This window comes from Hetaerina americana, unplaced genomic scaffold, assembly GCF_022747635.1.
Source record: "Hetaerina americana unplaced genomic scaffold, ioHetAmer1.1.p SCAF_2, whole genome shotgun sequence".
NCBI classification, from domain to species: Eukaryota; Metazoa; Arthropoda; class Insecta; order Odonata; family Calopterygidae; genus Hetaerina; species Hetaerina americana.
The window spans coordinates 89,616,068-89,688,156 of record NW_027286763.1 but is presented as its reverse complement, the minus strand read 5'-3'; positions in this window follow the sequence as shown (position 1 = coordinate 89,688,156).

The window sequence follows — 72,089 nt, the reverse complement described above, 5'->3', positions numbered from 1 at the left end:
TGGCGCTTGAGTTGCTATCTTATTTCAGGAGATTAATGATAGTGAAAATGTAGCCAGTGCGTGGTATATTATTGGTTATATTTATTGAAAATTGGAAAAGGTGGCTTTTATAGAAGGTTGTTGCCTTTTAATTATTCAGTTATTTAGCAAATGACCCCCTTATCTAATGTGTACGACAGATTATCTGTATATTCTTTATATATATATATATATATATATATATATATATATATATATATATATATATATATATATATATATATATATATATATATGTACACAAAAAAAACTTTTATTCATACACACATACTATATTATAAATGGAAGTCAATTCGATACCTCTCCATAGAATTTATTGTAGTGAAACATAATGTAAGCATCCTTGCATCATTTCGGCAATCACAAATGCAAAGAATGCCCTACTGATGAAAGCTCTTCAAAATTGTGCAGTTGACAATTAGTTGTTAGGTATGCAGGAGAAATGAGGCTTTGAAACCTCTCTTATATCTTGCGTGTCAGCCTGGAAAGCTGTTAGCCCGTTGAGGCTTTCAACTTAATTTTCGTTTTTCGCACACCCGAATGCTGTTGCCCATATCCCCAAAGTGAGGTATTCCATGGAGTTATATCAAACCGTATCCTCATTCATATGGCCACCTCCGTCACGGTGGAGGCAAGCAGGGAAGAAGAACAGGTGAGTGTCATTTTCCGCATGCGAGACTTCCCCGCTTCTCCCCCCCCCACCCCATCCCCCTCTCCCACCCCGCGTCCCTCGGTTCGTTGGATTAAAGTGAACTAGGGGCCAGATTCTGAAAAGGCTTAAGCGCAGACCGGGATTAGGCGAAGGGTTTGCATGTCATGAGGTCTCAAAATGTGGGAGATTGAGGCCTGGGTGAGGGCGAGGGGGTGGGTGTGTCGAAGAGGAAGGAGGGACAAAGGGGGAGGATGGAGGAAATGTTCGGGGAGGTATGAGGTAAGGTGAGGGGCGTGGGAGGAGGGCTGGTCGTCGTTGGCGCTGGGAGCGGGCGAAAGGGGAAGGAGCGAGCGGAGAGAAGGCATTGTAATGAGGGAGCGGAAGGGCGGAGGCAGCGGGAATTGGTGCCTTTGCACAAGTAATGAGCGGAGATGAGTGCCGAAGTAAGAGATAAAGGGGGGAGCAAGCAGTGCGGAGGGGGTGGGGTAGATGGTGGTAGGTGGGAAGGGACCTGGGGAGATGCGAGGGTTTCGAGACCGTACGATGCAGCAGATGGGCGTGCGAGTTGCTTTTTGAGACTTTGCTGGTTCGTGGTAAGAATTCCAGTGAAGGCTCTCTGGCTGCGACGCTGCGGATGGCGTAACTTGCACAATAAATACGGTTAGCGTCATGAGGAGGCGGGGGAAAAATGGCGAGACCAAGTGTCGCCGCTAACTCGTGTTCAGTCACTTCAGACCCTCAGTTTTTGTTTCTAATGTTATTAGTTTTTTCTATTACTTCCCGGTGAGCGTAGAAAAAGGGCTTTTATTCGTAGAGGAATTATATGCCCGTGTCGCGTGGCAAAATACCACCATGTTGTTGACGAGGGATTTGAGGATTGGTGTTATACGTATTGGAAACTCAAAACTGCAGTACTAAATTCATCATAATTAATTGTTAGCGTTGAATTAATCCGTCAATTTCGATATTTGTTTTTGCATTGGAAAAGTCATTTAAATTAGCAGTTATTTAGCTATAGGCTCAGGTGGCGTAGAATTTGTCATTACTCATTTTGGCATGAATCTTTTAGAACGAGCTCGAGTGTTAATCATTAAATCGTATTTTTTATAAACCAAATTAAAGGATGAGCGCCGATGAATTGTCATCATTATATTTTAGCGATACAAGTCTGTTCATAATATCTATTTAATGCTTTATTTCTTCGGATATTTCGTACTGAACCAAAAATACATATCAAAGTGTCTTTTTGCATTGATTCAGGCTTGTATTTACATGTGCTTTTTATGACCTCAATTGAATTTGGTATTTGGGCAACAATTACCTCTTGTTTGTAAAGGATGAAATACATAGGATTATGCGTTTTAAATAATTAGGCTGTTTACATGCCACTGCTAATTAGACCGTGTATCAATTCGCAAATTGACGATGAAATAGATGCACTGAGGCATAATTCATTCCATGGCTACACTTTTAGTGATTTGTACAGCGACTACTAATGCATAGCCACGTTGTAGGTATTCATAGAAGCTAGTGTGAAATGAATGCAGAGTTCTCTTAATTCTCCGTAATTACTCCCGTAGAATCGGATAGAATCCGGGTAATATGTTGATCATAATCCCCGGATTATCAAGGTTAAGAAACCCGCAATGAAGGAAATAAAGAGAGATTTGAGGAAAGACAAAGACTGGGGATTTTAGAACATAAACATTTCGTAAAGTGAAGAAAGGCTTTTTCAGTTATTTCTAGAAAAATTTGTTAATGTCAAATTTTTCACGTGTTCTCAAATGACATACTTTTAAAATATCAAAAACATTCGAAAAGCTTGACATCTGCTCCAATACCCATCTTGAATAATATGAAATGCCAGGTTTCCATACAAATAACTGTGATGATAGTCATCGATTGGAATGCATTTAGCATATATATACATTCAATGTAGACTTGGGGATTTTTGTTCGGAAATTCACTTCAAAGTTTTAAGTGCAATATTACATGGAACCCCCGTAGGTACCATGAAAAAACTCTGTGGCGTAAAAGAAAGTATGCGCATCATAGTTTATAGGATGATTTGTGTTTTTTGAAAGTTTACTTGATATTTACAAGTGCCAATCACCGCTAGATTGACGGGTCGAATCCAAGATCCATTACAGTTATCACTATTTTGAAGGGTGAATATAGATATCGCTTCAAATTAAGCCCGACGGTGTAAGACTCCGCGGATGGAGGTTAGGGGCCTAATGCCATCCCTTTTTCCGACTGCGAATACCCAGGAAAAACTGATTGCCAGAATATCAAAACTTGTTTTAAGCCGAGGGTGGCCAAAGGCATAATCCAAATTTGAACTCGGTTGCGAAGAGGTCTACTCACTGGGATGCTAAGCCTTTTTGTTATTCCGTTGATTATGAATTAATGTCCTGCATCCGCACCATGCCTAGCAAGCAGCCACAAGGGCGTCAGACACAAGGAATCTGCCCCCCCTTGTACGCTCTGGCGGTTTCATCAAGTACATTCCCAGATTTATGGCGTATATTGTTTCGCCTCCATTGTTTTATCATATCGGTTTATTTGAAAGTATAACGAATTATTTTTAACGTGTCACTATTCCTCTTTTCCTCAAAGTATATTTCCTCCATGGCTTTCGTGAAACGTTTTTTCAAAACTACTATTCCCTGCTATTAATTTCAGCTTAAACACGCCACTTGATTGTATTTTTCGTCATTATATTTATCGGTCAGTATTATACAGCATGAAGGATCATATGTCTATTAATGAAATTGTAAACTTACTCTATCCGTCTCGGTGGCATCCTCGTGTCATTGACCGTAAAATGATTAAATAACGTATTTATTATGTTTTAGATAAATAGGGATTTTCTATTACCAGTCAGTAGGTGATGGAGGAGATTTGGTTAATAAAATCAAATCACCTTCGTATGGGTAGACCTAAAAACTAAGTTGCACAAGTTAGTCGAAGCAAGTAAGAGCCATATGTGTAGTAAGGTGCATATGATAAATACTGCATATTAGGAGCCAATTAAATTTATTTGGTTTCATGGATTGCGTAGGATTTCCAACAATATTATTTTCCATTCAAATGGATGTTTACGCTGGTTTACAACATATAACTCATGTTGAGCTTGTCGGAATAGTTTGGAAAATTATGTTGAATGATGGAGCCCCCTCCCAGGATGATAATATGAGCGTAATGTGATCGTCGCAACAAGCGAGGTAGCTCTCTCCATGTTTAAGGCTTCATCATATTAATAATAAATTCACCATGATCGACGTGTGCATATAAGCTTTGCAATGTGTGTATTGATGAAGTACAATATGAATCGAATGTTAAACTAAGTGGTAAGCATATTTCTTTGCCTTTGACATTGAATATTTAAGAAATCGTTAAAGGTTTGAAAAAGGAAAAACACTGCTGCCGGATCGGTAAACTTGGCACCAATTAGAAAGGTGATGATTACGAAACAGATAACTACACATTTGAGAGAAACACACATAACGTTGTTTTAATAGGTATTTTCCAGGTTATAATCAGAAGAGTGTAAAATTCGATAATTTAAATAATGAATTGGTTGAATAATTCATTGGTTTTCTCAAAATAATTATTGTCAAATGATGAATTTTCGGAGAAAAACTGTTTGCGGCATCACGCATATATCATCTGTTTAAATTGGATTGGAGTCAGGGAATTTTGTATTGATATGGTTTAAAGATATGGTAATGGGACCGAATCTCTACCCTTCGTTCTCTTCCTAGGTATCTTATTAAATACTTTATTTCCACTTTTTCTCATTTTAAATTTTGATCAACATAATTTTCTATCCATACGATTTCGATGGAAAGTTTCCCACTTCCCTCTTGGCATCTTGTGGGGAAGTATCAACACAACATCTGCACAACCCCCCTGCAAGCTGGCGCAAGGGTGTGTGGCGTTGGTAATGTACAGTATGTGGAAATAATCCAACATCAAGAATCAATACATATTACTGCGACGATATGCCACCTAAGGGAATTCAAATTCTTCCTTTATTAGGTGAACTTTGAAAAACAGAAATCACATTTTAAGTGACGACTATTTTTTAGTCGGTAACGTTCTCCATCGTTTGCCCATTGGCTCTTAGGTACAGTGCAACTGATAGGGAATAATAATATTTATCCGAGCGAGGATAATAGTTAACTTAAGTAATAGAGTACATATATTATTATATTTCTATATTTGATCTTTGTTGCGTATTATTATTTTATTTCGTTTATTTCCCTTTTCCGGGTGGTGACCTAAGAACCCCCGCCACACGCCCTTGCGGCGGCTTGCGGGGCATAATATTTATGTGGATGTAGATCAGTGTCTAATCCCTTGTTTACCTAAGATTGCGAGGGATAAAAGTTTCTAACTATTGTTTCTGAGAGTCGAGGCCAAAGATCCTTGTTATTTCTTAAGACAAATGTTATCCTTAGCCTAGAATTCGGCATACACCACGAGGGTTTGGCTAGGCTGAAGATATGGAAGAATTTCGGCAAAAATACGCTCAAGTGAATGGCCTAAGATGGAGGCATTGATAGATGGTGTGGCAGATAGTATTCTTTGGGTTGCAATTACCAGATTTCAGGAGAGACGAGTGACTTGGGGTTAAGGGAGAAGGAATGGGAGGTGGGACATTAGTGTTAGGTAGACACGTGAACGAGATGCACGGTTGGAGCACAGGGGCGCCTTCGGAGAATTTAATATTAATGCACCTTAGGTCCTTTTCTCTCCGCACCCTGACGCCTCTCAAGCCCACGCATCCAACTAACCTCCGCTCCATCTCCTGACTTCCTTCCTACATCAATTTCCCATACTCCTATTACTTGTCTCAGCCCTCACACATCCTTTCCTGCCCTTGTCATTTCCTTGCTCTTTCTCCGGAGAGCATTGAAACTCCGCTACCCTTTGGCTTCATTAATTCTTTCCACCATGGCTTGTTTGTTCGGTGTCTCATATAGCAAGAATTTTAGCTTGAAGGAAATTCAAGGGGATATTTAATGTAGAAGAAAGACGAAGATGATCCAGTTTCTCTATAGAATCCGGACTCCGGCGGAAAGGCATTTCGTATTCCCTCTTTCCAATCTTACTCCTCGTCTGCTGCTAGGTTGTGAGCAGATTAATTTTTAATTGCGAAATGATTAAGAAAAGTGTAGTCTTATTATTGCAAATGCAAGGAAATAGAATCTTGTAGAACGAGTCTAAGGAAGCTGAATAACCTTCATCTTTTGCCACTCCCTTTGGGCCTGAGGATTATTTCAGCGAGGTTCTATTTTGTAGTCTTTTTACTCTGAGGGGTTATTTCCTTATCATTTAATGTGTCTGGAGAGACTTTACTTTTTTTCTAATTTAAGTCTTCTGCTGTGAATTAGTTGTTAATATTTCTTTAAGATCTTCATATTCCTTCCGGGCATTCCGAGAAATACATTTAATATGGCTCCCGTTTAGTAATGCACGCTTCATTGAAAGTGTCGACATTTATAGGTGATTCATCTTGTAAAAAACCTTCACTTATTCGTTGCGTCATTTGATATCACTTTAATTCAATGCGTGAAGGCTATTAATTTATTTTTTAGTTACGTTATATATCGGATGTCGTTTTGCATTGTTCAGGCCTACCATAAAATCTTTATAAAGAATTCCTCTGATCTTTCACTGGTTTGTTGTAGTCTTCCACTGGTTTGTTGTAGAAGTTAGCTACATGGTGTATTAATTGTGATTATCTTGTTATTAATTTTATAATGGCAATTAAATCGTATAATTTTGAATTTATAATGTTTTAAAACTTTAAAAATCTTATCATTTGTGATAACGTTGTTTAACAGAACTATAATTATGAACAAATATTCGCCGTGTGGCAAACATAGCCTGTACTCCAGTGTTTAATTTAAAACGGATGTTTTTTTGCGCACGAACCTGGTTTATTTCCATTTACCTAATGTATCTATAAACAATTATTTGTATTGGAAATGCGAGAGAATTCTATCTATGACAAAAATGCATTGACAGTGACGTTTTACGCGTCACTCAATTAACCAGGAATCGAGTTCGTTTTGCTATTGATCTAGGCCTCATTACTTGAAACTATTATCGGGCTGTTGGCTAAAGGTCTTTTGATGCTTCCTAATAATGACAGTAATCATTTTTTTTTCAAAGTACGTATTTTACTGTTTTTTCAAGCACCCATATTTTATTACTAGTCGAAGAAGCCGTGAAATTCAACGGAAAAATGTATGAAGAATAGAGTTAATGGTCATAATAAGAAAATATCAGTGTTTACGAATTTGAGATTTAATTGAAAACTAATATTCTCAACGTGTGATAAGCAATGTTTATTTGAGCATATTCAAATACCCATGTGATGAAGATATGTGGCAAAGTATTTGCATAATTCTTTTCTAGCTTCATATACAGCAGTATCGACTCTAATATATGTTTTCCATGCTGTCTACTTTCTCCTTATTTAGCATGGTTAAATTCATTTTTATCCGAATATTTTTCAGTAATTTCACATTCGTAACAAAAGGAGGAAACAATGATAATGCAGGACACTTCTCGTGCCAAATTCGTTGAGTATACTGTAAACCGTATTGAATCCTGTATTGTACTATATATATATATATATATATATATATATACACATACATATATACATACATATATATATATATATATATATATATATATATATATATATATATATATATATATGTGTGTGTGTGTGTGTGTGTGTGTGTGTGTATACATATATGTGTATATATACACATATATGTATATATATACATATAAATGTATATATATATATATATATATATATATATTTATATATATATATATATATATACATTTATATGTATATATATACATATATGTGTATATATACACATATATGTATATACACACACACACACACATATATATATATATATATAGATATATATAGATATATATATATATATGTATGTATATATGTATATATATATACATACGCACACACACAACTTTTTATGTTTCGATGAATATCCATTTATCATTATTTTTATCCTAATTAACTCATATTTTTATAATTCACACTCAAGATTTGGAATTATCTACTCCTGGTGCACATTTTTAATTAATTCGGTTTTGTAACCAACAGTCAGTAACATATGACCTATTCATCGTATGATGGGAGATATCCATGATGGAAGTTGGTCGATGTTCACGTGATTTAGAGTCGTGAACCCCCGATGAAGCAGGAAGAGGTTGATAATGAGAAGGCGTCACTTATGATTTAAATATTTGTAAACGCTTGATTGTATACGACAGGTGTACTAATGATTTCCTGTCTTGGTGCCAAATTAACTAGGATGGAAAAGGATTGCGAGAACTAAGAAGTCGTTTTCCGCATAATTGGAAAAATATCCAGGCAAAATGGGTAGAGGATATTCCTTTCTTGACTTCGCTTCGAGCTCGATATCCTCCCGGCGACTTTCCCAGTCTGCCTCCCTAAAATACGCTCAAAAGTGGAGAGATGTCGCCGACGAGAAATTTACACCACTAAAGTTTTAATGCTCGCGCTTCCCCGCAATCAAAGCCTTATCTCCAGCTCCCTGAAGTCCCTTTCCGGAACGCTATGCCCAATAATGAAAAAAGAACACATTGCCTAAGTAAACATTTCTTCACTCAAAGGAAAACTCAATTCCGGGGAGAAACAAATGAATCTAATTACGGCTGTGGGAGCAACTTAGTATCCGACTCACGGCCCATCCCTCCAACCCGGCCCCTCATCCGTACCACTCCATTCGCTCACATCCCACCCCGATATCCGATGCCCACCCACGCCACCACCCCCTCCCCTCCCTCCGAGTGCAAAATGAGGAAAAGACAGAAGTGGGTGGGGACGTCGAGGTTGGTAGGGTGGACAGGAATGTGCGGGGACGGAAGTGTTCTATATACAGAAAGCTGAAGCCTCTCGATGATAATGGGGAATCCCCGCGCACATTCCAGAATGGAAGGACCCCTTTGAGTGAGACAGTGTGCCTTCACGAAGAATCAATGTCCCCACCCGTCTTCCCCTCTCCAGGGCAAAGTTACGAAGGAGTGTGGAGGGGTCGAGTGGGACGAGGGCGGGAAGGACGTGGGAAGGATGAAAGGGGGGCCGGGAGGAAGAAGAACGAGCGTATGGAAACTTGGCGATAGGTTGTGGGAGAGGACGAAGTAAGAGGGCCTTAACGTAAGGATTATGGAGAGGAAGGTTCCGAGGACTCTATCAAGAGAGAAATAAAGAAGAATGGCAAGAAGTAAGGGGAGAGGAGATAGGGGGTTGGTACTGGGGTGGCAAGGAGGAAAAGGGCATCGGAGGGGGATTGTGAGAGTCGAGCGTCGGAGAGTGGGTTGGGCTGGGCGGTTAAGGGAAGTGGAAGATGCCGGGCGCAGAAATGGGGAGGGTGGCCAAGTTGGCCGAGGCAGGCTAGGTGGTGGTTTGTTAGGCCACCTAATGAAGCGGGGACGTGGAGACCGGGGGCTTCCTCCTCCATCGCCTATCCCTTCCATTCCTCCTCCCGCCCGGTCCTCCTTACTTTTCCTCCTCCTCACGCACCCTCCCCGCCCCTTCATCCCCTGTCCGCGGCACCACCCTCCGCTTGGAGTAGATGGTCCCGCTGATGGCCCCATCCCTCTCTCCTTACGTCCATCTGGCCCCACTTGCACATCTATCCACTTAGCTTGAGGCCTTTCCGCCGTCTCTCTCGCCCTCCATCTCGCTCTCCCTCTTTCCTCCCCATCCCACCTTTCCCAATCACCCTTCTCCTTTTCCGCTTCCCACTCTCCTCCCGACCAAGTCTCTCCCGACTGCTTCACTTTCCCCTTCTTCTCCACCAACAAAAATCCCCAAGTTGCCTTCTTCCTCCCTTATGTCCTTCCCTACCGTCTTAACGCAATGACGTTTTTGAGGAGGGTGGACAGATTGAGCACCGGCAACCGAAAACCGACGAATTTATCTGGCTTAAAAATGGATAAAGTTTTGTTTTGGGACTCAGCAACAAAACTAGATCTAAGGAACTAGGAGTGTATTATTTTATTGCATGGTCACATAATAATACAATCATCTATTTTGTGGTTTAGTGACATAAAAAAATGTTTCCCTTTCGCCTCACAATTATTCCGCTTGTTACTGAAAAATTGTGGTTTCCTGGAGTCTCTTGGTCAATTTCACAAATGAAGAGTCAATCGTTGAGCGCACAGCGCAATTTTAGGAGGAGTGGCAGACGAGGAGGGGATTAGGGCACCTGAAATCGTGGGAAAGTTGCGATGGACAGAAGCGGGTGACGATAGGAGCGGGGGGAATAAACTGTCCATAATTGTCCATAAACCAGTCACGCAACCCTAACGGCGATTGAAAAATTAATCCCTATTGACTTTCAAATTTGAGAGGTAAATCAATGACTTCCTTAACCATAAATCAATGGGAGAATCACGCGAACTTAATCGATATCGGCACCGGGTAATAAGAATTTTTCAGCCATCCATGGTGAATAAAATAAGTTTCGTTTTCACCTTATTTGAAATTAAAATGCGAATTTCAATTCCAGCAGTAATGGAGAGATGGATAAGTGCGAGCACAACCCCTGAGCCGACCACCCCTTTTGACCACATATTTATCCTATCCTGTATGTAAAATCTCGTATTTTTGCTCCTTGAAGTGTCCCCCATTGAATGGCGTGTGCGCTCAGGGAGTCGTGTCCGTAAAGGGCCACCACGTACCACTAATGGAAATTTATGTCATCCACGCCATGCACTCATTGCGTGTCGTATTTTTCCTCCAGCGTCTTCTCCTCCTCATTGTGCCGTTTTATTGGCACCCCGTATCGTTGTGACCGCTCAACAGATAGGCAACCATCGCTCGTCCACGAGGAGTTGAGAGGGCCCCAGGCGCTTAATACTGTTAGGGGTTCACGCGGGAACGTTATAATGGCGAAAAGGAACCCAGTACAGGAAGGGCAGCCTTGTTTTTCATGCGTTTTCATGACCTTCCATCCCTCTTTTATTTCCATCGAGGGCGGCGTTAAAGGTGGACCCCGTGCAGGGGATGGTTTGGGGACGCCGAGGGTGGTTGCGGACTGGAGATGGGGGAAAAAAGAGTTTGTTGCGAGGATTTCGGGGTTTTCAGACTTATGAGCCTGCGTGCGTATATGTTTGCGTGTGTTCGCCGAGGTGCACGTGTTAGGGGGTCGTATATGTGTGTCCGTGCGTGCAGGGGTTGGTGTGGTGAGTGTAGAGAAACCTTTAGATATACGCTCTCCTGGAGGAAGGACCGTGGTGGTGTGAGGGAAGAGAGGTTGGAGGGGGCAGAGGTGGGGGATTAGGGTGGGGATTTCGCCCTGAGGTACGGGCCATATTGTTAAGGGGGAAAGATGAGACTAATTTCTGGCCACTGTAGCAATAAATGGCCTTCCTCGGGGAATCTCCTGGAAGGAGTTTCGGAATGAGGGCTGCGGGTGAATGGAAGGGAGGGAATGGAATGAAGGGGGTTGGAGGTGTCACACCGTTGCCATGGACGCAGGAGGAGAGTCGGGGGATGAGGATGTGGTGAGAATGGCAGAGGAAAAAGTGGGCGGAGGAGTGAGATGGATGGGTGTAGGGGGAAATTGGTGGAGAATAGAGGGAAACTCCGATTTGAGAGAGAGAAAGATGGGCGTGGAACATGTGGATAGGTCGAGGAAATATTATATCGAATAGGGAATTTTCATTTATTCTATAATAAGTGTTTTTCGAATTTGATTAGGATTAGTTGCCCTAAATTGCACTAACCTTATGCTAAATCATGTGACTACAAGGTATCGAGTAATTATTACCAATCTCTTAACTATGACGAGTATAAATCTGAGTAACCAAGGTTGAGTACGCACGACTACAGTTTGACGTATTTATGACTCAGATGTCCTAAGAAAACTTCAAATAATATGGCTAAGGAAATGTGTCAGGACTTGCTCTGGTAAGGAAATACCTTACAAAATGGAGAGTATTTCTCCCATTATCACGAAATGCATTAAATGATTCTTTAATGTTTACTTCTTCAGCTATTTGAAGACACCTGAAGACGACTTGAACATGCATACGACCACCGATACTTTGGTAATAGGTGCATTAATATCGTCTAAATTGAGATGATAATAAACTATATCGCGTGTTAAATGGTATATCATTTCCTCTGCTACGGTTTACTTTCAACAAGACATAATTGTATCCTTTTAATTTGAAAAGCGTCACTCAGGTATGCTTGTATACTTTCATTGGCAAGTAGGCCGCTGATATAAAATGCATCAGTTCAATACCAGTGATATAAGCGTTACCTTTATTACTTTGAGTGGTCAAAAAGTTTTTCCAAATACTGATAATTTAATGTTAATTGTTTATATTGGTAGTGCACATTGACTTGATAAATTGCTACGTGTTTGGAGTAATAGTTTTTTACAGGAGACATTCAAATTTGATTAATGGAGTTTCGCATTCAATATCCGTTCCCCCTACTTTATTCTAAAAAAATCGTATTTTCTCGTAAGCAAACGTTATTTTCCGATTTCTGAATGTTAATTCACGTGGACGTCTTGCTTTTTAGACACTCCTACAGCAAAGAGAGATGAACTCATTGTAGTGTACATTTTTTTTCATCAGATAAATTTACTTCGTTGTGACTAAAGTTTCCTCATACATATTTCATTAGGTCTCAATTTACTACGAGGAGAATTTTAGACACTAAAAAAGGACGTTATTTTGCTCGGAAATGATTTATTTATAGCCTCTGTTTGTAATTACTAATGAAAGGATTCTGATGAACCAGAAAGAATTTAAAATGAAGTACCGCTGTGCCGCGCCAAAACTCGTACATAACTCTTTGCTCTATTTTCAATTTCTTTGATGCTGTAAAACCAGCGTGTAAATTTACTACACTCTTGTAACCTCATGATGGCTTCTCCTTGCCAAATGTACTTCTATAACAGTGGAAATTATTAGAAGATGTTATGCATGATGTCGTTAAATGTTAGTTATTCATAGCAAATTACGAGAACTCAATTTATTCATGGACAAATTTTGAAATAGCATCTATAAAGGCATAAAATGATATAATCTAACTCTATTGAATCACATCTAATTAATCATCTAATTAACTACTTTACATTACCTAATATATTTACCATATTACTGCTTGTCTTACATCTAAATCTTGGTACTTCCTGTATCTCATGATATGATATCACCGGACAAGTTGCGTGGTTTGTGCACTAATTCCTCGCGTCATACCCAACAAATAATCTTGTGCGATAATTAATCTCCATAAAATCTCGTCCCATTGAAGTTGAAGCTGTCCAAAGAAAAGAATGTGTCTTGAAGGATACTAAATGTGCATGAAAATGCTCGACAAGACCCAGGCTCGATGTGTGGGATAGTTTATAGTCATTCATAACCACAAGCTTCGGCTCTCTAGCGCCGCCAACTTTCATCGTCAACTTTCGTCTCTCCTGCATTCAGTACGTTAAACACGCGCGGGGGACGCGCAGTCTGCTCTTGGTCGAATGAAATACGAAGAAGGGGGAGAAAGCAATCATGGTTCAAGGCCTCCGGGTGGCAAGAGGTTAGAGTCAAGGAGTTCGCTTGCCACTTTAAGATGCGTGCGTGAGGCTGTGTCGTGAACACGCACAGCGGCAGCGATCCCGTATTTCCCAAGGGGGTCTCTCCCCCATTCGCCCCCTCCCCCCTCCCTTCTCTCTCACATGTGTCGTGGCTCGGCGAGTGGATGAGCTAGGGCCTGTGCGAGGGTCCGAAGATGTAGAGGCTGCTTATGGTGTTTGGTGCGAAGGGTGAGTGTGTGGTGGGAGCGGTGGGCTCATGTGTTCGCGCGGCGTGGTGCGTGTCTGCCTTGTATTTGCGCTTAGGCTGGAAGGGGGGGGGAGGTAGGGGCTTGGAGGGATTCAGAGAGGGAAGGGGCGCGTCTCTGTCGTGCTGCAGGTGATGGTGAAGCCAGAATTTATGTCCCAGGGAATTTATATCTTGAGTATGCATTTATTGCGATCGCTTCCGAACGCCATTCGGAGACTATAATTTGCCCGTCGCCCGTTGCGTCCTAGTGTCCCGCGAAGAGTTTTTCTTTTTAAAATTTCAGAGTTTACAAGAGAAGTTTTGCTGCATGGCTGAGGGGTGTATTTGAGTTTAACAGTTCGAGTCGGTCTAAGGGTCCGTACATCTTCTTCGAAAAACTTGTTTTCCGAAGTCCACCATGCGCCGAGTACTCTCTTCTGTAGGAAACGTCTTGCTTGGTTTTCAATTAAGTTGTTTTTGTATCTAATCGATATCTTAACAATGAATGTGGCCTTATTACCCGTTTGCTTCCTTTGTCAAAATTACTGCTCTTTTTAAAAAATCTAAAATAATTTTATGCAAACGTTAGGTAAATAATGATCACCGTTTTATAGACATGTAATTTATGATAATTTTTAATTTTCTCAGATGATTTCTGTTTTAAGTTTTTACTTAAAATTGCATGGATGAGTATTGATTTATTTATTGCTAATAAATTGTTGCTAAAATTAATAATAACTTAATTTTTGATTTTGCATGTCTGGTTTTGAATTACTGCATGCCTCACATCTTAGCGGTAGCGTACATGTTATTGATTTTTAATGTTACACAATACTATACCAAATATGACACTTACCTGGGATCTACTTTAAAAAAAGAATACGAATGGAGTTACTAATCCTTAAAGGGAGAGTACATTACAAGATTGAGTCATCTCATTAAGTTGCTTCCTTTGTATGGGAATACGAGTAGTTTCTCGTCTCCTCAAAGGAAATCTAGAAAGATCTGATTCCTTGTCAATTAGTAATCCTTAGCTAAAATAAAAATTATAGACTAAATAATGAGACGAAAGAGTAAAGATGAGGACGTGAATTCAAGACTTAAAATCTTACCTTTCATCTCATTAGCATGACTTGAAATTCCTTCCCAACGAAATATAAAAGCGAGTGTACCGGCAAGAGAAATGAGATATGGGGCAGAGCAGCGTCATTAAATTTGAAAAATCCTTCCATTAAAACATGAATAAGCTCTATTAAGTCGGGAGTCAATGTGATTATTTTTAGTTCTAGATACTGGACACGTTCCTCCATTGACTAATCCATTCTATCCTTCGGAGTTATCCGTATTAAATGATTGACATTTGAATGGAAATGGAAATGAAACCTAATCGACTACACGTTTCAGATGTATATTCGTTAATTACTGTGCATTTGGAAATATTCTGAAGCACTAAAGACATCAATGTAAATTCTAGTTCACAAGAATATCATTTACATGACTCTTTACTATGCTTTTTTATGTTTGAAAAAAAATAAGTTTCTAAAATAACACAATGGCACCTGTGATAGAAATCTACATGAACTCACCTTCCGCCTGAGAAATAATGTACTTAAGATTCATATCGACCGTACATTCCCCCCTCTCCACCCCAGCCTGCACGACGTCAAAATGAGTTTTAGCTTGCACGTCTCACAGGGCGCATAAACTGCAAAGATCACCTCTTTTTCAAGCCGCGAACGCCGAAGAGCGCCCACCTCCACCCCTGTTATTTCATTTACCTATTTCCTCCTCCTCCCGCGCCACCACCCTTCTGAAAAGCTTATCATTACGCTCTAGTTAACAAAAACCCGCCGAGAAGAACGGACGAGACGTGAGGCGGGGGGAGGAGAGTTTCAGAGGTCGGATCTTGTTGTGCCGCGGGGGAAGGCACTCATCGGATTGATGCAACGCGGGAGGGAATGCTAAGGAAGAAAGGGGGCAGGCACGGGGGTACCAGTTCAACTGTTCGATGGCCGGTCAGAATCAGTCCGCGAAGATGAAGAGATAGGATGTTTAAAGGTGAGGGCGAGTAGGGAGGGTCCGAAGCTCGAGGGCAGAGGGGAGAAGATAAGGGATGTAGCTGCTGGGTGTGGTGCAGGGAGTGTGTCGCAGGAAGATAACCATTTTGCTTTCTCCACTTCCTCCAGCTCCTCTGCCTCTTTCGTCCATTTATTTTTTTATTATTTCGTGCGGGTCTGCCCCCTCACCCCCCCCCCCATGGGCGGTCGCCAAGCGGACGGGAGAGGAGGTAGGGGAGCAGGGGAGATAGGCCCCTGGTGGGCGAATCGGAGGGAGGGAGCGGGGAAAGGGACGAGTGGAAATTAAAGTGCAGCGTGGCGATACGCATTCGGGATCTTTCACTTGTAGAGATAGAGAAAGAGTGGGGGGAGGCAGAGACAGAGAAACAGTAGGAGGGGTACAGAATGAGAATGGAAGAACGGTCCAAGGTCAGTTAATTAAGGTTTGCGCGGAAACTGTTCCCACACGGACCCAATTCCGCCACCCTCCCGCCTTCTCCCATTCACCTCACCCTCTTTTACCCACCCCTCATCATCCTCCGTGTGCCTTTTCGTCATCCCCGACTCTATCTCTCCCTTTCCCGACCACCTTCCGTTCTCCGGGCCTCCCAACCCTTAAGCCGGCAGCGACTACAGCGTTCCTCGCGTGCCTCTCCCTCTCATTCCCGACCCTCCCCCGACATTTCCTTTATTTCCTTCCCGACCTTTTCCTTGGCCGTCCTTTTTTCCCGCGACCCTTCCGTTTCTTCCCACCGCGATCCTTTCCGACTTTCCTTATTCCTAATCCGCCTTCTTCCTAATCGATCCAATGTTTCCTTGGCGGGCGCCGAAGTCGTAAGAATTGTCGTCAACATTTGAGTGTTTTTATGCTTATTCACATTTCGTCGCGTCGTAAGTTTTTTTTGAGCTTCTAGAGCTTTACTTTTGAATTAATGACTTTCGGTACTTGGATAAGTCAGTGCTAGCGTCAGTACTGCGTATGTCTTCATGGATGCTTGTATGTGCATATAATGGGTTATTTTTCCCTATCATTAATCTTTTTCCTATCAAGGCTCGTGCTTGTAATGGCGGCTATCAGCCCTCTACTTGGTCTCAGGCGGATAATTTTCTAGTTCGTTACAGCTAAGTCAATCAAAGTAATCCAGCTCTTTCACCGGATTTGTCGACTGCCTCCTCCCTGTCATTTCTTCTTCTTCCCAATTATCCGATATTTCTGAAGACCCTGAAATACCTCGCTCGCCTACCTTCTCCAAGAAATGGGTAATACCTGCCGCCTTGCTTTGTATGATTCTTCTCCTCCACGAATTTTTTTTCTCCCACTGCGTCACCCAAGAGTAGTTTTCCGGCTCTCCCTTTCTTCTAACTCCCATTCCCGGTTCGCTCCTTCCCCTTATTTTCTTTTTCTTCTCCTTCTTCTCCCTCGTGACTGCCATCTAGCTCCGCCTCACCCCACTGCCCCCTCTCCCAATGGTGCCAACGCAGGGCTCCTTCCGCTTAATGGCATTTTGGTGTCCGCTCCACAAGAGTGCGACTTACACGAGCATTTTTCCATTCCACTACCTCCCTCTGTCCGTCCCACCTCACTCCACAGTTCCCTCCCCACCACCATCTCTTCCCAGGCCTCCGCCCCCTCTCAGACTTTTGCCCCCATTGATGTCATTCTCCGCACACTAGCACCGGTCTATCCCCTTCCCCGGTCACTCCCCTCAATCCCACGCCGCGCCGGGAGCTACTTCAAGTCCCCGGACCACGGACGCTTCGGATTTCCCTCCTCCGGCCCCGCTCTTTGACTTGTGTATTCATGGGGGGCGGACTTTGACCGCTTCGTGGCCACGTGAGCCCGCGAGCTGATCATAGCAGCACCTCTCCCTCTACACTTGGGGCGTCCAGTGTGTCTTACCACGCTCCGAATAGTCCATCCATTCGACCCACTGCTTCTCCGAGCAACCTCTCTCTTATTTCTGCTCATTCGTTTACCACACAATATTAATCCAGACATCTCCACACCTCGGCCTGAAAACCTCTTCCTTCCTCACACCTCGCAGCCGCTTTTTCACCTTCTCGCTTATGATTCGCATCCCAGCGTGAGCCCTCTCTCCACTATTTTGTCATCTGCTTCTTCCCTAAGTCCCTCTGCTCTTTTTCTCCACAGACTCTCCTGTGTTTGCTCGCCTAAATACGATTAAGACAGTGCCCTGGATATATTTTCTGAGAGCAGCGAGTTGTGGAATATTATCTGTTGCCAAAATGTCGCGTTTTCGACTAATCGGTGGACGTTCCTTTAAGTTTGTTACAGTTTGTATGAATTAGCTCGGGAAGAGCATGTGCAGGAGAAATTCGAATTCAGCAGAATGACAATGGTACCGGAATCTATAAACATTCGGATTCTGTGAGAATATTTAAAAGACCTGGTGGGAAGAAAAAAATTGTGAATTAAATATGTAATTTTTTAATGGCGCAGTTCGAGATAAATTAAAAACGGGTTCAAAAACGGTTAAGTAACGTTTGTGCAATAAAAATTCATTGAAAATTTTCATATAAAATGCCCATATATTTAATCTGTCATTTTCCATTGAGATAAGCCTTTAATGTGCAGATATTGGATACAGAATTGTTTTCGGCTGTCATCATTTAGTATGGAATTGAAAAAAAAACTTATAATCCCAAATGAGCACCTAAGAACTACATGATTATCACAAAAACGAGTATCCATTCATCCACTATCATGGTCGATAATGAGATCTTAGGTATCAAAGATAAGACCAAAAAAATGAACACTTGAATGAAGGAAGTATTTGTCACCCGAGCTGTAAGCGACACTACCTCGAGAGATAAAAATTAAAAATAAAAATGGCAAACCAACTCTTTTCGCGGAAGAATAACTGTTTTTTGAACCGGGACTACCAGGAGATTACTGCTCCCCTTTCCTCCCAATCCTCTCGCCCGTTATTTTCGAAATGTGTGTACTTTCCGGCGTCTGCTCCCTTAAGGACTTAGGAAAATAAATAAAGAAGGGATAAAAGGGAGAAAGGGAGCTAGAGATGGATAGATGGGGATGAGAAAAAAATAAGCGACGAATAAAAACGAGGCAAAGGCTTGCTTAAAGGGATAGTGGAGTAGATGAGGCGGGTGCAGTGATGCAAGAATCAAAATAGTTTGTTCGGAGGAAGCTTATGCCGTTGCTGGTGCTTCGCTACGAACATCGTATACCCTCTGTGCAGCGGGGCGTCGTCACCGGCTCATACTCTCGGGAAGGGTGAAAGGGGGGGGAGAGAGGGGGGGGGGGTAAGGGGGGGGGGGGGTTGGACGTTGGGTTAGATGGGGTGTGTGGGTTCCCTTGGAGGTGGAGGGGTGATGATTCCCGCCATTCGCGGCGCCACCGTCTTTTGAGTGCGAGAAGCGCCGACGAACGCGGGAAGGATCGCGTCGGTAAACGCCATAGAGCCACATCCACATTCCCCACACAGGCACACCCAGACACCCGCAAGAACACACACACACGTATATATACAACACACACGGGCACCTATATATTTCCTTCTTTCTCGCCTCCTCTGGTTCCCCATTGCCTCGGCTTCCCTCATTCCCCCCGTCGCCTTTAATAAAGGGCATCCATTTCGAGAGGGAGCGGGAGAAGCACCTCCGCCTACTTCACAGCGTGCTTTCCGCTCCCTCGCCGTCTCGTACCGTTAGCGTAAAACTCTTTTATTTTCCATCTCTCCGAGGATATTTCTCTCTATCTCTCTTCCCTCCCCGCTCATTTTCCGTTTTTTATTTTGGCCATCATCCCCTTACCCGTCCTACCATCGTTCCAAAATTCCTTTATTCGGGAAAGTATCTCCTTCCTCGTGTGTCCTGGGGAATATTTTGGAAAGGAGAATTTTTCCCCCCTCTTCTTCATTTGATGCTTAGTGGTAAGCGTTTAGGAGTGTTAGGCGTGTCTGTCAATTATTTGGTAACCTACAGTCGATGGTCCCAAATTTATAAGGCGTTTGACAATCGTTCTTGCTTCTTAAAATTGGTAGAAAAACACGCGAAAAACAACGTCGTGCTATTATCATACTTTGGAAAGATATTTTTCTAGTAACTTTTTCCCTGTTCCCGCAGCAGGAAAATTTTTTTGTTTCCATTTTTGGAATGATGGCTTTCAATGCCAAAATAAAGGAACCAACCTTTGAATTTTGTATGCTCGCAAAATTTCTAGGATCATTAGTCGACGTTTGTGTCGAACTTGTTACGACGATGATATGTATGTAATAATAGATGTCATTGTTATTAACATTTTCTGTTTTATCTTCTGCTAATACTATTCGAGATATACCTCTGTTGAGCGTAAACAGTGATATATAAATTCATTCCTAAAGATCAATATGCTTTGTGATAAATTCTTGAATGTCTTAACTTGCCAAGAATGCTTTTATAACAGACCGTGTACCATTTCAACTTGCGAATATAAATCAGGAAACCATCCCAATCAAGCTGCCTTAATGATTGGTGCGAAACATCTCCTGCGAAAATTTTCAACTCCGCCTTCCACCTTTCCCCTGAGGTATTGTTGGAATATTTTTTTCAGGCCCCACTGTCTCTTCCTTCCACGCTTTACCGCTTAGCCTTAATCACTGCGTAAACACTTCGGCAACTTCTGCCGTCATTAGCATGTTGGCGTCTCTGCCTCCTTCACCCTCTCCACTCCCACCAACAATCCTCCCGCATCTTCGCACCCACCCCTTCTCATCTCGTCCCGGGCTGCCCGTTCTCCGCCCACACCTCTCTCTCATCCCAGTCCCACTTCAGCCCTCCGTTCTAATCAAAACTCCCCCGTGCTCTTGCCGTAACAGCAGCCGCCCTCCTTCAAACCCGCCCCAAAATGTGTTACGTACAATTCACTTAAATCCTCCCACGGCTTCCTACCTCCCCGCTACCAATCCCTCTCGATCCTTACTATAACACGGTCGTGGAGCCTGTTCGATTCTCCCAAAATACCCCCTCCCGCGAGCCTTACCCACCCCGTCTCGCCCTCGCCGTCACCCGCCCCGTCCCTCCACCTTTTTCCTTAGCACCATTCTCGCCTCCCCCTCTCTCCTTTGCACAAACTCAACCCCTCAGCCAACTTCCCCTTCACCGTCGCATCGGTAAGCTTGTGTGTGACCCTTGGTGGGTGGGGTGGTGCAAAATAAACCCCTTATTTCCTCCCCCTTCCCGCTCTCATTTGCTCTACCCTCCTCTCACCCTCTTCACCACCCCGACCCTTCCCCCCTTCCACCCACCCGCACCCCCCCGTCCCGCTCTCTATTCTCGCCCAACCACCCCTTCAGGGCCGTCACGACATACAGCCTACCGGATGGCGACCACGTGTTCCGACCCGCCCGCTGCGTCCCCCGCCCTTTCCCATTTCCTATCCTCTCCCATTCCCCTTGATTTATCTCATTAATTATCCCGGCGGCAGAAGCTAGCCCTCGGCTTTAATACGCCGTTTATGACTTTTTCTCATTTCGGGCCTTCCTACTTTCCCTCGCATTCCCCCTCCGCGCCTGGAGTGCCTCACGCATTTGTTTCTTTTGGGGGAGGGAGAAGTGCTTTGTGGGGCTTTGTAAGGCTTACGAGCTTCGTCTCGGTCCGTTCTTGGTCAATCTCGCGCCTTTTCCTTAAAGCGCAGTTTTCGGAAGTCGCTGTTAGAGAATCCATGTCTTTCCCTCATTGATTTTGTCGTTATTGGATCGCCTCTCAAGGTGAGGTGAAGTTTAACGTAATTAAACGAATGTGATGAGACTAATGGTCATCATTAAGTTCAGGTCAAATGATATATTATTGCAGTAGTGAAAACATATAGCAAATATAACAATGTTCCTATCTACGTGTTACTTTTTAGATGAAAGTGGAAGGAGTAGTCTGAATGTTGAAGTTAAATGTGTCTGTTAATAAGGAGTTTTCCAAAGTAAGGGAATCAATGATCATAAAATTTGCCGTAGTAAAGGCAAAAGTTCAAAAATTAGTGAAGAAGTGAAATGTGAAGTTTAGTTTTATGGGCCTGTAAGGGCCATTAATTCGGTTGCGTTAAGAATAACCTGTAGGGATAAAACTTGGATGAAGAAGAGTAAGCAGGCATGCGAAGTAAGGAAAATTACAGGGGAAATATACAAATGGCAGAAAAAGTGATCGGAGAAGATATTGAGAGAAAATGACATCATGGTGGCTTTGAGAGAACGTTATTTTGGTGGCTAATCGGGATACAAATAATGAGCACTGATGGCGGATGTGAAGGTAGTAAAAAATTGGAAGGAAATATGAAAAATAATGGATGTAGAAGGCTATTATTTTATTAAGTAATTTCAAAAGTCAAAAAGGGTTGGTAATAGCTACGCGTGGGGCCATCCAAAACCTCCTTTTGCTCTTAAGTTCTGACATACATAAACATACCTGTACATACGTACATAAATAATTATCTCAACGAGTTTTTTAGAAGTCTCTTGCACTGCAAAGCATTCAATTTCTGAATATTTAATAAGTTTAATTTAGCATTTCTCTCGTGATTCTGAAACTAATGCTTTTTTGAAAATCAATGCGATCACTAAGGTATCTTGATGGATGAGCAGAGCAACAACATATGCAAAAATCTGAATGGCTGTAATTGAAAAAAAATCGGGAAAGTAAATATTTGTCACTATTATCCTAGAGGTCAAGGGAAATTTATTAGAACGTTTTGCAAAACAAATTTCAGGACATGAGTAGTCTAGAAGGGCTCCATTGGCGTGATGATAATATTATTTTCTGGAATATGCCATATATGTCAAGTATTTTGTAACTTAGAAGAGCTAAAATACTAAGTCACTGAGACCCTGTTGCATCAGTAACGGTGGTAACTTATTAATTACTAGTTGAGTTTTGGAGTGTTTAATATCCCTCAATAGGATTTTAAGTTGTAGGTGGGGGAACTGCTTGTTGAGCAGGCAAACTTCTGTGAATATACGCCGTCGAAATTATTTCATCGTCGTTCATCGAGCTGCATTTGCATCATATGGCGTAAAGGTGCACCTTTGCCTCCATCGTAGGTAATATGTCTCGCTGAATATTTCCCGTTGCCCAAATTGAGTTCCTACCCTCACTTCTTCCGGTGTTTACTTAATATATTCTGATGAGACTACCACCATATCATTAAATGTTTTAATATATTCATCTCTCCAACACGCTTTTAACTAAATTTAAATTCCAAAACGTACGGAAAACGTTTACATTTCTTATAACTTTCCTTTTATCCCAAGAGTTCAAGAAAATAACGCGGTAATTTTTTCCTGGATTTAAGAGAGTTTAATGCGTCAATACAAGGGCTAACTTGTTTTCCCGTCCCAAGCAGATTTCGCCGTTTCATCTCTATTCTCAACCTACGTTACGGGAATGCAGATATATTCTTGCTTTATCAAGTGCCGGGATAGCTGGCGGCAGACATTGGGCTTAGGTGCTTGGACCGTGTGAAACGCCTCCACTGTCAACAGCACCCGTGTGACCCGTGAGCGATTTTGAGATTGAAATCCCTGATTTAGCCAACATCCGCGCCTATCCTGACGCAAATGTTTATTTGCGTTTGCGTGCCTGATTGCTCGAAGGATAGGCCGCGAGCACAATGCCCTTCCATGCGAATTTGGCTACGGTTCGTACACCAGAGCAGAATAACGTCAAATATCGTCTCTTATCGAATGCATATCCCCTTGTTACACGTGAGGCCCATTTCGTAGCTGTTTTTTTCTCTTTTTTTTTGGGGAAGGAATGGAGTTGGAAAGGAGAAACGGCAACGGGAGCTGTAATCGATAGACTCCATCAAGATGTAGAATCCATTTAAGTGATTCATGGCTACAGCCCGGCACCTTTTTTGTGTCATTTTCTCAGCAATGTAAAGCTCGTATCAATTTACGAAGGAATTCGATGGCTTTGTCGTAATGGGGTCCCTCTAACCGGGAACGGATGTTTATTTCTGGAGAAAATATTCCATTGGTTAAATAATCTTTGAAAAGACCCCAAGCGCTGAGGCAATATCAGCGTAGTTTACCTTAAGACTCAAGGGAGTGCATTCAATGATACATGTTTGTTTTTATGGTGCTGTGTGACATCGAATTGATGCATTTTGTGAGATTACTTGAAGGAACACGTGTTCGCTTGTTAAAAAATCGATAAAAAATATGAAATAAGGAGAATGGAAATACTTCTCATCACTTATAGTTTTTCATCTGGATGTGGGGATAAGAATTGATGATAGACGATCTTTTTGTAGTACCTCAATGAATGAACGATAGGAAGCTAATAGCAGGAAATGAAAATTTTATTCATGGTAGTACTAATTGTAAGAAATGAGTTGAGTTCGTTTTTGGCCAGCGGAGAAAAAACTCAAAATTCGAAGTAGCGATTGGAAAATGCATCATACATACTATATGTATTTGAGACTGCAGGATACTATTTTGGTGGCTAGATTTCTTTAGCTATTTTAAGTTGTGATTAAATCTTGTGGTAAGTTTATAGGCTAAGTATAATTTCCTTATCTAAATTTCTCACTAGGAAAATTGGACATTTTTAATAGGATATTATGTTTTGGTGTGACGCTGAAGTGCAAAGGTAGTTGAAACATTACATCACTTACGCAAAGATTGAAACTTTGTGATCTAATCGGAATGCGACGATGCGAAATGAAATGTTGTTACCGCATTTGTGACTCCACATAAATTCCTATGATTAGTCAGTAGTCTTTTTGATTATAATTATAAATCCTTATCACGCACTCAAGTGTCATCCTGAGGCAGTAAGTTAATTGTTCCTTGAATAAGTTGAAGACGAAAGAATGATAAAATATAACCCCCCAGGTATGGTCGCGGTGTATTTCCCTACAACAGCATGCCAATAAATTATTTACCAAAGCGAGCGGGACGGGAAAAGGGGACCGTCTGGTCGATGTTAAATTGCAGTCCTCCTCGTTTGAAATGATGTACTACATTTTTATGCCCCCACGAATTCGAGTGCATCGGTGATAAATTGGACGCGTTTTCAACGACTCGCGATCTCTTACATTAAATGCACACGCTTGGGAGCTCCCCGACCGGCAATTCTCCATTCTCACACCCACACCCGACTCACTATCCTCCGACCCTATTTCTTTCCCATGGTTTGCCTAACCTTCCTCTTCCTCGCCCTGTCTTCTTCCATTCAGTCCACCGCTCCTCGGTTCCTTACGCGTCTAACGAACGACGAGGATTCCGTTTGCAAGGCCGGCCATTAATTCCACAGACTCCAAATGGAAATTTGTATGTTTTTTTTCCGGGCGAACGTGTGTCGCGCCCCCATTATGACTCGTTAAAACGTCGGTTCGAGTCCTCCTCCGGAATGGGAAGCGGGGACGTTGTGTGTGTGTGTGTACAGAGGGTGTGGAGGCGTTGGGAGGTTGTTTGGGGGAGGGTATGGTTTTGGGTAGGAGGAGGAAAAGAGGAGGTAAGAGAATAAATATGAACGAATGACCATGGGGGGTTCACTTATTCCGCGCTCCTGTTTACAGTCCCGGAGCGATAAATTACGAGGGCGGAGAGATTTAAGGTCGGAGGAATAGTATTTTAGCGACTCACTCCTCGTCTCTCCCCCATTCCCTAGCTCTCCGCCTCTCATACCCCTTTTAAGCATGACTCTCCTTTACTCCCATCCCCCCTCGCCCATGCCCCCTTGCGTAGTGTTGTATTCTCAGGTCGGGAGCGTGCCCCAACTCCCTGAATCCCAAGTCTCCGACCCCCCTCCAAAGCGTATACACACACATACTACACTCGTTCGACCCGTTACTTTCCCCATTTCCACCCACTATCTCTTTCTCTCATGAGGACGATTATTTCCCTAAATACGGGGATAATAATGTGTGTGCCTTGGGCGAAAAAAAGACGAAGAAAGGGCGAAAGAGGGAGATGAATGGTTGAGAGCTTCGGTTTTTTTAAAGCGACGCTCGTCTCTTAGCCATTTTTTTGGTCACTTGTTTTGTTCCTCCCCCCTCCTCCTCGAATCATGGAGACTTTTTAAGTTTCCCAGTATTGCTTTAATGCGAAATTAATGTATGCCTTTCACTTCCCTTCTCTGACTTTCACTTTGATTATACAATTTGGATTCATATCTGGCAGAAATGGAACTGATCGCATTGTTTCTCGCGAAAATTATTTCACACATCAGCAAAACATTTCTATCAAATAGCAATTTTACGAATAGATTCTGAAAGGGATAAATAAATGATAAATTCCTTCCCAATTTCTCCCCAACTTGACTAGAAACTAGGATTCATAATACTTTGAGCTTTTTAAGGACGCCTACGATGGTCGTGAACTCATTTCCTTAGTGTCAACAAGAGGAAAAGTAGAACCCTTTCTCGTCAACAAGTCCACCATATCTATGAAATGAAATATCAGCTATTTTTTGTATTCTAAACCCGGATAAATGGGATAGTGGGTTTATTGTACTATATGCTTGTCTCTGATTATATTTTAAAAGAAAGTTCGTTCTGTGCGTTTTTAATGGACTTCGTGTGTTGTTCCTTGCATGTATGTTGCCATCCATGTCAGCTTAATGCCCAAAAAAAGAGAAAAATGCGTCTTATAAAATATTGTTTCTCTTTTCAATTAAGGAAGGCTTAATAACCGCCTCCGTGTTCTACCTTGGCTCCATAGCCCGGTGTGGTGGGTGAATATAGCTCTCTTGGTACCAAGCACTGCGACCTGTAAAAATCACTCGCATTCAGGGAAGGTGGCTGGTTTCTTTTTCGGTGACATCCAAGTGTACGATCTCTTCCGAAATAATCCCGAAGACCACACAACATAGATTTAGCTATGGCTTCCAAAGGTGCCACGTGAATTTGAACTCGTTATTTTTTGTTTTTTTTTTCATTCATTTAATACTGTAATCATTCGTTTACAGCACCAACTAGGAAAGGCTAAATTAAGTCTTAGATTAAACTGAGGTTAGTATTTGGCACAGGAAAGGCAATCTAAATGTTACTAAAATATTTTAAAACAGTGCTGGATCATTTTCTATATCTGGGAGCAACATTTAAGGAAAGAGGTGACTTTTAAATGTGGTAATCGATGAAAAGTTAGAAGCAATAAGTTTAGCGGTGAGTTACAGATGTACCAAGCAAATATAATCATTATCGTTGAATTTATTGTCTGCTAGAAAAGGATCGTGTGTACAAAGACTTCAAATTCGTTACAAATATAACTGCTTATTTCTTTGAAAAGTAATACTGAAATTGAACCCTATGGTTCAAATATTGTATTAGACATTAACTTTGAAATTTAGTTTTTTTTCTTTCCGTCTTTTTTGTTAAATAAAGAAGACGAGGCACTTCGTTCGATTGTGTCGGTGAATTAGCTTTTCCAGACCAAGTTTAATACCACATTCACTTTGCGTAATAGCTACTGGTTCGTTAATTTGGGTGACATCTGAGAGTAGTACCATTTGTGTGTATTTTTAACATCCAATTAAACTCGTGTTAATTAATACAGGCCGTTTCCTCCTATTCAAAGGACCTTGCGCTTATGGGAAACGCAATAAATGCCCACTATTTTGGAAGAGAATTATTTCTTTACTCCAAAGAATCTATATTTAGACATATGATGTATTGTCACTATTCTTTTTAATTTTAGTTTAATTTATGCAACATAGTGAGCAATTTCTTTCTTTCATTACAGGTAAGAAACAACGAAAGCACGAGTGGCTGTATATCTGAAATTGAAAGAAATTTTGCGTAAGTAAACAAAATATAAGTAGAGAAGTAATTTGATTATCCTGGTATTGGAGTCATCAAGAGTGATCGTAATTATGTTATAATCTTATTAAATGTTTTTCACATTGCCAGTTCATTATTTCTAAAATGAATGTAAACTTCTCGAATGATCCAGAGTTTTTGTAATCACCAGCAGAAAACTACTTTCCGTTGATTGAGAATAATTAATTTTTCGATAGGGGATTAAATCATTTCATATTCCAGTAAATAAATTCAGTAATACAGTATGTCTCCGGTCATACTTAAGCATTTAACTCGTATATTATATTTCTTCATCTTAATTTCTGCCGTGTTTTAGTTCAATCGGCACATGCTAGTATGCTTGACTTCCAGCTTAAATTAAAGGCAAACAACGAAATCCTTTTAGCGTAGTTCACCTATTCGTAGTTCAAACTTTTTTTCTGGGATCCATCATGCTGAGAATTACTGACTCATGCTTTCATCTTCTTTGTAGCATTTTATTTTGCTTTTTTTAAAATATGGCGTTAAGTCATTATAGAAGACATCATAGGTTTTTGTTTACATCCTTGTGTCTCAGATTGTGGGCGCTTATGCGCTAATATTTAATAAATTATAGATTATTAATTAAATTAAGCTCAGAGTTTACATTTTAACAAAAATATATTTACTACTGTGTAGTACTTGAAAAAACAATGGCTTTAAATTTCTTTTCTCCTATTTTTAGTTTATTTATTTTTATCTTCTTTGTTGAGCCGTTATACCTTTATATGGGGGCTTCCATACATATAACTTTGGTTTTTTATTCTTCTTATGTCGTACTGCCCTAAGACACATTACCTTTTGTTGTGATACGTCGCCTTGCGTGGCACAACTAAGCGCGGTGTATGCATCGCGCGAATGAGGTTAATTCCATAGCTATTTTAACCTTTTCCCGAGGTGTTTGTCGTGGATTTAATTAATGTTAAATGGTCAGGGGTTAAATTGCTGGATTCATAAGTTCAGAGGAAAAGAGCCTTTGGTCATTCGAACGTATTGATTCAACGCTGTGTAAAATATTGGATTAAACCTCAGCTTTAACATTTTCCCTTAGATACGTGTGGATGTCACGTTGACTCGGCAGCCAATTTCAAAATCCTTGACGGAGAAGTTGGAGAAAAACGCAAAACAATGCAATGCTCCTAAAAAAACCGCTCCGTGGTTTTTGGCCTAAAACAAACTTTTTATAGTATCCGTTTCGGCCCACAGCGTTTTTTGACCGATAGGCTATAAGCAATGATGGAAAAGTAAAAGGAAATTAATTGTTATGAATAAGCGAGGCAAAGGCAAGTTATCAGGGAGCATCCAATTAAGAGATGTAAGGATAAAAGGATAAGACGAGGTTTGGTACCGGCGGGCAGCGATAATGAAGTTTTCAATCGAACACCATTTCGGATATGAAACCGTCGAGGCAGAAAGGGACGTTACGAAATTGAAGTGATTGTGCTTGATGCCGTGGATGAGATGCAATCAGGGAAGCTGGCGGAATCCCCCTTTTGCAGAGGTACACGGAGTTCGGGGGACCGGAGTGAAAGAGAAAGCCTCTCCCCACCTCCTCCCCTCCCGAAAGAGAATGGACTGAGCGCCCGATCCATCAAGATGATTATCCGGATTAGTGACGAATCCCGTGTTAGTGTCCGTGTGCATTGCGGGATTATGATGAGCGGAGAGATAGAGGAAGAAGATGTGGGGTTGACCGAATTCGGAGGGAGCCAACGTCGACCGCGCGGCCGTGCACACGGAGGCGGGCGGATGCGATGGATGGGTCAGCAGATGAAAGGTCGGAAATTTTCGTCCGCCCGATTGGGACCGAGAGTTTCTGGTTGAAAAATCGACGTTGAGTGACCCCTTTTGCTTTGTGGAAAAAAAATTGGCGGGCGAATGCCGGGTTCGGTTCGCTATCGGAACGGAAAATATCAGCCAAAGAAAAAAAGACGACTGATGAAAGGGAATCGAATGAGGACGAGTTGCATCAGAGGACAATGAATGAATGAGTGATAGGGCAACGAGAGGCTTTCCTCACCCCCCCCCCCCCGCTTTCCCCTCCCCCCACTCGTCGCTCGTGAAAGCAGGTTGGAGGATTCCAGGGGTCCTCTTGCTGTCCTTCACTGCTCCGCGCACCTTGCCCTGGGAATTCAATGAGAGAACCGAGGTCGGGAGTCTCCATCAGTGAAAAACGCTGGGGCATTGTCTCTCGATGCCCGAAGTAGAAGTTTCGGCTAAGAATTTAGAATGCTAATGCCTATCATTAGAGAGACTGTAGCAAGGACGCAGGTTGCTTAGTTTCCCCATTCTGCTCGGAATAAAATTAGACTAGGTCTTAAATATTCATCCGTAACTGGAAGGAGTTCCACCATTTTTCCTTAGATATACCCGATAAGAGAGTTAATAGAGCTAAGCAGACTGTTGGGGAAATTAAATATCGGTTTTCTGTTACTAGGTAAAGCTCTCTTATGCATGTAAAAGCTAAATGCTTTATGCGTATTTATTTTATCAAACAGATGGAATGTTTTTACTGATAAAAGAGTTTTGAAAACTAATATTTATTAAAGAGAGAACTGAAAATTAAGTATTTTTAAACGTCTTCAATGTTGTGGAGCAATTTCCTTTGGTAGATCATAATTGCATAAGAGATTTGGAATGAAAATCTTTTAACATTGCACAAGACCATTCATACTTAAACCAAATTATTCTTCGAAGAATTCTTATTGTGTGACGTATGTTCCGCTCAGTCATTTTGATAATTATTAGCTAATGCGATTTTTATGTGCAAAACTCTATTTCTGATACTTTAAAAATAATTACGTTACCTTTTATGCCTGAAGTAACAATTTCAGAATTTCTTTGAGCAATATTTCGAGCATGCTCTTGCTCCACTTCCTCTTCTATGGGAAAAAAGGAATGGGATTAAGTCAAACTTTCCTCTTTTTGAAAACTCTTTTTGCCTCCATCGTGTATCACGTTTTTCATGGATCAATTCATGGATCACGTTAACTGGCAGTGGTGATGTGGTGATTATAAATACATTTATCTATAAATAATTATGGTAGCTTATCTTTGCGTAAATTTAACATGTTTAAAATAATAAAAATGATAATTTTGGGCATCAACTTAAAGTTTCCAGCGTGTTCATAAAAACTGATTCGAACACAATAGAAATGAGAATGCAATATTTAATTTAAGAATTTAAGGTCTGTTTTTACGATTTTTGGATGATGCGATAATTTTCATGTTAAAGTTTACTTTAAGAATTCAGCGTTGTACGATACCATTCGGTAACAAAATGCCATGTTCTCATGCAACCAAACTGTAGAATATAAAGCTCTTACTTTGACCATTAATCTAACTAATACTATTTCCATTTTTCGACTATAAAGAAATAATTTAACGTTTGATGGATTGTAAAATTCATAAATATTCTATTTTTTCTATTGTATTTGAAACAATTTCACTCACCACTAACTTTTAAATTCACGCTATAAAGAATAAACGGCGACTAATTGATTTTTCATTTCATTTTATACGAATTATCCTGCAACTAAAAAATTTGACATGTAAACAGTGAAATTGTACGCCTTCAGAGACCACCGTGAAGTTTCAGCGTTGATCCTGCGGACGTACGATCCGTCACCTGTGTATGGATGTGTATGGTGGCTACGCATTAATTATGCACCGTTGGGGGAAAATATTACGACGTCATATTTCGGATAATATTGCTTTGCTCCTGAATGACGGACAATTTATGCACAGAAAATAGGCAGCGTAAACTTGACCCCAGTAGTTTCAAATGGTCCAACGTATGCAATGTCTCACTGCCACACACCTTTTTGGTGGCTTGCAGGGTATTGATGTAGATGTCTAGATGTAGAATGTGTCAACCTGCCAAGTTGCCCAAACATCGACGTAATGGGATAGTTAGGTGCTCGAGTCGAGTCTTCTTCAGTTCCCGTCTCGCATGCGTATTGGTGTACCCACCCCAAAGTCTTGTCTTGTGACTCTCCCCCTTATCTGGTTCCGGGGCACTGTCACGCATACCATTCGCGACGTTTTCCATTGCTCTCGCCGAAATGCGCCCACGCACTGGCAGGGTATCGTCCCGAGATCGACGTCGTCACTCCTCCTCGCATCCCCTCCCTTCCACCCTCTTTCCGCTTTCCACACTCCTTGCCTTGCCTTCGGGGATCACCAGCGGGGACCAAAACTTCCTCTCCCTCCACACCCACCCCTCTCTCCCCGCCTCCTCATCCACGCGGCACCCTCCACTCTATTTACCACGTGATTTAAATTGGCATTCCCGTTTCAAGCCCCGACGCCAATGTCACCACTCATTTGCCTATCCAAGCCTCAGTGATCATTTCCCAGAGACTCTCTCATCTTCTCTCCCCCCACTCTACTCATATTCAATCCCCCTCCGTCATATCCTCTCGCTCCGGCGATGGGGCACGCTCTCTCGCTGCTGCTTTAATAGATCACGCTTGTCGAAGCATGTCGGGGGGCGGGCGTTGGGTGATGGGTTCAGGAGGCAAGGTGGCAGGTAACCTTCGCCCCTACCTCCCACCCCAGACACTGTCCCCCTCCCCAAAGCAAGGAGTCTCCTCCTTTTACTCCTCCAGCCACGCCTCAGTCAGCTAGCCAACCTTCCAGGTGGCGCCGACGAGCTCCCGAGTTTTGTTGTCCCCCTCCCAACCCCAATGTTCGATTTCGTGCACGGGCACGGAAAGTCATTTCGGCGTCGTGTTACGCCATTCGAAATTAATCACCTCCTTCCATAAAGCGTTTCAAATTGTACCACGTTAAAGTGCTGCAAGTGCTGCAACTTGTGGCTAAAAGGAAAATGTGCTTGTAGGAGAAAGTTTTTTGCTTACGCGTATTTTGTCTAGAGTTTGAAATCAGCGGGATGCTAATTGATACATCGCAACTCTGCCTCCCAATGGTTGTAAAATTATTTAGTTTGTTCTTGTATGATCATCTTTCTGATTTTTTGTGCGTAAAAAATATAAATTCTGAGGCACGATCATCTGTCTTATTTTCTTATTAATTTGCAGCAATTTTGAAGCGTAAAAATCAATCGAATTTCGTAGAATTAGATCATCAAATCAAATGATTATCATCCAAATACAGTGGTCGCGACGTTCGTTATCTATTGAGGTGAGCACATATAGTAGTTTTAAAATGGGGGTAAAAGTCAAAGATATCTGCGAGTCTTTATTGAATTCTTTTACGTTGAACTCCTTGCACCAACTTGTCACTTCACCAACCTAGGACGATAATATTCTTGATTTTTTAGCATGCCTGGAAAAATCTTAACTATAAAATGAATTAGTGATCACAGGACAGTATGTGCTTAGTTTTCGCTACATGTGGTTAGAAATAGGAAGCCCAAAAGAAAAATTTATTTATTTAACGATGGAGACTAAAATGGCCTAAAATACGTGCTACAGAGCCAATTTGCAAATTTTAGGAAAGATAGTAATCGCCAAATTTAGATAGGATATTTAGGAAAGATAGAAATCGCCGTACTGAGGGTACGTGGAATCACTTCTTTGAGCTCAAGCGCTCAGTGGTCAATACGTTCATGCCCTGTAAATTTATAAAGGGTAACATGGAACCTAGATGTTAAAATGCGGATATTAGAGTCACGCCTAGATCAATCATAGTAAAGATGATATCTCTAGCGACAAAGGTAATTAGATAGCTTATGATTACAAAATATCCATGGTGAATGCCAAGAAGGAATTTCGGAAAACGATTAGCGAATTTAAAAGAAAAAGATGATCGGAAAATTTGAAAAAGATTCCGAAAGCATTTTGGTCGTACGTCAGAGAAGTTCTGGGAAATAAGTCAACTGTTAATTCCCTCAAAAATGATACAGGTGAAAGAGTAACTAGTAGTTAGAAAAAGGCTAGCTTATTAAATTTCTTCTTTCAAAGCGTCTTTACCAATATCTCACGTAATGTCTCCGATATCCTACCAAATCGTGCCCTCCAACCTATGTCCAAAATTGAAATCTCATACAATGGAATAGGAAGTTTTCTGAACATTTTTCACCCTGATAAATCCTCACGACCTGATCAAATATCCACTCGTATATTTAAGGATCTAGCGTCGGGAATTACACCGTAGAAATCATATTTAAGAGTCGGAAGAGATTGGAAATTGGCCAATGTAACACCAATATTTAAAAACGGAGACAAGGAGTAACCGAAGAATTACATACCTATTTCCCGTACATCCATTTTGTGCAAAGTTATGGAATACATATTTGCCAGTTTGAGAAACCTTGATAGTCAGGAGGTATTTACTAAAAATTATCACAGTTTCCGATAGGGCAGATCCTGCGATGCACAACTTGATATTTTTGCTCATAATAGTCATATCTCGGGAGAGAGCCGCGTGTTCACTGGCAGTGTGCCAGTGGACGCGGTTTCTAGATGTTAAGAAAGCCTTCGACTAAGTATCTCATGGTAAACTACTTGCAAAGCTAGAAGCATATGGCATAGATGGAAGTATCTGGGGTTTAATTAGAGACTTTTCGAATGGGCGGGTTCAAAGAGTAGTGATCGATGGAGTTAGCTCAAATGCCGTAGAAATTACTTCGGGTGTTCCCCATGGTAGCGTTATCGGACCACTTCTATTCCTAATTTACGTTAACGACATTGACCCCGTATTCACTAGTATGATACGTTTATTTACCGAAAATGCCGTGGTTTACCGTAAAATTTGTAATCCTGAAGATAAAGCAGCATTATCAGATGAACTTAACGCTATACAACGCTGGAGCGACACTTGGCAATTAAAATTGAACTAAAAAAGTGCCCATTGATGAATTTTAAGAAAAAGAACGATACCCTCCCAAACGCCTACTGCATCGGGAACACCGAAATAAATGTGTATACTCGATTAGATACTTAGGCGTAGCATTCACTCACGTCTTCTCTTTGGTGAAATACATGCGGGGAATATGTGGACAAGCTGACAAGAAATAAGGATTAATTAGAAGAGCATTGGGTAAATGTGATGAAAAGGTCAAAGAAAAATGTTATCCTTCATTTGTTAAGCCTCATGTAGAATATGCTGCTAGTATTTGGGATTCTCACGAATTCGGATTGATTGCCGAATTGAAACGCGTGCAGCGTAAAGGAGCTAGAGTTGTAAAATGTTGTTAGGATAAACTTAGTAGGGTAGCCCTAAATATTAGAGCAGCTACGCTGGGAATCGCTCCCGAAGCGAAGGTTACATTACAAATTAAATCTCTTGCATAAATTGGAAGGATATCTCTTTAGCAGTGACGTTGAAAAAGTATTATATATTACCCTCGTTGTACTATGGTATTAGAGATCATGTGAATAAAATTATAGAGATTAGGTATATAACAGATATATTTAAGATGTCTTTATTGCACGAACGAAAAGGGGCCAGAATAACATTTTCCGCCCGCGGTAGGGTCATATGCAATTTAAAATTAGTCTGGTGTGCATTCGTCCACTGCCACACACCTTAGAGATGCAGGGTACTAAAATATCTAAAAATTTACGTAATAAGCAGAAGGTTTTAGCTTATTAAATATGTTTATTGGTTCCTTTATTGATTTATATGGCGTATTATTTCACAGTTGTACAAAGTTTTAGATCGTGTAATTTATAGGTGTACGACTTATGGGGTTACCTTATTTTTTAGCATTTATTAACACTTTTTGTCGTTCGGTTTAGCATAGAGTTAGATTGAAAGTATGTCTATTTTGTTTTTGTTCACGTATTACATATAGGATTCACTCTTATAATTGTCAGTGGTGGGTATGGTTTATGTCTTTGATTTGATCATATTTTGTATTATTATCATGCATCGCTAATCTTAATATCGTTTGCCAACTATTCAACAGCAATGGAGCAGCTACTTACACACCTCAAAAGAGCCTATAAAGATACATGCAAATGGATGCATATATTTTCCCATTGGCGGACCTCTTTGGACCAAAATATTTTTTGATTTTCTCTGGTAACATATGGGAAGTGTATTTAACGCAATATGCTCCATGGGATATTTTCGTTTGGATTTCTCAGTGCTCAAGCAAATCATTATTATTGTGAAAATTAGTCTGCTTATGAAATTAGGTCTGTGATGGATCCTGAAAAAGGCTTTGCAAACCCCTTTATAGACTGGCTAAGTAACACTAGGTCAACCGTGAATATCACCGATTTAATCAACGCTCGGCCTACTTTCATTCTGACTTTCAGCCCCTCCCACGTTTCTCTTCCCATTTCCTCTGCATATAGTATAAGTGGAAGCATAAGTGGAAAAGCATCGGCGAAAACGGGCATTCCTGTCACTCACCTTTATAAGACTTCACATCCTGTTTCCTCTTCTACTATGCTGCCTCGTGTAGTACGTACTGCCATTGATCCTTATGATACATTTTTGGCTAACAGTAATTTTAAGCATACCATGGGCACACTTGATTACTTATCACACTTCTAAAATTAAAAATCTTTAAAAATAAGTTATGTTCTCGTTTCTTGAGTGCATTCATTACCTTGCATCATTACTTCACCCTAAAAGATACGTATGGTAAGATCTCCTTCCTTTTGTTTAGTTGCTTGGGACTCTAAGGGATGATATATTTGATCTGTAAAACTCATATTCTGCTTATTTTAAAAAATATCATATTAAGTGTTATCATTTGGAACACCGCATGTACCACATAGATGAGACATTGTGGGGCTATTTAGTTAAACCCTATGATAAATGAACCATGGTTGTAAGCTTGAGAAACTAATTTAGTAACATATTTAGTTAATTTTGTTACACCTACTGATACTTTTCAACGAGATAATATACAGTAATTGTAAGGTCACTCGTTTGTATTTCTAATACGATTACGTTCAGCTTATCGTGAAACCAGCTGTGGCTCCCAAAGGGTATTAAAAGTCGTGCAGTTAAAACGGTTTCTCCTTCCTCATTATTTCTCCTACGAGTTGTTCCTCCCAAATACCTTAATACATCCTCAAATGTCAAAAATATAGTTTGCTCCTTTTAATATGGAATCCAATATTGTGCCTTGGAATGTATCCAAATATTGAATCACTATCCCTGCACTGCGCTCAGTCGGTGACTCCTTGTGTAATGAGGTCTCCTTTATTCGCGATGCGTCGGGCATTTTGAGAAATGGCATCAGTACCAGCGCTTTCGGTGCAATGAGTCTCCAATAAGTATTTAACGGAGTTACAACCACCTCCTTCGGTGTTCGTATCACTATGACTCATGGATCTGGAGCTTTGCTCGTCTGTATGTTTCAGGTCATCGCCGCTTTTCCTCCGTGCCACTCTGTATTGTCGTTCAACCCCACAGCATGTACTTATTTGGTTCGTTTGATGGCGCATTATTGAAGTAAATGATTAGTTCATCTGCATTGGAACAATCGATTTATGGTATTAGTCTTATTTGATTTGTATTTGAAAATTCATCTGTTTTCTCCCTTTAAAATGCTACATTTAAGCCCTCAGGTCCATTGCATTTATACAGATAATTTAAAAAAACGCGTGAAAAGCGTATCATTCCTCGTTCATCTCCATTTTTTTGCAATAAATTGACTTATTTTGAGTCATTAATTGTATACTGAATAATACGCACAAAAAATGACATTTTAAACCGCAAGTTATATACCAAGTTACAGCCAAACCGCCCAAATACTTTGTGGGATTAGTCATTGGGAATGAAAAAGGCAGAAATAAAGGTCTATCCCTGGCCGACAAAGCTATCGATCGCAGCAATAATGACATTTTAAGTACTTCAGTACCACATCACCACTCCGACTTTTCCGAAATCGGAGCCGGGCGCTTGCGCGGCGCTTTGTGAGGCGTCTAATACCCAACACTCAACAGCGCAAAACACTAGCTCCTGGAAATTCGCTCCACACCTTTGCCTTTATCAACTCCATCTGCCGAGCTCCTCCCCGCGTACGTCCTCACGAAGTTATTCAAAAGCTTTCCATCTCCCTCATTCCACCCTACCGACCCTAACCACATATCTCCCTTCTCTCCCCCGACCTCTTATTCCTATCTTCCCTTCATCTCCATCCCTTCTTAACTACTCCAACTCTGCCTCCAGGAGCAAAATCCCCGCCCATCTCTTACTCTTCCACCCTACACAATCTACTCCATATCGATCAACCTTCCTCTGCTTCTCACTTTCTGCCTTCTCTCTCTCCCTCATCATCTCGCCACTTGCATTTCTTTGTATTTCTCGAGGTTTTCCCTCACGCGCCAATTGGGTTAACAGGGCAAAGTAATTAATGGAGTCTAGTTGCACGAGTTTTTTTTTGCGAAGGTCTGCCTTTATCTCATATTAAGCCCTCTAAGAGCTTCTTTCTATGTACCAAAGGAAATAGACGAAGATCGGAAACGGCGGTAAAGTTTGAGCAATGAATTAACCGTTTCCTTGTCGGTAAGTTGAATTACAAATGTGCTCGTTCTTGTAGAATTAAGGAAGCTACTTACAAAATAATACCAATGCTACTGCTGCTAATTTCGACGCATGGATGCTTCCACGGCATGGTATCCAACGTATGGAGTTCACTATTTCAGAGCTTACTGAAAAGTTTATCCACTTAGCCAAATCTATGTTGTCGTCTTCATGTAGTAGGAATAGATGAAGTTGACCTGTAAATTAGTAGAAAGGTCTAATAAATTGCTCACTGGTTTTGAGAATCGGATGTTTCATTTCTGCAGAAATGAAAAGTGAACTCTAGTTTGATAATATCTCCAAAAAATTGTATACGCTCTGAATTTTAAATGCACACCAATGCAACTTCTCTCGGATATTCTAACGGAATATTTTTGGATCGATACGAGAATGTTCCCGATCGTTTATAAAAGTTTTTTAAAACATAAAATTTGGCTGGGAGTGACGTATCTTTACTCTCAATCTCATGGCAGTTGCATATATTAAAATGCAGTAATATTCAATTGTTTCCGGCTCAACTAATTCATTTAATTATGTATTAGGCTCATTTAATTATGTAGTAATCTCTCTAGTTCTTTTCCATTTATTTTAATTTAAATATCCCTACATTTCACCTTGATATGACATCATCTCCTTGTGATGCCTTATTAAGATCTGATCTGATGCCTTATTTTGATCTTGATGTTTGTTTCCCCATAGTCGACATGTTAATGGAAGTACTCCCTAAATAGTGTAAAATAAGAGTATTAACTAAAATTGACTGTGGAAGTTTAGATAATTATTTTAATTTACCTTCCGTAAATTTTAATTATTGCTCTTTCTGTTTGTAATGTTATCAGAGAACCTTCCTTGTCAATTACCATAGGTAAACAGTTATAATAGGTAAACAATCATTCCCGGTATGAAAAGCTTCCACCAAGTTAAGCCTGAAACTATATGGTTAATTATCCAATATGGAAAGTTTCCATAAAATTAAGCCTGAAACTATATGGTTAATTATTTTAGATTTTGGTTGATTAATCAGTAATTAAGTTTTATAAGTAAAAAATTTCATTACTGTTCAAAATTTTCGGTTAATGCGTTTCATATTAATTTAATACCTGTTATGCGTGACGGTCCTTTTGAGTTTTTTTTCCATTTCTGTTGGATTATACGAGTAAAAAACTGTGTACGTGTGTTAACCTTGAAAACGAGCATTCTCCGGCCTTAAAATCATTTTAAACGCGTGGTATTATGTATGTGTGGTATGCGTGGTATGGCATTACGTATGTATTTCACGATAAACAGATATTAAATCATGTGAAGACTATCACCGCTAGTGAAATAAAATCACCAACTCTTTCATAAAATCATATTTGGGTCCTTTTATCCCTTGAGCCTTTATCCCTATATTGTAGACGACATCGGATGGATCTTTATTCTGTTAGATGTTCTTACTATAATTATGCTCCCACGTAGGCAGGTCACTTCAAAGCAATGATTTTTTTCCTCTCGCTTTCTCGAGGAAAAAATATAAAATTATGCTCGAAATTACGAGGTTAATGGAATTAGAAGGATTTTCTTCGGTAAATGCCGGGCGTAAAAATGTAAATCTTTCCACCGTCGCCGGGATTTTACTTCCCACCGATCTCTCTTTTTTTTCATTTTACGTTTTCAAAATTCGTATTAAATAAGAGTTGGCCCTTCTCTTGTAGAAGCGAGGTGAATTCGTTGCGGATTGAAATTCAAATTCTCGTCGCATCGCGGTACAGGATCGAGATTCGAAATGGAATTCCGTTTGGGGAGAGGAGTGATGGAGAGCTTTGGGCGGGTGGGGAAGGAATTGAAGCGGGGTGGGGTCTCGCGCGGAGGGAAATATAGGTTAAATGAATGATGGGGGGAGGGGAGGAGTAAGAGCGATGTCAGGGGATTGACCAAATGTTGAGGGGAAAGTAATCTTGTGGCGGGGGGAAGAGAGAGGGACGTCAGCCTGGGTGTCGAGTGGAAGTAAGTGTGCCGGAGTGTGTGCAGTAAAGGGTGGAATGAAATGAGAGAGAGTTAATTTATTCCTTTTTTTCAGGGTGGAATGGGATAAAATTAGGGAGATATGCCGGTGGGTAAAGAAGAGGACTTGAACGGGAGGAAACTAATTTTTATGGTGGAATGGAATGGTTAGGATACCGAGTTTTTGAATTTTTGTGTGGTTTACCTTTGGGGATTTAAAAAAAATTACTTTCGTGCGCATTGTATTGATTTCGTTTCAGGCGATCGATGACGGGGTTAATGTAGATGAATGCAAAACACTACGGTGGTCCTGTAACGTGTATCCAAATCCATATGTTTTGGGCATACTTGTCATTCTCGTTCAATATTGGCTGTTTTCCATTTGTACATTTTGCTTGACGATGATAATTCCGCCTAGTTTTGTCGAATGTTTTCCATTAGCGGGAGAAAGTAAGATCAACTCAAAAAAATTCATTTTATACTATTTACCTTCTCCAGAATTATTGCATTTTATTTATGTATTATTTTTTTCACAGAAGCTAAATGATTTTTGCACATTTCTGTTGTTTTCTGTTTAGTAGCGCAAATATACATTTTACGTATGTATACTTCGTCTCGGCCAAGTTGACGCAAGGCCTTCAACAGAAATATCATGCAAATAGGAGACATAAGATTAGCATTTATGTATTTTGTGGCGATGGGGACAAAATACACATATGCCATCGTTTCCATCAGTTGGTCTGGGATTCCGCCAACGGGTTAGGAAAGTTCAGCCAATGAAGCTTGTGCAGTCAAGTCATTAATGCCACATCTCCTATAATTGAATCTGAAGCAATTCTAAAACGGGATCAGGGACATTTCTGGAGATGTCTCGTCGGCTAAACTTCCTCATCCTCTTCAAAACTCTGAGGCCAACCGAGGGAGATCGAAAGTTTCGAATCTTATGTCAACTCCACAATACAGTTTGCAAGATTTTCTCTGAGGAGCAGGATAAGAACTTTATGCATTGAGATCTCAGGTCTGGTGGAGTGAGTGCACTCCTAACAGCGCACTTCTCTAAAACACATTCATTTTATCTTACCTACGTCGAGACGCATAAAAATAAATTGCATTTGAGCACACGAGTACTTACCGAAAGGAAATTCGACGGCATATGCAGTATAACCTTACACATACCTACCTCAGGCATTATAATGAAATCGACAAGGTAAAAGAAACTAGCGCATGCGGGTATTCCCGTTATTTGGAAGTTTAGTTTACTGTTTTAGTAGTAACTCTGACTTCGAAGACGATTTACCACAGTCTATCTCTTCTTGCTATCAGGGTCGTTCCTGCTGCCACGTGTCCTAATTCAATTACAGTGCAGTGGTCATTTTTTTTCTCAAGAATGCAAGATGTCAAAGAAGAGGGAATGCTACCATTTGCGAGCAAAAAATAATGGAGAAATCTCGATGTGCGAGGTGTATTGGATTTAGTCAACTAAATTGATTACACCGCTTACTGCTTCCCTTCTCAAAAAATGATAAATGAAAGACATTTTTAGAGTAATAATTTCTTAAAATAATGCTCGCGGCACGAAACATAAACATTTGAATACTTACATTTCGGGCATAAAATGAATGAAGATACGTAAACAAGTCTTTTATCTATTTTATATATATTTATTATGCTAACGCAGAAATGAATAATACTTCATATTAGTCATTATGCTTTTCAATATAATTATATTTCATCCAAAATATTGTCCTCATACTTATTATTGAATTATTTTTTTCCAAAGCACCATATTACGCCGTAAGGCAAATAAGTCTTTTGAAGATTGGAAGACTTACGTGATTCCATTAATCTGGCAGAATTGCAAATATCTAAACTATTTCAATGGTTGTCGTCGCCGTGGTTGGGGTAGTTGAAATTTACGGTTCCTGTTAAAATTTTTCAAGTATATTTAAAAAATAATAATTTCTTCATCTCTTCATTTTCATAATTTTATACTAGATAGGAGCTTCCTTTCTCTTCTCCATTTTTTTCCCAAAAAATAATCCGTGCACACCCTTGTCCCTCTCTCTCCGTCAGTGTCCACAGGATAGGTAATGATATGTAGATGAATATACGGGCGGATGGAGGCGAAAAACGGGGAGAGAGGATGTAGATGGGGAAGGGTTTTCAGGGAGGATACGGGACATTGCTGTCCGGAATGAGCAGACCATGGAATAAACAAGAGATGAGATAGATGGTCGTCGGGATGGGATGGTGAAGAGTGGTTTTAGGGGAGAGGGAGGAGGAAGTAAGGAAAGGAAGAACAGGATGTGGGTGTGGGAGAAAATGCACGGTGGGGGGAATAGGGAAGGATTTCTGCTAGGCCGGCGTCCCGACTACGGATCTCGAGGGTACGAAAACATTAAAAAAAACGTAACCGAGGTCAACCGATGCTAATCTCCTTACCGCCAGTGAATCGGATCATCCTGACCCAAAGTAGATTGCGACCGCATTTTCTGTCGCTACCACCTCAAAGCGACGTGTTCTAGTCACCTACGAGGGCTTTGTTTGGTGAGTGGACAAAAAGTGATGCAGTTTGTGGTTAAGGAACTTTCCCCTGGACTGAATTTAAACCATTTTTTACTTTTACAGTGTTTTATACGCGGGACTTGCAAACGGCGACGACGAATTCTATGACACGATGCATTTGAGAGGAATCGTTATGCACATAACTTTGAGTTAATGAAGAAAAGATTTTGAAAGGTTAAAATAAGCTATTTCATTGAATAAAGTTAGTATCCTATTAATAGTATCATAAACGTAAGTTGTATGGCAACTAAAACCTAAAACTGTTGTATTCATTCCATGAATTGTCAGGTTGGCTATTAAATCATTGAAGTGAGTTTTTTAATATATTTTATTACTTGCTGAAAGATTTCAAGATAAAAAGAAACTTCTCCATAATAATTGATGACGTGAGGTCACGTACGATACTTAATTTTTTTGACGAAAATAAATCAAAGGGAATAAAGGATGAAAATAGATCATTGGTGTAAGAGACAGTTTACAAGGTGAAATACGTTTTTATTACTTTAATTGAAAGTAAAAATAATCATTACTTTATAGAATTTATCATGTTGTTTTAATAATTCTATTTTCTGAATATGTTTTCAATCTTTGACAAAGAATTTATCGATGTAACCTTTTCGAAGTTACTTTGACGGCAGCCGTCAAGGTTTACATACTCAGTACTGAGTATTTCATTCCGTGATAGGTTTTATACCCTTTTCGTCATTCGACATAAGTATTATTCCTGTGTCATGATAGCGGTACCATTCAGGAGCGGGTTCGGCTACAGGAATCCTTCTCTAAAATTCTAATCCTGGCGAAGATAGAAGAATCCTTTTGTTAGTTCTTCGTGAATGACGGAGTAAGCGAAATCACCCATGAAAAGCATGCTACCATAACCGACAGGTGTAGGCTGTAGTTTTCACATATATTCTTTTAATAAAATAAAAATGTGTCCAAGGTCAAGTAAGGTGGCGTGCAAGTTTACGGGTAATCCCCACGGTGGTCTTCCGAGAAGATTCTCAAATCCTTTTACAAATGTAGTCTGTGCATTAGTCAAAGTGGATAAATGTAAGTTAGGGATGTGGAATGTGAATGCATGAGCGGTGAGTGGGGAATGTATTGAAAAATATGAAGACAGAGATAGCGAGGCTGTGTTTGAACATCCTAAGAGTCTAAAAATTAAATTATTGAGCTGACTTGGACGAGGCATGGTCACAGACAGGGTGATGTACGCAAGAAATGGCCAGAAGATAGCAGAATTTTTCTAACAGTGGAAAGAGCTCGGAGAAGGAAAGAGAAATATTGCTAAAACTATGACGAAATAATTTCAATTATCACCATAGAGCCCATGAAAAAAATGGTGGTCTAAATCTTTATGCCGAGGATCAGTCGTGAGCAAGACTTAATGGGATAAGCATGCGAATAAGGGGAAGCAGTACTCACCGTAGAAAAAGGGAACTGGAGCCTGATCTTTAAGGTCAAATGGAACGCAATAATTAGTGAGGGCGAAGAAAGAAGTATCATTGGACAGTCTAGGCTGGTAAACAAACATTCTATTCGAGACAGAGAGCAACGAATCCAGTCACGAAATGTTGTTGAAAATGACGATTACAGTCTTATAACAACATTGGTACAAATTATACGCTTACGGCAAAAGCATAATCTAATTAATTTTGAACTTACGGCGAACCAAATTGCCATGTTTTGAAATAAAGCCAGAGAAGAATGGAAATAAAGAAATTATGCTAGGGTTCAATCTCTCGCCGGAACTTTTCTTTGCATGTACGTACTAATAAGTAACATTAACAGAAACGCAAAGGATAGAAATCAAAAAGTAATTAGGATGAATAGGGTGTACTCTTGTTTTGCAAAGGCCAGTTCAGTAACAAGCGCAGAGCCCAGAAGATCTGCAATTATCATTGAAATTAATAGGTAAGGGTTCTCCAATTGTATAATACGAACGTCATCAGCAAGGAAAATAAATTCTTATGAAACGGTAGCAAGAGGCTGAAATCGGATACAGCGCCAGCGGAAGAGAAGCCATAATAAGTGGAATCTTCCACCTGCCTCGGAAACAGCATGCTATGGGAATTGGAGAAATATGAAGGGCATCAAGAGCAAAATAGCTCATACTAAGAAGGCATTTGCTTACTCTCAAGTACATATACATCTCTGAAGGCATATAAGGTTCCTAAAAGGAAAACGTTTGCGGAAATAGTCCAGCGGGGTGCGGAAAATTACAGGAACATAAGTCTACGAAATCAAGTGTCGGAGGTGGATTTTTAAGGTTAAATTGACTGAGAAAGTTAGGTAAGAAGTCAATGAAAGATTGGAAGAGGAAAAGGAAATATCCAGAAATTTGCACGTCTTAATATACAAGCTTAGGATATATAAGGTATTCTTAAATTAATATTCACTAAGTAAAAATAAAGAACTTAACACCATTTCCCAAATCAATAGGCTGAAAAAAGAGGAATGGATGGCTTAAAAGCTATCAGGGCCCAACAGAAATAGATTTGGTTTTGTAAAGCGAATTATTGAAGGATGCGTTCATCCAAATTTTGGATTAAAGGACTGATTGAATACATGACATTTACATTTGCGAAAGCTGAATTATTTAGCTACAAGATCAGCTATTGCTTTCTTGTGCGGAAGTGCTAGCTCATGTAAATTGATAGTGTCCGCAGAGCATCCATTCTTAAGACCTAGTTGTTTATTTGAATTTTCTCGCTCCGGTATAAAAATACTTATTTCGAGCGAAGGCTCCATCTTACGGTACATGCGATGAGCTTAACATTTATTTCCACGTGGAAAGTCAGCTTTTCAATTTCAATTCTCCGCTCCACAGTTAAATGTAATTTGACTTCAGCAAGGCTCGACTTTGCATATTTTTCCGGTGACTTTGCATCCACGGGATTCATGGACCGAAGTTTATTAGCACAAATCCCATGCATAAATGTGAGGTTTTTTTTATTTACCCCACGCCCCCGACCGTCTACCCCAGAATCCGCCGACTTTTCCTCCCAAATTCACACCCTCCGCTACCGCTTCCGAAAAAACCCTTGCTCCTGCCCCTCGCAACCAATGGCTTCAGCCCGAATCCTAGCTCGATGCCTATGGCCTCACCCCCCCTTTTACCTCGGCCACGCCATCAACCCCCACATCTGCTCGCTCGTCACTCGGTAACGCTCTCCCTCCTCCTTTGCCCTGCCGCTTAAAACGGCGCCCGCAGAGCAAAAGGATTTTGAAAAAAAAACCTGGAATTGATATGCATCCGAATGAAATAAAAAAAAGCCTAAATAAACTCCAAGCGTCGTTTTTTATATTAAATGGGTTCTCGGGAAATATTTATACACACTCATACACAACTCCATTTCCTTATTAATCCAAAAGTTTAGAAATGGGATGTCTCTTAATCGTTTTATGGAAAAAAAAGATTCATTTTATTCCCGGAACGACATCGGCACTTCCACGTTGAAATGAATCACTGCGTACGTAATCTTTGAATAAAAAAAGACATCTTTTAGCCCTCGTTTGGATTTCAGCTTTGTAAGCCGAATGAATGGAATATCTCACTGCCTCCGACTCCTCGCCCTCATCCCCTTTACAGCACTCCCTCCCGCCACCCTTACGTATAACCACTACCTGCCCTCCATCGTTCCGTCCAGCTCTCTTTTTCTCCTTCCCCCCAGATTCATTTTATTCCTCGAATAATATTTGTAGCCCTAATTTGCCTTGACAAAATTTGTTTCACATACTAACATAATGTTATCACCGTAATATTTTCGGATGACCTTTTCCATCTGTTATTCCCTTTTTTCTACTGGTATTTCTGCTGAATTTTCTGCTTCAATAACAGAGAAACCAGATGACTTGCAGGCATTATTGAACACAATGGACCAAGTATTCCATAGATATAACTTTCAAGCAAACTTAAAAAAAACTCATTCTAGTGTGCGGGACGGAGAAGATGCTTGAAGGTATAGTAGCGTCAACAGTAGATGCATAAGAAAAATAGGAAACTTACCTATACCTCGGAAGCAGCTTAACGTGGTATTCAGGGACCCCAGCGGATATTAAGGCGAGATTATGTCAAACTCGAGGGGTTTACCACGAAGAGGCAACTGCTATGCTCAAGGAAGATAAGTGCACACATGAGGATGTAATACGCGCAAGCGTCCGTGCATGGTGGGCAAAATCTTTGGATCAAAGACTTCAACCTTCGGAAAAGCAGATGAGAGGAAAATAGAAGTCTACAATCCTGGGAAGTAGTGAATGTACCAGTAAAATAAGAAATGAAGAATGGCATTAAAGGCGTGAGGAGTAACAGACAGTAATGAAGCAAAAATAGGAAAAAAATCATTTGAATTATTGGGAACGCATTGAGTCATCTTTCCGTAGGTTACTTAATAGAGAAAATGGTGTACGAGGAATTCCAACGAACAAATACTTAGGTTAAGTAAAGAGGAATGTTGCCTATCAAGTCATACATATGGAAAACCTATCAAGTCTTCGGGGTAGGAATTAGGAATGGGATTAGTAAAGAGCTTCAGCCAAAGAAACCTCAGATTGGAATACTGATTATAACTGCTTTCAACTGGATTTATTATAATAATTATTTTACCCTGTATTATTCTATTTTAAGTTGGTTTAGAAAATGTCAGGCAACTTACGAAAAAATGTTATTAATTCCGTTTAAATATAGTTGTATACTATTTCATTTTTAAATTTCATTCTAATGTGCACACCATCATAGAGTTGATGCCATGATGCTTTATTGAAATATGAGAAGGGTTTCTGATGACACGGAACTTGTTCATAACGCGTTTCGTGCGAAAAAAAGCGAATCTTTCTGAGCATTAATGTCATAAAATTACGGCCATGGCAGCATACCTGGTTCTGCTAAGAATTTTTCACGTGTGAATCATTGTTTTCGTGATATATGGCGCATATCATACGCATTTCATCATTTGTGTGTATTATAAATCCTACGTATTCTAATAAATGATTTTTTTCAACCTTAGGACCATTTAATTCTTAAATATTTCATTTCACTAAAACTAAGATTTCTTCATTTACACCCTATCACTTTTCGGGAAAATTTTATTTTCCATTTTTTGAAAGAGGCGTTTTATCATTTATGTGCTTGGTTATTGTGACTTTCTCTCAGAGTAAATACAGTTCATCATACAGGCGTCGACCTAGCTGACAAAAACGTTGGAGGTTCTCTTAATCCGTGTATTCTCACTTTCTGCGTGACAAAAGATCCGATTCCATCCGAAAGCTCCAAAAATCTCACCTAATGGCAGATAAAGGAAAACTATTTTGAAATGATCCCACGGAAAGCGAAATTCAGTGATTTAGTGCGGACTATGGAGCCAGAATAAAACGGCACGCTAATTGGACCCGCCGACCCATCTGCGCGTCGTCTTCCAATGCCCGCGAACAACACCGTGATTTCCTCTCCACTCTCCGGGGCCCACGATATATCCGCAGCCGCCATCATCTGTGCCCCCCCCCCCGCCCGCGCCTCCTCCCCACCCTTATACGAACTCATTCCGATGCCAACCTTTCGGTATTTTACGTGAATGTTTAAGGGCGGTCACCCTCCATTATGTTCGCCTTCCGATGTTCCTACTCACCGCCGCGGCACCCAGACCAGACTTTTTATTTCCCTCATTCTCTCTCTCTCTGGGGCCAATTCTCTTTTGCAGGGGTAAAGTATGTGAACACATTGGATCAGGGGTGGGGATGGTATAGGGAGGAAAGGGAAGCGCTCCGCTCCTCGGAAAATCCGATATAATCAGTGGAATGGCGCTCCAATCTCTCTCCCCTCCTCCCAAACCCTACTCTTGTCCATCCCTTCCTCACCCATCCTCAGATCGGCCCTATGCCCAAAAATTACCGAAACCTCCATCTCCTTCCCCCATCCTATTGCTTACATCCCCTCTCTCGCTATAGCGGGGCTGACCGGTTGCTGTTACCCATCCAACCCACGGCGATGGTCTTCCCTTGCGTATTTTTCGTTTACTTTTTTTCACTCTCTCCAACACTTTTCCGTCTATGGTTTTTGAAACCACGAGGAAGAAATGATCCAAACCGCAGGCACGAATTTGACGGAGGATCTGTCAATGGAGCAATCGATCCTTCCAACTTTTTTTTTTCGAGTCGTGGTTTCCGCGTAAATGCGCATATGGTAAGCCTGAGTTTTCAAGGTCGGATCCAAATGTTCGCTTACGAGCTTAGAAATGAGGTTGTAGTAGTTTTGTGATGTTTATTGTGCGATTTTGTGCAATGTAGTTTTTCTGAAAGAAATGTTGAAATGTTTCAAAATTTCAAATTTTTGCATTTTACTAAACATACATTTTTTTACTTTTCTCCGTAATATGTTATTATTTGTCATACTTTAAATATTCCATTTTATGGAGAGGGGCTTATTCAAATTCCGTCGCTGACTGCATTGCGGTATTTCTTTTAGAGCGCTGAGTTAAACACACCTGATATCGTGATAAGATAACTTTCTCCGTGTCCCAATCATACCGCTTCCATTTCACACAGATTCAGCTTGATTTCACTTTTTTCACGATTAGATTATCCAATCAATGAGGCCAAAATTTTACGATTATTTTCAATAGAACTTACCTTGAGTTATGTTTCCCTTACATACAGGAAATCCATTTGTCTCGCAATCCTTTCATTCAGCAACCCGATATCGATTTATATCGATAAGTAACACCATTTGTTATTATGTGAATGATGGATCCCATGATGGATGGCATTGTATGAACAACCATGTGTTTCCTCCTAAGATGTTTATCCAATTTATTTCCTTCATTTATATACTATTCTTTTCCTCCATTCCTACCACATTAATTTGAAGAATGTTATTTGTGATTACGTATTTCTTAGCATGCATGCCCAAAAATTAATTTACTCCACTAGTATAAGTAATTGTACATCTACTGTTGCATACGTTGCTTTGTGAACATTTAGACACTTATTGAAATAAAGAACTATTTATGAAGTTTCAGTCGAGTTTCTGAAAAGTATTGCTTTAAAAAATCTCTCTAATCCCACATTTCACACATTTATGAGGCTACTTTATTTTATTACTTACGTAAATCATAAACACTGCTAGCCTGAATTCCAAACGTAACTAGTCGTTTAAGTGAAGTTACATTCGTTTAAGGTAGTAGAGCGTTAGTTTAGTTTCACTGTCGGCAATGAGCGTTAAATCATCCATTTTTTCCCTTTTCCATTTTCTATTTATTCCTGTTAAGTCTTTTCCTCGCAACTTTTGAGTACTGAAAGTACCTCAAAAATCTTCTCCACTTTTTTCTGAAGAATATTCACTACTTATTCTTTGTCCGAGTGTTTTCAGGTAGCGCATCTTACTTCACCTCATTGTAGTATTCTTCATGACTCATTTACAGCATTGGAATTTCCTTAGTTAGCGTTTTTACTTACGTCACATTGAGGGAATCGGGTACAATTTTGGCGGAGAAGCAAGGACACTTCGCTTTACCACACATGAAACCAACTCCAACGGAAAGAGAGAGACGGACAGTCGTCACCTATGCGTTTGCCTGGTCCCAAAGGCCTGACCCTTTTCCTCCGATCCTCTCGAATTGCGTCAAATGGAAATGTGACTTCATGGGGATGGGAGGCCAGTACGACGTTGAACGATGACGCTAACGCACTTAAGCGCCCTCGAATGTTTTGTGAGTGTATTTTTTCAAAAAGGGATTCCTTTTCCCTAATCCGATTTGATAATCCCATTTCCATGAATAATAATACCTAAGGCGGAATTTGTTGCGATAAAAATACCGCGGAAATTTTCACGCGAGCAATCATAGATGCGGAGGAATCATTTTTCGCAGGCTTGTGGATCCTTTGCAGCTGAGTGGTCCGTGATATTTTTAAATATTCGCATTTTAATTTACTCCTGGCGGAATTCTGTTATTAAATCGCTCAAAAGGATTTCGTTAGCCTTGCTTCCATACTCTTTTGAGCATCATATTTCAGATCCTTCACAGTTAAGCACTCCGTATATGTACCTGCGTACCTGTTCCCTTCTCCCTTCGTAGTCCCTCATCCAATTACTAGTATTTAATCTCCCGTGGAAATATTTCCACCCATTCCGTACGCTTTTAACGTAATGATACCCCCTACTGAAAAATAAATGTACTTTCTGGAAGTTCACATCCTCCGGCGTAAAACGCTCTCCCGCAAGAAAGCACAAAGAGATTGTGCTGCTGTTAAAAGGTTTAGAGCAAAGCATACTAACCGGCTCTCACCTCCGCTCATCAGCACTACGAAGGTACATAAGAGCGCTTGTTACCTTTTGAGTCATCCCTTCAAACAATTCACCGTTAAACTTTTTATTAAATATTTTACACTCCGTAATTGTTAATTGTTCTCTAAAGTTTAGGATTTTAATATTATTTTCTTTATATTCTAAAAAGCGGGGTTGAAAGTACTGTTAATATTTGTTCAATTATTAATGGTCCAAAGATTTAAGTATGGTTGTTGTTACCAATTATGTTTCAAGATATCCGTGTAGTAATTAAAAAGGGCATTTTTGTGGCCAACTGATGCCTGGAGAGTTCGGGTGCTAACGTTAGGGTCTAAAGTTCAAATCTCGGGTGTTGCCTTTGGGCAATCCTATCTTGTATCAAAACTGCAATTTTATTAACACTAGGGCATCTCGTGAAATGGAATATTGAAAAAGGAACAGGCCTCTTTATCATGATTGTGTTAATTTCACTAGTGATGGCTTTAGCTTGGGCTGATTTCAACCTACAAATAGCAATGCCAAAATCTGGGGTGGCAAATTATTGCGGCAATTATAAGAGTAACAAAAGCTCTCAGCACAGCTTGTTCGAAGCAGTAATTACAACACACTTTTTCCGGTAACCCCTCTACGACCTTTGAATTTACCGTTTTTTACCACCTTATTAGATCTCTTTAGTTAGTTTCTGTCATACCCCTCTTCTAACCTTTCCTTCTATTCTCACGCTCATCTCTGGTGATAAATCAATTTCTGATACTGCGTATTATGTATAGTATTTCATGTTCAAATCGCTGTATGACTACATTAATTATTTGACTCCGTCAATGCTTCGAAGCCACTCTTTGGATGGTTATCACTCAGATGGCGAGTTAAAAGTTACAGCTGGATTGCAAAACCAAAACTCGTCAAAGCCAGGTGACACGGGTAATATTTCCAAAAATACCGGCAATTGGCTTATTGGAATACTCCATTTTTCAGAAAACATATTTACTTCATCCTCCCTATGTCACTTCTACCATTTTTTTAAAATTGAAAGTTAGAACGAAACTTGATTCCCATGAATTTCTCAAAGTCAGATCCTGAATTTCATAAAATGATTTATCCACTAAATAAATGAACATTATAGCGATTAACGCCCACCTTTGACTCTCAAACGACGTTATCATTCTTTGTTTATATTTTTTACCATCAACTTTAAAATCCATGGAAATGGGGTTATGTTAAGTAAAAATATCAGTTCGACTACATTTTTGAAATGAAAGGGAACCTCTAATACTGAAATCCGCTAATGTTTTGGCAACCTTTGGAACCGCTTTCTTTTAAGTTGGCATTTTCTGTTTTTATTTCCTCTCTGTCGGAAAAGCTTTTGGACATATTTTATTTAAGTTGTAACCGCGAACTCGTAATTTATACATACCTATATTTTATTTTACTCTCCCGCCTCTCTGATATCTCTCAATTCTCTACTCATTCCATTTCTCTACACGCCATTCACTATCTTTAACGGTTTTACTTCATTTTACTCTATTTCATTCTCGTATTACCTTATGGATATGACGATTTAGCTATTAAATGTCCAGCATCCTTTTCTCTTTAAACTGTTACTTGTTGTTTTCTCAGTCTAATGATTTTAATGGATTAAATCTTCTTTCACCTTATGCCTGTATGTCAATTGAAAATTAATAGTTGAGTGGGAATTGTTTCGTTAACCCATCGTATTGAATGTTTTTATAAGAATATTAATCAGTATATTCCCTTCCTTCTCAATCATTTGGAAAGCAGCATTTATATTTAGTGCGTATTCATTTACATTGTACAAATAAAAAATGAGATGGGTACGTTACGTTTTGCTTTCTTTTGTATTCAGTACTTTGTGAAGGTACATAAAATAGTAACTCATGTTCCTGAAGCATAACTTTCCATATGCTCGTTGAGGTTCATACTCATTAGGAAGTAATCTGAGGGTTTCGTAGGTTTAAATATGTTTTTCTTTTATGAACAAAGTGTTCTTATAGCTTTTTTTTCAATATGACGTGTAAATTGAGTCTAATTGCATCTTCACTGCAAATTTAGTTCTTTTGATTGACTTCCCAGCGAAATTCGAAATAAAAATTCGCGGTTGTACGGTGTCTATTTTAGCTTTACCTCCTTTTCCGAGACTTTTCGTATCCAACCTTATGAAATTAAAATGCTTCACACACATTCCATTCTTTCATCCACGCCTTATTCCGAACGCCTCTTCGTCAGCCACGCCTTTGATACCTCCACAACACGCCCTCCCGACACTACTCCCCTCTTTCCGAAACCTCGTCTCATTCCACTCTCCTTTCCCCATCTAATCCGATGTTTTCTTTCAAAACTGCGCCCCACTTTGGCTCAAGTCTTTGCTACCTTTTGGAATACCAAGGTGGTGACGTTAAATGGTCTCACGTTCCCGGGAAGTAACTCCGTCGTCCCTTTCACCCCGCAGGGGCAATTTCTCTCCATTTAGCCACCTTGCCCATTTCAGCTCCCAGTGCCCTCACCTCCACGGTCAGCTGTAAATAAAGCTTTCTACCAGGAAGAGAGAGGACCTGTGGGCATTTTAAATCCCTACGTTGAGCTAGAATTATAATGGTGTTAATAAAAATAATTATTTTAGAAAATTGAGGTAAATGAAGTTAATTAATGTTTCTCTGTATGTACTCCACTATAATTTCCGAAGGATCATGAGCGGCTTAATGGAGTTAGGAACATACGTATTTCTAATAAAATTAGTCAACTGCTTGAAACATAAACGGAGTACTTATACTTAGCACTACGCCATGAATGGCGTAGTGCTAAGTATAAGTATCATATATATCTATCGGTATTTCAAACTATAGTTTTCACATACAACGAAATTTTCATGAATAATGCTGAGTATACCATTGAAAGATAATAAGAATCGTACTTGGTGATGTGGATATTTCATAATGGAATCCTTGAATTGTTCAATTTAACTTGAAAAAATATATTTCTGTGGAAGGACGCCGCGCTTCAACCTCGCGTAGGATTTCTAGTTATTTTTTCAGGGCTTGATGCTGCAGAAATTGTTTGATCCAGAACCATTGGGTCTCAAAATAACATTTTACTATATCATAATCGGTAATGGAAGTACTGAAATTAAAGCTGTTAGTTGTGATATTTTGCAACGTTATATCAGTCGAGATCACCGATGGCTTTACATCCTTATTTATGGCGCTAATAATCATCACGTGTTTCAATTCCCAGGGGTCATCTTTGGTCATTAGTTTTAAATTTTCAATGAACAGATGTTCTAAATTTTGGTGCCAACTGCACATATGTAAATGCTTTGCTGTTACAGCACCAAATTTATTTCAGAAACGTAGTTAGCATGTCTAACAGGAAAGTCGAGTTGATTTCTCCCGTAAGCACTTCGACAGGGAAACACCCTAATTGATAGTAATGATTGCCTTGCACGTCCTGCCATTTGCCCTGCTTTTCCCTTCGCTTGGTAATTTCCGCGCGATCTCATGGGGACTCTTTATCCCATGCGCAAAGTAGCCTGGATCTCTCTTTCCACTCCACATTTGGGAAAAGGCTGTTTGACACGAACTTAATTTTCAACTGAAACGAGCGGGTGAGACCAAATTGAAAAATTGGAAAGGAAATTGCGCAATGAAAATGGAAAGTGAATCCGCACAATATTTTAGATCTGTAGTACGTGAACGTTCTTTAAATAAAGAGTACAATGATGTACTATTAGCCTTTTGGTTGATATAAATCTTTATATATGTGTGTATATACAGTATGTATGTTTGAGAAGCACATTTATTTATTAATAAACAAGGTTTTCAAAAGATATTTTAAGAGCAAGCTTAATTGTCGGGTTTTTAAACAAAGGGGTATTTTGAAGTACTTTCGCTAGTAAAATAAAGATGTAATGTAAAAAATTCGCTTTAGAATTTTATTGATGCTTAGTACACAATTACTCCATCCCCCCAAATAAAGTGTCTTGAGGTTTATTTCCTCTTAAAATATTTATATTATGTATGTAGCATATCAAACATTGTGTTTACTTGTACAACCAACTTATATACTTAGTAGGACCACAGTTTTCAACATTTTCCAATAGGAGTATCAGGTGAAATATATTTCATTTCAAATCTATAAGAAATTCGTGAATAAAAATACGTTTTACAATGAATATTTGCATAAATATTTAAAAAGTCGTATTTTTTTAGTATAAGGCTCTATCTAGCATGTACATTCTTAAAGGAAGAGAATTGCATATGATAATTCAGGGAATGCTGTAAGGGATGTTTTAGCTGTAGAATATTTTAAAGGTGCGTAAAAAAATGAAATAAGGATACGAAACAATGAAACTTTTTTCAATGCAAGTTATAGTTTTGCTCAATAAATGATGATATCAATGTATCGTTATCGACTTCTTTCGGCGAATAATGCGATACTTTAAATTGGGTACTCTGCACTCTCGAATCGCATATGGTAAACCCATTTGCAATTTCAATGACTTCTCATTTAAGCATGCTTTCATATGTTCATTCCTTGCAAGCATGAAATATGGTTGGTAGGTCTTGAAGTTGGTCGATATGAAATATTCCGTTTAAAATTGTATCATTAGATAATTTAAACAACTAAGGCAATAAATAAGCAAAGTTTTTACTTCTTATTTTAGAACTATTATGAGCTAAAATCTCTTAAACATACGCTTATTGAACCTTATCTAGGTATAAATAATTATGTTTGAGGTAAATAATTTGCTATTTATAATGCCATCGGAGGCTTTTTCAAATAGAGGGATTCGGATATCGGAGGGATTCTCGAATAGAATGGTTTGAGGCGTCACTTTATGGAAGCGATTAATATGAGAAAATAAAATACTTTGTTTTTCCACATTATATGTGGAAGAACAAAGTATTTTCTTTTCCGATCCAAGTTTCTCATTTTGATTGATTCTAGTAATATTATTGCGTTGTGAAAAGAATTAAACTTAGTTAAACTATTCGAGCGCCGTGTTTTCATTTATATCACTCGACTGAACCACCCGTTACAGCATCATCAGGTATTGTGTGAGCAGTTGCTACCATCTGATGTCGCTCTAGTATGTGGAATCGATCAGGAGACATCAATTTAATAAATATGTTTGGAGAGTTTTTATAAGTTTACATCTTTTCGGCAATGCAGAGGTTCCAGCAAGTAACGCCTGACGGTTATCTAGACAGTTTCATGGAATACTGTACATATCTTGTATTCCAACCGCCACGAGAAAAAAATCTGTCGCTGAGATGCTCTTGTCAACACTAAAATTGTATTCTTCCAGTCGAAAAGCATGAAATATTGACATTTTAAAGATATCATCCATTTACACGTAGAAAATGTAACTGTACTAATATTAATATCGTCTAAAGTGCAATATTTCATCGGAAAATACAACAATATCATAATGTAAACTTCGTGATACGAGAAAGGTAAGTCGTTGTTAAACAGTACGATATATTGGACATCTATCTACATTCAGATAATTTATTTTTGATTTGACGACATGTGCATAGTGAAATTGCCATGGTTTTAGTATTTTTGTACCACACTTATTTTAAATCATGATATGGTATTTGTTCAACGTATTTTCTTTCCGAATTGCATAAATTTCAATGCCCATTACTTGCCCCAACTAAAGAACGGGCACTGTGGCGTCCATCTGAGTCCAATGCTTCTTGCTGCAAGTCAATAAAATAGAGTATGGTAAGGCACTTCATTTTTATATTTATTTCGCTCCTTTCCCCCTGTCAATTCCTTGGGTACGCCCTAACCAGTGCAGAAAAGGGTTCGAACTACCCTTTGAAGTGATAGCTGACGAAGCAGGATGGCGGGAGACATAAAACTGGACATTTGCCGGCAAAAAGAATTTTTGAGAGAAAGGACATCGCCAAAATTTTACTTGATGTTTAGGTTGAAAAGATCTGTGGGGCTAGAAAGTGCACACACGCCTCCGAAAACCAGAATACTACAAAAAGGAGCGTAGCAATACTTGACCATTCTTATTCAGAACGGAGAGAGAATTCTCGACTTCTTTTCATTTTTTAAATGTCTCAGTCATTTTATTTCTGTCTAAAAACCTTGTTTCCTTAGTTATGCACCTAATACGAAGACTAAGAGGCATTTCGATGCGCGCTTTGAGTTTGCGGGCTTTTAAAGCTGGGTAATGCGTAGTTGAATGGTTTATTTGGAATATGCATAATGGTTGAATAATAGTATGGAGTTTCACATTATTCTGCTGTCACCCCAAAGATTCTTGTCAACGGAGAAGGTAATACTCGTTCTAGCGGACGGGGCTGAAGTGTTTTTTCTCGTATTTTGATGTTGATTAGAAATTCCAAAAGGAAACTGGAGATATTTATTCAAACTCTTTATTTTCGCACGGTTAATGGAAGAAAGGGTATTTTTAAAGACCTGGTAAAATACTCCCGAGCAACAATAGTAGCATATGATACTTTCATGTTCTACTGTGCCCTTTAAAATATTCAAAGCCGTAACTTTTGCTTTCTCTAGTTAGCAATTTAATTCCTTACTGTGCCATACGCCTCAGTCGCGCGAACCTCCATTTATCTACCACCCATGTCCATGGTAGATGTGCAGTTAAAATAATAGCTGTATAAGTTTTTTCAATGCTAATTATACTGCCTAATTAATGTAGATGTTATTTAATTTTATTATTTATACTATTAAGATACAAATTGATGTATCAAAAATGTTTTGTATCTAGGCGATTATATCTAAAATTCCGAGCCCTAATCATCACTCTCAATGGTTTTTTCGAGAATCTTCAATTCTTTTGCGCCTTTTACGGTGGAGTCATATCCCATGGAAAAGTATCTTTGGACTTATGAACAATAATGAACAAGAAAGAGGAGTTGTTTTTGTTAACTCAAGATTGCGGCATGTGAGAAGTTAATAAACTATACCTTCTATTGAAAATCTATGTCGCTACTCTAAAATGCATTGGTGGATAACCTATTGGATGGCGGTTGATCTACGGAGCTGAAGTGGATGTCAGTTAATTCAAATAAGCACTTGGATCTCAAATTTACCTTTTGAACGTACAATAAATAAAATTGTTGGAACTTCGATAGAATAGCGACTGAAGTGAAAGGAGAAATAATTTGAACGATACCAATTGGTAAAACAAATAAAAGGAAGTAGTTTATTTATTTTTTCATGCTCTTTGTGGACTCAGGAAATGTATTTTTATTGGATTATGTTAAAGCCTTTGCTTTCTAGTTTCTTTGAAGTTATCCTATCCTTTTTTTACACATCATCTTTGTCGAACTGCAAAAGTGAAATTGGCACCGGAACAATTTACTTGTTTAGGTTGTTTTCCATCACCTTGCTGGGTAAATTTCTCTTCTCAATTTTTAAATTGAATGGAAAAACGTTTATTTTATCAGATTTTTTAAATCATTTTGTCGTTGTTCTAATTGAAAACGTTTACAAAATATTAACTGACTATTACCACACTACTTCCCAGATTTTTGTTAGTCTATAAAGGACTGATATCACAAATGATGATTAAGAATATAAAGAAAACAGCAGTCTTTACCGACATATTCGTTAGTTCAATATTATAATGCATGTTTCAAATTAGAAACAAACGAGCTTTACAATCAAAGATTTTGGCATGGTAGGTGCTCATATATATGGACATTTCCATCTCTCTATGCTACTCTCCTGCTTTATCGTATTCTTAAAAATTTCAGTGAAATGCTTTCATTTCAGTTCTCTTTATTTCATGCCAAAAGTCACGTGAAATGATACTCTGGATGATTAGCAGTTTCTTTTGGGTAACTGTAATCTCATCTCTCAACCGACAGTACAAACATTCCTCTTTACCAACTTTCACTGACATTAGGGGTAATGTACGTAGCTACTTATAGAATTGGCAGTCTTTTCGTATCCACTTTATCCTTTCAAGCGACAACATTCATTACGGCAAGGGAAATGGAGTACATATAGTATTCCATTTGAGAGGGATGATAAAATTCATTTGCCGGCTGGGGTTACTGAAGCCGCATGCAAACAACTGTTCCTGGGTTGAGATCATACCTACTAATTTCCTGCTTTATGACTCGAGGTTGAATTTGATATGATATCTGTCACGAGTATGCTCTATTTCAAATTTCACGCAATAAAAAAAACTCGCATGGGATTGCAATTCGATTTCAATTACGAAGAGACAGTATCGGCCGAGCGATGCAAGGTAACGTATGATTGAACGTGGCGTAAGCATCATGCTACATCGCTTTTTAGCCCCATTTCTCCACTGCCCGCGAAGCGGTAAAGAGCTCACCTGCGCAGTGTGGAATATTGTTTTTTCGCAGTAGCGGACTTAAAACGGAATAGCCGTAATTTTTTCGCGATGGATGACGTCAATAAACTAAGAGAAATATCTGATTTCGAGACTGAGTTCAGTATTTTGAAAGCAATTTTGGTGCCCTCCCAGTATCTATCAGCACGGCGCCACGTTCCAGCAAAAACATTTTCATCGAAAATTTGACGGAGAATGTCGAGAATATCCACCTGGGGCAAAGTAATGTCCATAAGAGAAGGTTGGATTTATTACTGATCACGCGGAATTGGCTCATGTTCACTCAGATCTGCTTGAGACGCAAAATGTTACTTTCACATTACACTACGGTAGTCAGTACGGTGAGTTTCTATGTCTACAAAGTTTCGTCAGGAGTTTTAGAGCGCAGGTAATTGTGAAAGAAATCAAGTGGTCTACCATGCAATTGGGGAACGGAGGGACAGATGAGACGCTCTTTTCGTGTATTCTCCTCTGAAGGGAGGCGATGAGGCAGTCGTGGCCAATGTGAAAGCAAAAAAATAGGGAAAAAAATTGGACTTTATGTAGTGGTCGGGGGCGATACGGTGTACACGGAAAAGTGACATCAGGAGCGCATGAAGGCAGTGTGGCGAGTCCACGATCACCCTTAACTCGAATCTCCCCTCGGTGATGTCATCAAATTTACTTAATGCATTCTTGTGTCGACGCATTTGTCGTGCGTGCGCGAGGACTCTCAAGGGTGAGGGACATGTAATGGGGCTCGCGGCGGTTGAGTCCCTGGGAGATTGATTATGTACGCGAAGAATCATGGGAAGGGCGGGATATTGGATGTTACGAGGTTGTAATGAACCCACGACTTTCTGTATGCAGAAAATACAAGATGTAAGATATGTAAGATCTGTAAGATCTTAGCACAAGAGCGAGGTCCATCTGCGCCATTGGCGTAATGTGAATCCGTAGAGTGTAGATAATTTGGTATCACTCGGTCCTTTTAGGGCACCAGTTACTGTGTTTCTCATTCAGCCTGAGGCACACTGCCTAGGATATCTCGTTTCTACACAGTTTATCAAAATTAAAAAAAAAACGCATACACATTAGACAGTGCTGAAGTCGATGATTTTACTCAGGTGGTGAACGGTACCTTCTAGATAGGAATTCCACTAGTACATTACAAGTTCTATTGACTACAGTAATTGAAAATTCATATTATTTTCGATATCACTCACTCTTCAAGACGTTATGCTTTTATGAAATATAATTAATTTATTTCGTGTAATGTATCGCAGTTTCTTCGAAAAGCTTTATAAAAAAACAACAGGCTGTTTAAATATATTTTCACGTAGTTACATTTCACATCAGGTTAGTGTAATTACACTCTATTCATAACAATTTCCCTTAAATAATGCTTATCCATTTCAATAATTTTTACTTTATATTTGTTTACAAGGATTTGTTCCTCACTTATGTGTGGGGATCAATAGCATTGTTTAACATATAGTTTACATAAGTAGCCTAACGCCTAAAATACGAAATTTAGTATACGATAGTTTATGTTGATTAAAGAGATGACTAACAATCCAAATTATCACATACACTTCTACGAGGTGTGGCAATTCAATAATATGACTAATGCTACAAAACATTTTATTCATCATCAATTAGATTATTAAGTTTATAGCCTTTAATGCACTCTATATGCCGATCCCTGCAACGCTCTACACGGATTTTCCTTTGTTCAAAGTAGCTCTGGAAGTCCGCTTCTCTCAGGTTGTTGAGAACATCCGTCGCTTTTGCTTTCACCGCTTCCACACTGTCAAATCTTGTCCCCCTTAAGCTCAGATTTGACCTTAGAAAATAAAAAAAGTCACCGGGAGCCAGGCAGGGCGAGTACGGTGTGTGGTCCTACAAAAGACAAGACGTAATGGGCTGGTACATTGTCTTGGTGCATTTTCGCTTCTGTCTCGGGGCCTTTTCGCTACCACAAATCGAGTTTTCGTCTCCTCACTCGTTCACGAAGGGCAGCAGTTTGACGTAATAATGTAGATTGGCAGTCTGACCTTTGGGTACCCAGTGGACGTAGACAAATCCACGACTGTCAAGAAAAACAATCATCATGACTTTGAATTTTGATTTACTCATTTTCGCCTTTTTTGACCGAGGGGAGTTTGAGCTCTTCCGATGTATCAATTGGGGTTTTGTTTTATGATCATAGCTATAAAAGCACGATTTTATCACAAAAAATCACACTGCCTAACAATTCATTACCAATGTTGTTTAAAAGGTGACCACAATGTTCATTTTCGATTCATTTTACACTGGAGTGATAACTGTTGGCACCATTTCTGAGTAAACTTTGTGGATGTTGAATGATTCATACCAAATCCCTTAACACACTTCATCCTCTTGTATTAATTAGTAATTTGGCTTATGATATAATCTGGTCTCTAAGTTTTGGAGCACATTGTATCACATCTTAAATTTATAAAAATATTATAATAATTTATGATTTTATTCGATACCCGAAGGCACCATATTGCACCTCCATATATTTTGAATAAGTTGAATCCTTTAGTTTGATCTATTATCGAACTTAAGCATACCGTGTTTATCAAAAATATATTTTATATACAATTTTTGGTACATACCTGTTTTCCTTATGAATTCATAAGTTTAATTTTCTTAGCATGTGTTTCATATCACTGTAAACACCTATGTTTATTGTAGTTTGAGTTTCAACGAAACATAAACTATCAATCACGGTATTTTTTGAAAGTAGCGGATACTTTGTTACATAAACAGAGTATTTTTCGGATTAAATTATAACACGCAAATCATTCGCATTCCTACTGCATCTTCTCGCGTAGTTTTAGACAAAATTTCAGATATTTCAAATTGTTGCGATTTTATGATTAAAATTGTACTAACAAAACGTAACTACATCTCAACCTTATGTTTTAAATACTTCGGTTTTAAAGATATGAGGATACACATTAGTCCTTAAAATTAGTGGTCTCTATTTAGATAAGTGTAGGCAATTCGGATTGTTATAAAGGCTTAAATACCATTAATTGGATGAGATAAAAATATAATTAGTATTTATAAAATATTTATTTCAGTAGAAATAATTAATTATAATACGTGACCAACGAAGCCTTGATCACATTTTATTAATATTTTGTGGCTTCCCATTGAAATCAATCTTAAACTTTATCTTATCCTGCACTGAACCTATAATTCCGCGAAACAGTACTTCCTCCGCAAAACAATTCGATCGTATGTCAGATAGCGTAACAAGAACGCATGCAACCAGCGATAGCAAAACGATTGTTTCCGTATCTTTAGTCTGTTATTCAACCGACAAAATGTCAGGAGCTGCGTAATGGATTGGTTTTAAATTTATGACGCCCTCTGCTGTCGTTGGCCGCACTGGTATACGAAGTGATGGAGTACTTCTCTGTTTGATGGATGCAGCTTCTTCGTGTGTTTCGCTTCCATCACATGCAACAGTCTGATTTCACGGTGTACATGAACAATGATTATTTATGAGTTAAAGGGAGGAAGAAAGAAATAAAAGCAACGGCTATAGATTATTTGCTACCAGCTCCTAATTTTTGGAGAAGAATCTCGAAATGGTTTTCCTGTTAGCTTACGGCTATGGTTTAATTTCAAGGGTTTGGCCAACGGTTTGCCTGAGGCTGAAGGGCTCGGAATGGAAACGAAAGGGGAAATCCTGCCGTGTGGGGTAGACATTTAAATTTAGGACGCTTGATATAATTCATCGGATGATCAGGTGTTGGGTGAAAATTCATAACTTGTGAAGGAAGTGAAGGGGAATGGGGTGCGATCGATTTAATTCCAAGCCTTTTTAAACATTTTATACTGGCCAAATCATTGATAGAATTGAAAATCTCATTCTTTAGTACTCACCTTGATCCGCATCGTAATAAAAAGGAATTTTATTTCCCAACAGTATTTCATTCCCTGTAAACGTTGCCCTATTCTTTGCTCTCCAGCCACTTGGTACCAGCTTTTATAGGGAAAAAGCACATATGAGTTCACAAGTCAGTAAGTAACTTCAAATTCATTATACTCGTAATAAACGATTTGAGGAATTTCCGTTGTTTTGTCGATGAGTTTCTTTTTTTTCTGTGTCGTACATACTGTTTGTACGTCCGTAAAGTATGTATTTCTACACTGCTGTTCACGTTGAAACATTCCTATTATTGTAGGTGCTCTTCAGTTTCGAGAACTAATTGTCACCCAATTTGTTTCTGTGTAAAGATTCTCTCAGATAAAACATTCTTCTTGTAATCTCATTTCACTGCGGATCTCAAAAAGTGAAATATTAGAGAAATTATCCTCCGAAACTATAATTCAATAAATGGACAAAAAATATGGAATGATATCCAAACAGATTTGCTAAATTTATGAAATCGAGGTAATTGGTATTTCTTAGGACTGAGTGGAAAGAATTGATGAGAGGAGAAGGACTCGGTGGCGGAATAAGAAAGAAACTAGAGCGCATCTTAAATATTCTGCAAGACCCTGATATCGGACCCATAACAAAACTGTGTGACTCCAGTAAAGGATGTACCTGCTATAATATTAACACTAAATTGAATCATGATAGAAGCGGCTTGCTGCTGTACGGGCTATATAGTTACTTCTTTATGTTGAACTTAGAAGTGATTTGGGTTAATTATCTGTAGTTCTCTGTTCATTTTCGCATTATTGGAAACACTTGAGTACTCAAAATTTTCAATGTCGTAACTTTTCAGGACCACGTAACATGGAAATAAGCACTATTAATAGATATGTAAAATGTGAAGGTAACTTTCATTGTATTTTGTATGTCAGGGTGGTTTCTACATTTACATAATACGCCGCAAGCCGCTGCAAGGGCGTGTGACGGGGAGTGTTAAGTCACCACCCGGAAAAGAAAAGAAAACACATGCAAAATCAACCCATCCATGCAAACCTCTACCCACAGTGGTGTATACATTCATGCCAAAGTCATTTCAACTTATACGCATACAACTACTCATACTATCAACTAACAAACTATTGTATGTTAGGATGCAGTAAACAGTTTAAAAATGTATTCGTGCAAGCTAGAATTTGAAAAGTAAGAAGGCGAAATTTCACTTCCATACGGACATGCAACATACGCTGGTCTCCTCCTCCAAGGACACAGGTGACCCAAAGCTGCAGGTAAGGCGAGGGTACCTCCACAGAGAGAGACGAGGGATGAAAGGGAAAACAGGCAAAGCAGAGTAAGCAATACTGTAAAGAGCATTACATTATTTAATGGCATTCTAATGCGGTAATGCAGGAATACAGTCAAACGTCCCATTTCCGAGTAAAATAGAGGAAACCTTTGGAAATTTTAAGCGATCACCGTTTCATATTTAGGTGACTATTTACAGGTAAGGACTCTTTCAAGTGGGGGAAATTCAAAAAATCACAAACTGAGGCTGGAGGGAAAATCCGTGGAACAACTCTCGTTCTCCTGTATGGAGAGGAGTTGAAAGCGCAGCCATGAAAGAAGTGACACTCCCGCAGGTCCGGATTGATGTGACGTGGGGGAAGTGCAGTGACGGAAAGGCCAAAACATATGGCCGTCCGCTTGCACTAATGCCCTCCGTGAGGGTGGCCGTGGACGTCGGTGATAGATGGCTTTTTAGCAGCCGCTACCGGCGTCGCCTGGCCTTTAAATTGGCATGCTGTAGGGATTGGAAGAGGACACACCTAAATTGTGAGAGGAGAATGCTCTTAGTGATTGAAAGCAAATATCCTTTATATTCATAGGCTGCAGAAATGTTAAAGCTTAAAACACTTTTGAAATAGAATGTCTCTCAAGATTGTTTCTTTTGCTCCTCGGTGGAATAGAGTTTTTACTACGCATTTATTTTTCACTTCCATGCAAGGAGTTACGACCAGATGTGATATTTTAAAGGGGATGGCCTTTGTCCACTGCTTGGTCATCTCCAGAATTCGGTTGAGATAATACCGAAAAAAATAAATTATTTTGATAGACATACAGCAATGGTAAGTCGTAAATTTCTTGTGTGCTGTGCGAGCATCAGCCCCTAAAACCAAGAATGCAGCGGTCATGGAGAGAAAGGTTGAAGACATATGTGACGGAGCGTTAGTATTTTGGAAAACAATAAAAGTGGTGGAATGAGAAGTCCTCAAGACGGGTAATAAAACCAATGTCCTTTTTTTTCTATTTTTCTACTGACGATTATGAAAACGCTGTTGAAAAGATCAAACGGATAAATTTAAAATCCGGCATACCTGGTTTTCAGTGTGGGCAATGATGGATGCATCATTATTTTTAAAGCTTAACCTTTAGGTTTAATAACGTGGCGCTTAGATTTTAAAATAAGTCATGCAAGCGAATGCCCTTATTCAGCCTTGATGTGTTGAAAAGGATCCAAGGAAGCGAAAGGATCGGGTGTTTATCTAAAAACTGTCATTTTCTGAAAATAACCACGCGTATGCAGCGGTGTGGAAGGCCAGGTAATCTGAAGTACGGCTAGTGACCAGCTGCGCGTGGCAACCGAGAGAATCGATCATCGATCCTCCAGCTTAGGTGAATTTGCTCGTAAGTCTCGTTGCCATCCTTACTAGTGCTCAGAGAGCAGAACTCCATCTTACGTTTCTACACAGAGTTACCCAGGTGTGAAGTGGGATAGGCGCTCACTCGACTAGACATGCCACGTATCCTCGAGATAAGTGGCGTTCCCAACGCACCACTTCTGTCTCCTTTGTCTCTTTCGTCCGCAGCGGTGATGTCTTTTTCACGACTCTTCCAATTGTAGATTTTTGGATTTTTATCCTATCGCTAATTCATCGGCCGATTTCTTATGATTCGACCAGACGATAGGCGTCAGTCCAACTAAGCTTCCTTTCAGCCCTTTAACGGAAGTAGATCGTGAGAACGCCCTCGCCTTCACGTAAACCGTAATGATAACCCATTGATCCCACAAGGTTTTTCTTGATTCACCGATAATTCCTCCCATCAGTCGCAAAAACAAATCACACAAATAAATTTTAAGTGCAAGCCGTGCACCAGGGTGTCCCTCCACGTCCATAATTTTGCCGTCCCTAGAGTGGCCGCCCATTCCACTTAGGCTCCCATATAGCCCACCGCGCGTAGCACAGTAATCCAATTTAGTCCCCCTTCTATGACCTACGCACTCACTACCCCCTCCCCCCCCCATCCGTTCCCTCTGTAGCCATTTTCCCCCACCCCTCCAGACCACATCGTCGTCCTATTCCTCCACGGTCATTCTCCCCTCATCCATCATCCCCGCCCTCTGTACTTTCCCTCCTACACCCAGACCCCTCACCCCAAACCCTACCCGAAGGCGACTCCCACGAGAGCAAATCCACTAGAAGGGGGTTGAAGGGGTGTTTTGTATGTGTGTGAGTTTTGGAGGACTCCTCAACTTCCATCCGCATCTCAAAACTCTTGTCCATAACTTACCTCTTCCGTCTCCGCTCCATTTATTCTCTCTCTCTTCCCCACTCCTCTGCCATATCCCCGGGCGTCAGTATTAGGAAGTGGACAGGAGATGCAGACTTCACGAAACAAATTGCGGGCCAGGGTTTTGTGCTTAAGTTTTCGCTTTTTTTCAACATTAAATACCGTTTCCAATTCCATGATCTTTCGTCGTATAATATGTTCCCATTCATGCTTAACCTACGTGTTAATCCTGTCGGCTTTCCCATTAAGTGATTTTGCGTATCCTCACAAATCTATTTTACGGTATGACTAAATAACTGCTATATTTAAACGGTCAAAAGTTGAGTTTTTCCATGCCAATAAACTGTTACTATCTTTTAAGATATTCATAATTTTTTCCAAGAACTATTTCGAAAAAGTCAGGATCCGATATTAAAAAGAAAACCGAATTGAGACCATTATGCAATGTGGGCATTGATAAATACAAATTTTCACTGTCATAAAAATACAAGTATTAATTGTAAAAATACTTGTATTCATTTTTTTCGAATTCGTACACGATCTCGGGCATAATCCTTAGTTTAATTGGCCCTAATTACTATATTTTAAATAAAATGGACAGTCACCTGGATTGAGCCATTTTGCTTGCAATGGTGGCTTGATTTAAAGTGCCTAAATTCAGCCCAGAATTTTCATTCATGGCTGAGTAAGCAGCCCCAAATGAAACCTCCCCATAATTTCCGCGGAGGATTACTACCTCATGTATGTAAATGACTGGATAGGTAACTATAATCATATGTATTATATTTTTGCTTTATATAAAATATATTTTGGAGTAGGTTTAATGCTTGTTTCTTCAACTTATACTTTTCCTGTTGTTTTTGTTATGCGTCTTTAAATGTCTTTGCTGTTCGTGCTCTGGAATTTGACTCAACCGGGCTGAATATTCTTGGTCAAGCGTAGCTAAGAAAGCCTGTTTACCTGTATGCTCATTTTTAAAATTGTTGTCATTTCACGGTCGGCCGTTTTCAAACAAAATTATCCTATTTTCAAAAGCATGGATTAAACTTAGGGCTTGATTTCGAAAAAAATACACTAGAAGGAAATTTAACCAAAATGTATGTCTTTTATTTTCCAAGATTGAAATTTCCATTAAATGAGCTAACCATTAAGTCAACCACGTTGTTTTTGTTCATAATTTCTATAGTGAACGTGCTTCGTCCTCTTTCATATCTAAGTGGATACCTTAATAAACATTCGAGGAGTTGATCGGGCGAGTTCGAAGAATAAGCTTACTTCCCGGAGGTCTCGTCAACCTCTCTTTCCATGGTCCGAGTCATCAATCATGTCCATCTCGTCGTTTACCTTTCCCTTAATTCCCTACTACAGCTACTCTGCTTCCGCATTAACTTGCATCGCTTCTTCTTCTGCAACTCCCTCTAATTTACATTATTGCCAAGGGCTTATGCTCTGGGTAGCTGATTAAATTTTGTTTCTTCCTGCCTTTCTTCTAATTATTCCCTTTCTCATTAACATCATCCTTGCCCGCCTAACTTCAAAATGAATGATCTGTCACAAAATGTCATGTTTTAAAATGGCTGTGCCCACTGAAACTTAAAATTTCACGAATAGCAAATGGAGCAACTTAACATGAAACGCCGCAGCGTTTTCAGACTTACTAAATAATCCTTTAAGTGTACAAACAATCATAATTGGTGAGTAGGTCGAATGTTAATTTTTCTAACGGCAATCAAAACTCCAAACCAATCGTGCTACGAGGGAATTGCAGAAATTAAATTTAAGTAGACTTCCATGTCAGGTAAATGAAATGTACGTGCATATGTAAACCATGTATTTCTTCTATAATGACACATTCTCTTACTATATGTAGGACTCTAAAAGGTTAATTTTATCGTGAAAATGAAAGAGAATTGAGTTTGTTTACACTTGCTTCTTGTTTACTTCTTGCCAAACACCTTTAATAATGACTTTTGAGCACAACATATATAGTTAGATTTAGATCCTTCGCCATACTCTCTCATCACCGAATGGCAGGTTATAACGACAGTTATTTTGGAGCTACGGGGATGCTTTCTTTGAGCCCCAATTATTTAATTCCGAGGGCACGGTCCGTAAAGAGATTTCTCATCACCGGCTTCGAGCCCATCCACCATTACTTTATGTGCACCATCTCGGCCAGCGTTTTCTAATATTCCCCCTTTCTACGATTTCCTTCCCCACACCGACCAACTCTTATTCTGCCCATCGTCCCATTTTGCTCCTTGCCCTCCCTGCCCAAATTAGCCCATCCCCACTGTCCCTTCCCCTCGTCCCGTTTCCTCCCTCGCTTCATATCCGGTCAACTGGTCCAATACAGCGGGTCAAGCCTTTAGCCCGGGGTTGTAATCTTCCCCGCTAACACGACTTCATCCCGTAATTCCGTTTCTGAGCAGTTTTTCCCAAGCTTCGGCGTTTCGAGTCTTTTCGTTTATCATCGCTTCCGGGGGAGCTAAGCGTCCGCTGCTGGGAATATTGCTTTTCCTCCTCCCTTGTACCCAGCTTTTACCAGTATCTATTGCCAAGTTTTGGAAAACGATGGACTTTCTAATAGTGCAAAGTAATCTCAGAAGGAGGTTGATAGCATAAGGAGTTATTTCTTTAGAATAAAGAAAACATTGAGATTTTCCCCTTTTTCATTGAATAATTAGGCTATATTACTATAATAGATACAGCGTATCATTTGAATTGACGGGGATCGAGATGGTGCGGGGGCTAACGTACTGGCTTCCCACCCTGAGGGCGCGGGTTCAAATCCCGGCGGTGTTGAATATTTTTCAGAGGTATCTCGATCCCTACTTGAGGTGCTTTGTGGAGGGCACTTTGAGTGAGTACGCCGTCCGTCGGATGGGACGTTAAACTGTGGACCCCTTGGCGCCTTTCGTAAAGAGTAGGCTAATGCCGACGCCGGGTTTCTCTCCACCCTTCATCCTTTCCTATCCATCCCCTATGGCGCAAATGACCTTAGCTGTCGGTCGCCTCCCCTCAAAACTACTACTACTTGAATTGACATGTATTATTAACCCGTAGCGATTTACATTTTCACCCTGTCAATTCCTATCTCATCTTGCGGCTTAGTGTATGAATCGAAATATTTGCCAGTAATGAGGGTGATATATTGTGTAGAATCTTTAATGAACGTTGGTAATGTTCTCCTCTGATCGATACGTTCTTAAAGCGAAGCCTCAGATAAAATTTCCGTGAAATGTGTAATTCACGGATTGCTCAATAAAAAATTACTTTTAAAATATTTCTTGCGACTCATCGTATTTTATTGATCAGAATATAGTTTTCTTGGAATTACTGCTATAAAGCTGAAGGAACAACCCCGGGAACATTGGTTTTAATTAGATCATTACGAAATAACCAGGAGCAATCCTTCTTCCGTCGAGAAAAGCGCTTGTCTACCAGCAATATCCTAACGACACCTTAGGTATCCAGATGTATACTTCTGGTTGCTCCCTTTCAGTGTAGAACTCGTAAATGAAAAGCCTAATTTTAGGTATGGCTGGAAGTTAAAATTTACTAATTTCTTCCTCATAAGAATCTCACCTATGTACCACGGTCGCGTTTGTCATATTCATGCATTGTGTCAATAGTAAAAATATTATTAATATATCCCCATGTAGTTTCCCCTTGAGAAATATTTTATCCATCTTCGCTAAATTTGTACGTGCTACATTTGGCGATGTCACATACATTTTAAAACGTTGACTGATTTTATTCCAACCTTTGCGTGCGAAAAAGTGTGAGGATTTCACATCGGATGGCGGCAGTAAAATAAGACCAATGCCCTCATGGAAAAGCAAAGGGAGACGCAAAAGCCGGCTTCCCTTATCCGGAGCATCCCCGATAAAATGAATCATTTTGTACTCGAACGGGAAGAAGTTTACTTTTTCCACCAGTATTTGCACGGCACCAATCCGTGTCCAAACTCACTCTCCCTCCCTTCCCTTCTGTCTCACTCCCTGAGGTCCTTTGCACTCCACCACCCCTTCTGGTCATCGTCCCCTTCTGTTTCCCCCGCCTCCTCCTTGTCCTTTTATCTCCCCGCACACTCTGGTTTCCCTAAACCCCTTTTTCGCCGTTACGTTTACTGCCTACGTAGTGTCCTCAGGGTGACTTCCCTACATCATACGACCCGACTCGTCTCCCATTACACCTCTGCACCGCTCTTCCGCCCTTGTTCGGCCCTCTCCACATTCACCTCTCCCCGCCCCCCCCCGTTGCCCCTCCCCCTTTCCCTCCTCTCGCCCTGCAATTCCCTCCGTCCCAATTGCTTCCGCCGCCCTCCACGGCCGCAACCCCAAATCAACTCCTCTCACCCGCTCCGGCTCCTCCTCCATCGCCCCCTTGGCTCCTCGGTAACCCGACTTACGCCCCTGGATTCCCCTTCCCCCTTCCTCTCGCCGTCCCCCCTTCCGCCGGCGTTTTCATTAGCAACCGCCGCCGACCCCACAGTGCACGGATTTATAAAGCCGTGATTCGCACACTCGTCCGTCTCGAGTGCTCCGGATCAAATAGAAGCCAAAAAAAGAAACTTCCGCGGGTTATATGCGTGCAAAGGATGTCATTAGCTTCGTCTGAGGAAACTTGTTTCGTTTGACGGGGGGAGTGGTCCGACCACCCAGATGGTACGGTGTGAGGGGTGCAAAAGGACACCGAGACGGAGGGAAATCACAAGGGAGTATATTATTTTTTAGGGGATTGGAATGAAAAAGCACACCAATGAGCATTTGCTCGAATATTTTTTGACTAAATGAAGAGCTTCAACTTTGGTTGGGTCATTACTGATGTATTGGAATTAGTGATTACTGAGTAAGGAAATGGCGTCGATCATGTAACACGTAAGAAAATGAAAATAACTGTTGCCTTTTTAAATTTTTTGTCTCTATATGGTGTTTAATACATTTATCGAGAAATAAAAAAGTTGTTATTAAGATATTCGGCGTGTAGGGGGACACCTCGGTAACTTAGCTGGCTAAACCACTCAACCGGGCATCGAAGGATCCGGGTTTTAATTAATCTACGTCTACATCTACATAATACCCCGCAAGCCGCCGCAAGGGTGTGTGGGGGGGTGTTAGGTCACCACCCGCAAAAAGGAACGAAAATGAACATGCAAAATCAACTTTTATATGGATACCAAGCCAACTAACGAGCGAATCCCGACTAGCCCTCCCTCAGAAATTCACATTAATGCGAAACACTAGAAAATAAATACCTACTCACCCGTCAAAAGTGAATTATTTTTACACGTTGAAACTGTGCCATTGAAATTTATTATTATTAGCATGAAGGGAGGTGGGAAGTACGTATACTAAATTGAAGAGGGCTCTTAGTGTTGGATGTCAGATAGTATTTTGAGGGAGAAGCAAAGGAACTACCGTTGTCCATCGAAAACCTACCTTAACCGTTAGATTACCATTAATTATTCCTAGCATGGTAAGTTATAAGGTTATTTAATTATTTACCTTCAATCTTTGCTACGAAAGACTAACTTTCATACCTAAGGCCGAGCCGAAGAACA